Source organism: Alligator mississippiensis, chromosome 3, assembly GCF_030867095.1.
Source record: "Alligator mississippiensis isolate rAllMis1 chromosome 3, rAllMis1, whole genome shotgun sequence".
NCBI classification, from domain to species: Eukaryota; Metazoa; Chordata; order Crocodylia; family Alligatoridae; genus Alligator; species Alligator mississippiensis.
Window position 1 is genome coordinate 101,815,457 of NC_081826.1, and position 72,089 is coordinate 101,887,545.

Below are 72,089 nucleotides of genomic sequence, written 5' to 3' on the forward strand. Positions count from 1 at the left end.
CCAGCCTCCACATCTCATGCAGCAGCATTCCTACATTTCAAAATGGCAATGAGGGCATTTTAACTAAAGCTCATCAAATGACCTTTAGTAAAAGCACCCCCCCCCCCCCCACACCATTTTGAAGCATGGGGATGCTGATACACAAGATGCTGCAGGTGTTTTAAGTAGAGTGGTCCTCAGAGCTATTCTAATTAAAGAGCTCTCCTCCCCCACTCCCAGAGCACATGTACAAATATACAGCACTAGATCACTGCAAAGTGATTCAGAACCCTGTCCATTAAGTTCATCTCCTGCCAGTGAAGCTCTGCTGAGGTAGCCATGTAGCCTCCTAGAAGAACCAGGTACAGGCACCCCCTAGCCTCACAGTCTCTCCACCACACATGCAGTCCTTTTTTATGCTAGTACCAAATCTCACAGCATCAAGAGTCTGTGGTATGTGTGCATTACTCAGAAACAGCTACCAGGTTTTCAATATCTTGCTTCATTGCTGTCTCTCTTGCACATCTCTCATGTGCTCTGCAGCTCCATGCCAGGCTGTTTTTGAGCTGTTGCCACATCTTCTGTGGGTTCTTTTCCTCCATGCAAGTTTTGCTTTTGAGAACAGAGAAGAGACACTGCAGCCTTGTGAAATGATTCAACCATTTCTGTTAATATGGGATATAACTGCTGAAGTTTTGGCCCCTGCCATAACTTGTCTGGATTATCTTGCAGAAACAAGAGCTGGTAATACTCTCATGCCATCCATCTTCTGTGTGTCCTTGCGTTGTGCCATGCTCACCCACCCAGTCCATCTGGGATTGGGTCCCTGCAGGGGACAGAGGGGGGGGGGGGCGGGGGATTGTGCTGTGAGTAGGTGGCATGCCCCACCGCTATGCTGGGAGCAAGTGGGAGACTTCTCAAAATTTCAAGGTACTTACTCCTCTCACTCAGGGACACAGGATTGTGATGGGATTCTAGGTTTCTTGAGAGTGTCCAGGAACTGCTCAATTGTGGGACATGGGAAGAGTTATCAAACCCTCCCTTTTTCATTGCAAGATGTGCTCTTTCTTCCTAACATGTGTACGATGAAGGTCACTTGGTGTCAGAAGCAAGAGATGTATTACTGTGCTGGGGCAGAGGGGGAAGGAACTCCAGCTGTACCTTGCTTTTTCTAAAGGAGATGCCCCCCTTAAGAGGTGTTTGAATTTTGGAAAGGTACTGCATGCTTTGATAGCACGGTCAAAAGACTAGGGATACCACTCATTGTGAGAGTCATGATCAAGTACTATCAGCAATTACAGTAGGATGACCTGACACCCTAAGCCAACAAGTCTATTGTAGTGATTCTTGACATAGCACTTGACTTCCTAAGACCTGGACAAATTAGATTTTTCCCAGTTAGATTTTTCACCTACCACCACCCATGTACTGCCCTGCCACCATCCTTGGTTCCAGATGGGGGAAAAGGAGAAGCTGTCCAGGCCCAGCTCCCACCCTCACCCTGCTCCTGAGCCACCATGTGGTCCTGTGGTCCATTCTACCATGGGTTCACCATGAAGCAGCAGCAGAGGATGCTGGACCATCAGGAGGGGCAGGATGCTATATGTTCTCTGAGGGAATAGAGGGGAAAGACACATATTCCTAGTAGGTACTAAGAGTGCATGGGGTTTTCAATGTTCAGTACAGTGACTGCTTCTGCTGTGAGGCTCTCAGCATTTTCCTACAGCCAGGGGTACAAGTCAGGGCTGGGGAGAAGGGCTGGCCCCAAGACTGTCAGGAGATAGGGTCTACCCCATGTTCAGCTGGAGCAGTGGAGTGAGGTCCAAGTTCCAGAGCATCTCTCTACTGTCATGGTTATCAAGGATGTCAGACTTAGTGGGTGGAACTGGGAGTAAGGATTGGCAGGATTGCAGGGATGAACGATGGGTTGGGAAAAAAATCAAGAGCAACCCAAGACCCAAAGTAATAGGCAAGGATTGAAACCCAGAATCCAAAACCAAACTGGAAGACTCACCAGGGATCCAAGGTCAAGGAGCAAGCAGAGGACAAAACAAAGTCCAAACACTGAATCAGAGGGTTAACCAGGAATCAGGGAGCTAGAAGAATTACCAGGACAGGAGCCACACACGGACTGGAAACCAGTAAGTTGTGCAGCAAGACTCAGGTGCTGGAGGGGTTCCTTAAGAGCAGACCACCCTCCCCCTCCAAAAAAAAATTAAATCAGTCAGAAGGAAATGGCTAGGCTCAGCTGGCACAGGTTAGTTTCTTAGACCTGGTTACTCTGTATCCTGGGAAGAATTCTCACTTAGTCTTGCACCTGCAGGCTGGAGCTCAGCTGGCCTTGGTTAGTTCATTGGGTTGAGTAGATCCAGTTAATCAGGCTGCAGAACAAACTTCACTTAGCCCCTACACCTAGAAGTGAGGAGGGGGAAGGAATAGGCACTAGTCAAACTAGTCTAACCCCTGACCCTGTCAGATAAGGTTTAAGTTTCCATTGTGCAGGTCATTTTTAGACCAAAATAAGAGTTGTGAATGCTTGAATGCCCAGCATTTGTACTGGACAAAAAAAGTCATTCTATAGATACAAATGTAATGCTTGCATACACCCCCAGTGTGTGGATTCAGATTTGCCATTGAGGTACAGTAGCAAATACAGCAGGAATCAGTATGAAGCCCAGAAGGCAGTCTGCTTCAAGTTGGACAAAAATAGTTTGCTCAGAAGTGAATATTTTGTCTAATTCTATTACTGAAATATCTGACCTCTAGGTCAAACCTGCCACAAATGTTTAAAAAGGCACAGACTACCAAGCTATATTTCTGAAAAAAAGATCTGTTTTATTGCTGCCTAATTGACAGGATCTTTATTTTGTTTAAAAGAAACCCTGCATCAAGCAATGAACAATGCTTTGTCCCCTTCAGCTCTAAAGTTGCACAGTTATCAGTGTGCATATCTTTATATATCATTATAGTAACTGGCTGGCAACCACAGGGCAGCCATGACACTCTCTGGTGGCTTGGCAACTTCTGCCCAGCTCTGACTCTAATGTCGATCTCCCTAAATTGCTCACCCATCACACCTTATTCTTTTTATTAAAGGTTGATTAAGGGACTGTCCACAGGCCTTAGAGTGAGCCTTAATCCCAAAATTGCCTTCACTGGGTCTCTCCTGGACCCCACTATTCAGCCCTCAAGCCTGATAAGGCTACAGGTGCCCTACATAGGCATAGGCAGGCCAAGAGGGACCTAAGGGCAAATTGTGTGGCTCTGTTCCCATCCTACACCACACCCCAAGCCTCACAGGTGTTAGCCTAAGGATGTTAGTTCCCTGCTACATATATTTACACTCACACACACCAAGATAAAACATTTTGGACACTGTGCTTTTGCTTTGGTCAGGGGCATATATTGGCTAATTGATTCTATACCACAGAGCAATTGATTTTTGTAGGAGCTATGCATAATCTCTGTAGAATACATGCTGTGTTTTGATAATAATGACCCTAGATTAAGTGCAGAAGGCAGTCCAATACCCAAAAGCATGCAAACACTGTGATGCTTTTATCTCCAGGCAATGTCACATTAGTGGCAATGTGCTCAGCAGGAAGTGAAGGCTCATAGTATGCCTTGCTTATAAATTTTTCGTAGATTAGAGCACACTGAAACATTCATTGGAGGCCCTGCTAGTAAATAACACTGAGACTTTCACAGAATTATAGGAAAGTAAGCATTAAAGCTGGTAACTAATGCAAATTGTTTTTATTAAATACTTCTGACTTCTGCAGTGTTGTGTTTTTTAAAGTCCAATCAAGTACCCATTGGTTTATATAGGAAACTTTGCAGTAAATTGCAACATGCACTGGATCAAGCTAATAGGGAACAGACAGACTTTGTCCTTGTGCCACCATAAACATTTTTATGATGGTATAAGTTGCGAGCAAACAATCCCTGCCCCCTGCCTCATTCCAAAAAGGTTTGTGCAATTAAACCAAGCCACAGTTTGCCATGTCTTAGAGGGGAGGTCATCTGGTTATTGCATGTCCTGAAATTCCCCTATCAGGGATTCTCAGAATGCAGTTTACTGTGCCACACCCTGATCGAGGGTCACATCTGCAGGCAGGGACCCCTCATGATTGTGAAATAAATGGCTCAAACATATAATGGACACAGCTGGTGCATCCAGATGAATGTGCAGGTGCATTTCCCTGGGGGACAAATAGCAGTGGCACATATTGTGCCATTGCTAGTTGTCCCCAGGGAATGCCTCTGCACACATGATCTGGCATGAGGCAAATTATCCCAGGTGGGGTAGGGGAGGCTGGGACCAGCACCTAAGCTGGGCCCAACAGCATTACCTGGGGTCCTGGGGGGCTCCTGGGGCTGTAGTGGTGGTGATCTGGGAACATGGAGCCTAGCTGGAAGCTGAAGTATGGCTCTGGCTGGCCAGGCTCTGGTTTTGAGCAGCTTATATGCTGCTGCCACGTGTGCCACGCTGCTTTTGTTCAGACCACTTTTTTTTTTTTTTTTGACACTGGGATTTCCCAGTATCTAAATTTGGCTCTGCTCTACAAATATGTGGAGAACAAAATCATGTACGCGGGGTGCATTTTGCAGCACCTCAGAAGCCTTTGAGGTCTCACAAAGTGCACCTGCACACTCATGTGGATGCACCCAAAGGGTATAAATAGATGTTATTTTTTTGCACCATTAAGTGTGCCAGGATGCCCCAGCACAGCTGATCCAAATGATCAACAGAAATAGGGCCCCATCAGGGTTCCCTTGTTTGCAGATGTGCACCCTACAGGGAATTTCTGGGCTGCACATTTCACAAATCAGGACACAGTACTGAGGACCATTGTCCCAAGACCACTCAGGTGCCTGTAGAAGTATGGGGATGCCGTTCCAATGTGCTGTAATTACAGCACACTGGAGCAGACTCCAATTAATCGAGTCTGCTGGACCGTGCTAGTTAGTGCTCTCCAGTAGCCTCCCTGTCTCATGTAGCTGCATCCCCATGCTTCAAAATGATGGTGGGGCACTTTAACTAAAACTCATTTGATGACCTTTAGTTAAAGTGTCCCCACCACCATTTTGAAGCACAGAAATGCTGATACATGAGATGCTGAGGGTGCTTTAATTAGAGCAACTCTCAGAGCTGCTCTAATTAACTCCCTCCCTCCCCGCCTCCCACCCCCACTACCACCACCACCACCACACAGCATGTGTAAAGACCCCTTTGGAGTCCTGGGAGTGGCAGAGGCCCAATTTTATGGGGCAGTGGCCCTGGAGAAATCTGCTTCTTTTGATCAATCTGATCAGTTGTACTGGGACACAACCTGGCACAGCTGAAACTGCAACAAAAACAATGCCTGTTTCAAACATCCTGCTGTAAAAAAAAAAAAATGCCAATAAGAAAAGTGGCATGTACTGCCAGAAACTGGAGCCCGGCTGGCCAGAACCACACTCTGGCTGCTAACCAGGCTCCAAGCAGCTGGATTATCACCACTGCTGCCCCAGGAGGCCACTCAGGACCCTAGGTAAGACTTCTGGGCCCTGCCCAGTTGCTGGCCTCTACTTCCCCTACTACACCTGGCACTATTTACCCTGCACTAACCTCATGTACAGGTACATGTGCAGCATCAGAAAGCAGAGGTATAAACTTGTGCTGCTACTAATTTGGCTACAGTAACTGCATGTCCCTGCATGTGGGGGCTTGTTCTCAGTGTCCATTATCCTTTTAAATAATCTGTTTTACAAGCATGGAAAATAAATAATGGTGAAACTCCAAACCAAGTTTAGTGAGTTGTGCACTCATACCAATAGGGCTTAGGAAGAGTTTCATGCAATTTCACACAAAAGTCATAACTAAACAAGATCAGATCAGCTTTAGTTTATCATGACCAATACAGAGAATAAAAATCAAGATTTTCACCAAATAAGCAGATGAATACATATGAGGGAATTGTAATGTTTTATGATCACAAGAAGAAATTATTATTTTTGGATGAACTAGATGCTGCTAATTATTTGCTCTGGTATAGTGATAATGAACCTTTGTAGTTCAGATTAACACAAAGCATATACCATATATTGTATGTTAGCTCAACATCACCTATCTGCCTCAAATTTGATTTACTTTTTTACAAGGTTATTTGGATCTTTGTTCCATGACTCCAAAATAGGGAAGGCATAGTGGAATATGTTTGTTTGTTTGTTTGTTTGTTTTGTTAACAGCAATTTTAATAGACATGAATTTAAAAACCTGAAAAGGTTGAGAACCACTGATTTACATGTTTGTCATGCGGCAGGCTTATTAACTTTCTGGAAGAAAACTCAGAATCTATTCCTCCATTGTAGTCTAATATGCTTCTCTAATTATGCAGAGTCCAATAAGGGCAGAGCTGTGTTGTATTAAATCTTGATACAGGATCTGATCTTAAAACTCTATAGTAAGTTTTACTGTAAGGATAAAGTCATATAAAGGCTTCTCATAATACCATGAAAAGAGGAAGGGAAAAATCATAACACAGTTTACAAATGAACAGTGTAACTGAATAGAGAATACTAACAGAGATAGATATCATGTGTCAGGCACCAGTCTTCCAAAGAAGCATGCCTGTAGCAACCTTCTAGATCAAAGAGACTGGGAGCAGTCTGCAGGCTCACAGGAGCTACAGCCCAGACCCAGGGGTACCTGTAGATGTGCAGGGATACTACTCTGACATATTGTAATTACAGTGCTTCAGAGTGGTCTCAATTAATCGAGTCTGCTGAAGTGTGCTAATTAGTGCACTCCAGCAGCCTCTGCATCTCATATATTCAGAGTCTCCATGCTTCAAAATGGTGGTAGGGGGTGCTTTAATTAAAGCTCATCAAATGAGCTTTAGTTAAGAGCCCCCTGCCACCATTTTGAAATACAGGATGCTGAATACATGAGATGCTGCAGGCACTTTAATGAGAGTAGTTCTCAGAGCCACTTTAATTAAAGTGCTCTCTTTCCCTTCCCCTCTCCCCCCAGCATGTTCACAGACAGTGATTATAGACTGCTTATGAGGATTGGGCCAGCTGAGGGAGATAATTAGCTGGCCACAGGAAGGTAGAGGTTCCCAGGGAAAGAAGCTTGGGCATGGAGAATTAGGATAAGGCTGGAGAGAGAAAGCAGGAAACTTGGAGTTGAGAAATGAAAGCTGAAAGCAAGAGCAGAGAGCTGGCAGATCAGCTCATGGTGGAACCTGAGGATCACAACAGGAGTGCCTCTCTCTCAGAGGACTACATGTGCAGCAGAGAGATTGTGGGTGAGCCCTTCCTGTTGCCAAAGGGACTGGAGGGACAAGAGAGAGAGTGGGTAAACAGCAGCAAAACCATGCCTGAGGACTCTTTTTGGGTCTGGGAGAAGACCTTCATGCTGTTAAAGTCTTTTATTTATGGACTGAATTTGGTTATGGTGACTTGTGCCAGGAAGGAGTTTGCCCTGGAGCAATAAAGACAGTGATAAAAGACTGCTCACTCAAATACTTTTTTGGTGTTTGTTTACAATTCCCCAACCTGCTAAAATGCTCAGTTGTGGTTAATAAGATTTTTGCCATTGATTTCAAAGAACTCCAAGTAATTCTACTAACTAACTGGAACACCTCTTTGTTTATAAAAGTTAAACACATACACAAGTTTTGTGGGTGTAATGGGTTTTACCTCTGTAACCCAGGTGGCAGCCTAATAGTTGCCACCCCTGCCCAATATCAGGCATGGTGTGGTGAGAGTGGGGCAGGGCTTCGGGCTAGTACCAATTTACTTTCCAGCTGGCCCCTGCTCCCCACAGAGCAGCCCGTGGTCCCAAGAAGGTCTAACACTTAACAGATTTAACTATTTACACTTTATTTACAAAACAAGAATAATAGGAAAGGTTATTTACAAGTGAACTTAAATGGCATAACCAGAATTACAAAACAAACCAGAATGTATTAGTCAACCCTTGACTCAAGAACCACAGGTAGGGTAACTGGCAGCTTTCAGCCACAGCCGAGATGCTACCACAAGGAAGCAAGGTGCTCACTCCCAGCAGCTCCCACAGGCTTCCCAATAAGCGACAGACTGCAACAGGTTAAGCTCTTCTGGTCTGTAGCAATCATATTGTATCAAACCCCAACCCCTCAAAGAGGCTGAAGGGCAACCCTCTGTGGCAATCTAAAAGGCAAGCAACAAGCAACAGAGTAGGCTCCTGCAGCAATCAGCATGACCCAAGCACAAAGCTCAGGGACTCCATCTGATGACAATCAGCTGCAAAAAAAAGGGACAGGACTAAGTCTCCTCTGGGGCAGTCAGTGGCAGCGGGTCAGCAGCACAGGCAGCTCCCAGGGGTCATTGCTCTATACCCCTGCTCCAGATGAATGGTCGGGCACCCCTCATGCCTTGCGGCTTGCCAATCCTGCTCCAAGCACCAGCCTACACCCTGAGCTCCTGGGGACCCTTGTCCTGGTGCTCTGCCACTCCTCAGGATCCCAATGCCTTGCCTGCTGCTGTCCCGCTTCCCCAGGGAAGGTGAGGGGTTTCCTCAACTCACCGGCCCAGCTCCCTGCTCCAGATAAGGATGCCGCCTGAACTCCTGGCCGCTGCTTCTTCTCCATGGAGTGGGGGTCCGACTGCCACCTCTAGGCTCTGGGACACCCTGCACGTCCATCACACTGTGATGGGGCCTTGGGGCAAGCCCGGACCACTGCTCCCTCTCTGCTGCAGAGCTGGTGGCATGGTCGACTGCTGCTGCCTTCTTCTCCCAGGGCCTTCGAGGCTCTTCAGAGGGGTCTCTCTGCTCCCTCTGCTGGGTCAGCTCACCCCAGCTCTTCTTAGGCCTCCTGCGTCATTCTCTGGAGTCACTGTCAGCAGCCCCCACGCCAGTTCGGCTGCTGCTTTTATCCCCTCCGGCAGTCCCTCCCTGGCTTGCAAACCGGCCAACCAGGGCTCAGGGTGGTGGGCCCCCCGCCCCAGCCATCCCCCTTCCATGTGAATGAGGGGATTGAAAACCTCTTCTTTCGATTGGCTTCTCCTTTTCCACAGGGCAGGGCTCCCCTGCTCCACCCTTGGGGTCACTCAGAGTTCACCTGCACTGTTTCTAGCCCAGGGTAAGTATCTCAAGCCAGTCTGGTGGCCCCACATTGGCAGTCTGTTACATGTCCAACTACTAACAATAATAAGATTACAGAATGCAGAATAGAGGATTTACAGTAATTTGCCTTTGTATACTTTTTGTGATCTTACAAAATCAAATTGGAGGTTACTGATAAAGATTCAGCAGGAAAATAGCTCTAGAACTTCAGAGACTGACAAGTTCTCTCTGAGGTGGCTTCATTAATAATACTAAGATTGTTTGCTGTCAATGACATTCCAGATTTCTTTACTTGTGCTTCTGTACTTTTGCAACTAGTTTTTGCACGTGAAAGCATATTCAACTTGAGTTTCAAAGTAAAGATGCATGTTGCATCTAAAGTACAATGATTTCTCTCACATTTTTTTCTTACCTGAAATTAACCTTTGATTGACTGCGATAAAACTATGTCTGCATCATGAAATTTCTTGCTTGAATCAGAATCAGAAGATACCAAAGAATTTTCTTCATCTAAATTTAGGATTACAAAATAGTTGAAAATGAATTATTTCAAACCAAAAGATAATAGTATCTTGAACTCCTGAACAAGTTAGGCACTGATTCATATGTATCGCATTAAATGCACTCAGAAAATGACAAATCTCAAATTTTACTATAGGCTGAACACCCTTTGACATTTGTATTTCTTGAAAAGCAAAAAAAAAAAAAAAAAAAGGATAGTTGCAGAAGGCTGTGTCTGCTACAACAGAAGTGGGTGCTCTGATCTATCTCACCAACCTGAGAAATGTCTTTATGCAGTAAGGATGCAGCAGCAGAGAAACAGATTATATCTTTGAAAGAATCACCAAAATATCTTGCCATATTACAATACAATACAAAAGAAAACCCCTACTGATTTCATACCCTTGGTTGTCACCCATCATCCCACATTTGAATCTAGAAGAAGGATCATCAAATAATTATGACTTATATTTGGAAAATATTAGAGAGAAAATTCTCAGCCACCCCAACTCATAGCTTTCAAATAATCCACTAACTTTGCTGAACTCATCAAAAGAAAACTCCTCAATGATCAACAGATATCTAATGTGAGATAACCCTGCCTTAAAAATAAATGCAAAGCCTCTCAATTCATGGCACCAGTCCACCTATGGTTAGTTCTGAAATAGTTAAGGATCTCCTGGACGAGCTGGATGGGTACAAGTCAGCACAACCGGATGACCTCAATCCACGGCTGCTGAAAGAATTGGCCAGTGTCATAGCTGAGCCACTGGCACAGCTGTTTGAGCACTTGTGGTGCTCCGGCCAGGTCTGAGGACTGGAGAAAGGCCAATGTGGTGCCCAATTTCAAGAAAGGGAGAAGGGATGAGCTGGGTAACTTTAGACCAGTCAGTCTTACCTCTATTCCTGGGAAAATGCTAGAGAAAATAATCAAAGAACACATATGTGCAGGTCCAGCAGGGGAAATGATGCTGGGGGGAAACCAGCACGGGTTTGTCACAGGTAGATCCTGCCTAACAAACCTTGAAGCCTTCTGTGACCAGGTCACACACTGTCTGGACATGGGAGCCAAGGCTGATGTCATCTTCCTGGACTTTAGGCAGGCCTTCAACACAGTTTTGCACCCAGCCTCATTGGGAAGTTAGCAGACTGTGGAGTGGATGCCTAGATGGTCAGGTGGGTGGCCAACTGGCTTAGGGACCGCACCCAGAGAGTGGTGGGGGATGGTTCCTTCTTGGCCTGGAGGAAGTGGGCAGTGGGGTCCCGCAGGGTTCGGTCCTCAGACTGATATTATTCAATATCTTCATCAGCGTTTTGGACGAGGGTGTGGAGAGCACCCTCACCAAGTTCGCTGATGATACCAACTTATGGGGCAAAGTTAGTACGCTGGAGAGCAGGGAGCAGATTCAGGCCAACCTGGACAGGTGGATCAGTGGGCGGAGAGAAATAGGGTGCAATTTAATAAAGATAAATGTAAGGTACTCCACCTGGGAAGGAGGAACCCCCAGCAGACCTATAGGTTAGTGAGTGTCCTTCTCAGCAGCTCAGAGGCAGAGAGGGATCTTGGAGTCATTATTGATTCCAAGATGAACATGAGTAGGCAGTGTAATGAGGCCATCAATAAGGACAATCGCACCTTGTTGTGCATTAGCAGGTGCATGACTAATAGATCAAAGGAGGTGATGCTCCCCCTCTATGCAGCACTGGTCAGGCTGCAGTTGGAGTACTGTATCCAGTTTGGGGCACTGCACTTCAAGAGGGACATGGAGAATCTTGAGAGGGTCCAGAGGAGGGCCACTCGCATGATTAGTGGCCTTCGTGATGGACCCTACGGGGGGAGGTTGAGAGAGTTGAATCTCTTCAGCCTTCACAAGAGATGGCTGAGGGGAGATCTTGTGGCCACTTATACATTTATTAGGGGTGGTCAATGGGGAATAGGGGAAGTGCTGTTTACTAAGGCGCCCCAGGGAGTGACTAGGAATAACGGGTGTAAACTATTTGAAAGTGGATTTAGGTTAGATATTAGGAAGAAATTTTTCACAGTAAGGGTGGCCAGGATCTGGAATGGGCTTCCAAGAGAGGTGGTGCTATCACCTAGCTTGGAGCTCTTCAAGAGGAGGCTAGATAGTCACCTGGCTTGGGTCATCTGACCTTGGTCCTCTTTCCTGCCCGGGACAGGGGGTCGGACACGATGATCCATTGTGGTCCCTTCCGACTCTACAATCTATGAATCTATGAATTCTTGCCCACTGAAACTATAATCAACATAGCTCACAATGAAGCCAACAGAATTCATAGGTACTATACATATCTATCCCAGAATGTGATAAATCCCATTCAGAGCACCAAACATACTCATGGAAACTATGGAAGTGAAACTAGACAAGAAGTTTGGCCCCAGAATAAACAAACACAGGAAAAGCATGAAGGACAGAGACATAGAAAGTGGGTAAGAGAACACTTTTCATGGTATAACCACTCAAGGTACATGCAGACATCACATTTAGATCAACCTAACTAGGGTTAGGTTGATCTCAATGCCAATTTGTGCAAATGTGCAGATGTTCAGGAAGGTTAAAGCAGGCTAAAAATGGCTGGCTTGATTTAAATTAAATTCACCTGAGGAAGTGAACTGAGTTGGATTAAGAATGGGTTAGTCTGATCTGAAAATATCTACACACATTTAGAATGCAATCCCAGGGCTGGGAAAGCCCAGCCACCTGCCCCAGGCTGCACTCTTCCTACCCTTATTCCTACCAGGCTGTTTTTAACTTCCTAATCCCCACACTCCAAGATGGACCATTTCCTCCAGAGAGCCCACCAACCTCCCCCCAACCTACAGATGTGCCAGCCACCCCAATCCAACCAACCCCACTCAGACCTGCCAACACTGCCTGCAAACCTGTTAGCCACCCCTCTCATTCTCTTCCCCATCGCAAGCTACATAACTCAGGTTCCTGACACAAAGTTGTGCACAAGCCCTCCTATTCTACTATTTCACATCTTAAAGTAAGCTCCATGATCATAGGTTTGGTGCAGAAAACATCTGCAGGTACCTTTACTCTTTGACTTCACAATCTGCACACCCAAGGAATATTTTCAAAACACATTTTGAAGATGGGCCTAGGACCAAAAATGTGTAAGTTTACTGAACACAAAAAATAGGGGCTAAAAACAGGAATTGACTTTATGGCTTGCTAAACTCTCTGCATTCCCTAAGTGAACATGACCTTCCTTCTTCTTGAATACTCTTGCTAATACAAGGATATAGTTCCTACTGCATTTCTCTTGTCTTCTAGTATATCCTAATAATGTATTTTTGTTCTTTTTACAATCTCACTCAATTCCTTTATGCAGAATGTTTTTATTTACATCTAGAGGCTTGCATAGGTTATAGTTCTAGCTCTTATCAGACTGACCTGTGTCTGCTTCTTTTTCAGACCTTTTGCCTGAAAAATTATAAAAAAATCTTTCCCAACTATGCACTTGTTCCAGTAAGAAATATCTCCCCAAAAATCCTTGCCTCACACATATTCCCTGGACCGCCCCAGCTATAATATAACTTCAATACTAATCCAGCTAGAAAGAGATAAAAGTAGGAAACTGAAAATCACAGAATTATAGTTCAGTCTTTTATCACCATATGAGAAAATTATAGTTACTACTTTCTATATAGTTACAAAGGATACTTCATCATATTAATTAATGTATATAATAAGATGAACAAGAAAATTGTAAGGTCAATTATTTTATTTAAATGAAACTCCACTGTGGAAAGGTAATAATATGTGATGCCACTCAAAAAAATAATTAGAGGATGCATAATGTCAGCAGGTAACTATTCTAATCAAGCTTTCTAATAAAGCCAAGATAGCATTTTAGTGTACTTTATTATAAATGCATTTATTACAATGCCTGCATTAACATAAATGATATAAAGGTCCAGTTGTCCCAAAAAACAAACACACGCACAATACAAAATTATTCTCTACAACCCTCACACAGTTATGTAATTTTTACCTTCATAACTTAGATTCTCCTTTATCAATTAGATCACCATTAATTGTTTTTGCCCATTGGTAGAAAAACAATTACCTTTTGAAAATTCAGCATATTCACTTGAATACCAGATACATCTGGACTTTGATTTCCACAATATACCTATTATGAGAGGTATAAAGAATATTCAACCATAATAATGGGGAAAATGGAAAATGATAGCTGATACTACTTAAGTATGTTATATGTAATAATGTACATCATATAAAGATGTGATAGAAAAAATATTTACCTAGTCATTTTAAGCTAATATTACTGTCATTTTTTAGATCCCTAAAAATCATTATAAATAATCTCTACTCCCTTTTTCAGAATCTTAAACTAAGACAAAGACTAATTTAAATATTTTAGAAAATGTTAAATGAATGATTTATGTGTGGCCTCCTTAGCATATTTAAGGCTGTCAGATGTATCAGGGAAGCCATGTCTTTTAAGTTAGTGGCCTGGTATATTATGTTATATTTGCTTGGAACAGCAAGCTGATTCCAAACGTTTCAGACCAGATGCAATTTAGTATCAGTAAAAGGGTTTGGTTGAGAGGTCAGGCAGCAGTGCCCATGTGTTTTCACTGCTAATCTCTGTGAATTTTAGTGGTATGTTTAATGTCACTACCAAAACACAGTCAAATACTGAGCAACAGGTCTTCCAAGGAGTGGTGATGAACACAATAATCTATACTGGAAGCTGGCAGAGTAAATACAGAAAGACAAAAGCACTTGTGGGCAGCAGAGTGCAGAAGCCGCTAGCTGAGGAAGAGAGGCCAAGTAGGGCAGGCCAAGCACACTAGGGCTTGATGAGTACTATGAATCAACCTTGGAAGAGCCAAGGAATAGCAAATCAGCACCTAAAGGTCTGAAAGTGATGTAGGTTTTAAGCTGGCCTAAAGTATGGGGAGGAAGACAAGATACGATACAAGACAGGTGAGCTAAGGGGGCTGAATATCACAAAATGTCAATATCTGATACTGACACATCAACAGAAGCCACTAATGGAAGAAGTGACCTGAACAGCCTGGAAGGATGCAGGATAGAGAAACAAAGGGAAGCCTCTTGTCCTCTTTCCTGCCTTTCTCACTATTAGTTAGAAATTAGAAAAAATAATGTATTTACTCAAACCAAAGATATTTTTTGCTCCCTCAATGGATGGAAAAACAAGCTTCATCTTGGATTTGAGTACCAGCATTTAGACTTTGCCCCACCAGGGACAAGTAAGAGGGAAAATGGGGGGAAAGGCAGCAGTGCTGCAGGCAGAGGGGCAAGTGTGGGGATTAGGCAGCCTGCCCACCTTGTGATTTGGGACAAACTTAAGTCTGTCCAATAATAGGACCTCTACATAAAAAAAAAATATTTAAAAAAATCTTACCATTCTACCTGACCCTCTGTAGTACACCTGACTTCACCAGAAATTTGACTTCCATTTACATATGAAGAATGAAATACATCATTCCTGTTTCTCCCCAAATCCAGCGAGTCAGGTGGGACAGGCCACTGTTGGATTTCTAAGGAATTTGGTATGGGAATTTCTAGTTGTCTTGGAAAAAAGGAGACAGTTTCTAGAATATTTCATTGACCCTTTTGTGGTTGAAAGACAGCTATTGACTTTCCAATGATCTCTTCTGCCTTCTAAGTGGAAGTTCTTTATATCACTGCTTAACAAAACTGTGATACAGTAGCAGAGCCTTACACTAATAGCCATTAATCCAATAATATTTAATGTCTTGAAAGGATTACAATACATTGGAGGAGCAGAATTAAGAGAGGATTTTCTCACTTAATTATTTTAGAAGGGGAATCTTCCTAATGGCTCTGCCTCGTGTGAATGAGTCATTTAAAATTCAACCAACATCTATCTTTGTCTTATAATTATTTTTCAAAATGCCTTCCTTTGTTCCTGCCTCTGGTCCCTAAATAAAATCTTTTTTTTTTTTTTTTCCTGGCAGATAATATACTTTAAATTAGTGAATTTCTTGGGGATTGAGGGAAAGGGGAGAAGAAGTCCTCACCAGTCTGCTGCACTATAGGAAATAAATTAATATATGTAGGCGGAGGAGGAGGAGGAAGAAGAGAAGGAGGAATGCCTTTTTTTTTGCTGACTGAAGCATATAAAAATAATACACAAGGACAAAATAATGAAGTGGACACTATAACCAATAAGAAAATAAATATACCACACAGAAATATGGATGGAACTCATCTCCTAATATACTTATTTCCACTGAATCTGAGAGAGCCATCTTTTTTTTTTTTTTTTTGCCAGCTGGAACTCTAGAGATTTCATTATCATTTTCTATTTAATGTTTCTGTTGAATTATGTTAACGTGAGTGTATAAGTATATATACATAAAATACATAATGTGCTGAATTTTAATAAACTGGATATAATTGTTCAGTAGCTGACAGTCTTCAAAATAAAAGATGGGAATTCAATTATTATTCATTATTGCTTTATTAAAGATAAGGGCAAGAGCAGACATAACCACAGCAGTGTAATTGATAATTACTTTTAAAAGAATCAGAGGTAAATTGTAACTGGTTTAAATGTTGGGGTTGTTGATTCCCTAGTCATAGAATCATAGAAAATTAGGGTTGGAAGAGACCTCAGGCAGTCATCAACTCCAAACCCCTGCTCAAAGTAGAACCATCCCCAACTATATCATTCATCACAGCCAAGGCTTCGTCTAGCTGGGTCTTAAAAACCTCCAAGGATGGAGATTCAACAACCTCACCATGTAGCCTGTTCCAGTGCTTTACTACCCTCCTAGTGAGAGAGATTTTCCTAATATCTAACCTGAACTTCCCTTGCTGCAATTTAAAACTATTGTTCCTTGTACTGTAAGCTGCCACCACTGACAACAGTCGAGCTCTGTCCTCTCTGGAACCACCCTTCAGGTAGTGGATGGCTGATATTAAATTCCTTCCCAGTCTTCTCTTCTCCAGATTAAATAAACATAGTTCCCTCAGCCTTTCTTCATAAGTCATGTGCCCCAGCCCCCTAACCATTTTTGTTGCCCTCTGCCAGACTGTCTCTCATTTGTCCACATCCTTTCTGTAGTGGGGGGCCCAAACCTGAACGCAGTACTCCAGATGTGGCCTCCAGGGGGGCCCAAACCTGAACACAGTACTCCAGTTGTGGCCTCACTCATGCCAAATAGAGGGGAATAATCACTTCCTTTGATATGCTGGCAACCAGTATGCTATTAACTTTTCTCATATCAAGGGTACACTGTTGGCTTATATTCACTTTATTGTCCACTGTAACCCCCAGGTCCTTTTCTGCTGAACCGTTGCTTAGCCAGTTGGTCCCCAGCCTGTACTGGTGCATAGGATTATTTTGTCCTAAGTGCAGGATTTGCACTTGTCCTCACTGAACTTCATGGGATTTCTTTTGGTTCAATCCTCCAACTTGTCTAGGTCTCTCGGAATCTGAGCCCTACCCTCCAGCATATCTACTACTCCCCCCAGCTTGATGTCATCTCTAACCTTACTGAGGGTGTACTCCATCCCATCCTCAAATTTGTCTAGGTGTCTCTAAATCCTGATGAGGATATTGAACAAAACCAACCCCAGAATCAACCCTGGGGGGGGGGGGGCGGGGCACTCCACTTGATACTGGTTGCCAACTAGACATCAATCCATTGATTACTACTCTTCAAGCTTGACAATCCAGCCAGTTTTCTATCCACCTTAAACAGCCCATTAATTCAACCCACACTTCCTTAGCTCCCTTGCAAGAATATTCATAGATTCATAGATTCTAGGGTCGGAAGGTACATCAGTGGGTCATCTAGCCTGACCCACATCCCTTGCAGGCAAGAAAAGGGTCACCAAACATGGGACCATGCGATCCCAGCCAGGTGCCTGTCCAGTCTCCTCTTGAAGACCCCCAAGGATAGGGTGAGCACCACCTCCCTTGGAAACCCATTCTAGATCCTGGCAACCCTGACTGTGAAGAACTTTTTTTCTAATGTCTAGTCTAAACCTACTCTCCAATAGCTTATGGCCATTGTTCCTTGTTGTTCCAGGAGGGTGCCCTGGTAAACAGATCATTGCCTACTTCATGTTGCTCTCCCCTTATGAATTTGTACGCCGCCACAAGGTCTCCTCTCAGCCTTCTCTTGGAGAGGTTGAAGAGGTTAAGGTCCCTTCGCCTTTTCTCATAGGGCCTTCCCTACAGACATACAATCAGATGAGTGGCTCTTCTTTGGACCCTCTCCAGGTTGTTTGCATCCCGCTTGAACTGAGGCATCCAGAACTGGACACAGTACTCCAGCTGCAGCCTGACCAGGACCACGTAGAGAGAGAATCACCTCCCTGGACCTGTTTGTGAAGCACCTACGGATGCATGACAAGATGAGATTGGCTCTGCTGACTGCTTCATCAACAGTGACTCCAAGATCTCTTTCTGCCTCATTGGTACTGAGAAGGTTGCCCCCAGCCTATAGGTATGATGGCAGTTTTTTCTTCCTAGATGTAGCACCTTGCACTTGTCCTTATTGAATTACATCCTGCTGCTCTCTGCCCACTTCCCCAACCTGTTGAGGTCAGCCTGGATCTGGTTCCTCCTCTCTAGGGTGTTTGTTTCACTCCATATTTTTGTGTCATCCGTGAATTTGGACAGGGTGCTTCCCACCCCCTCGTCCAGATCACTGATGAAGATGTTGAACAGCTCCGGCCCCAGAACTGAGTCCTGAGAGACTCCACTGCACACATCTTTCCAGGTTGACACTGACCCCCCCCACCACCACTCTGAGTGTGACCCCTGAGCCAGTTTGCTACCCGTTCTACTGTAAAATTAGTGGCCTTGTTGTAAAAAGAAACTAGGTTAGTCAGGCAGGACCTGCCTGCTATAAACCCATGTTGGTTACCCCTCTGCATCATATTAGCCAGTGGGCTCCCACAGATGTTTTCCTTGATAATTTTTTCTAGGATTTTTCCTGGCATAGACGTAAGGCTGATCGGTCTGTAGTTCCCTGGATCCTCCTTCCTCCCCTACTTAAAGATTGGGATGACATTGGCCCTCTTCCAATCCTCCTGGACCTGTGGAATATTGTGGGAGACCACATCAAAAGCCTTGCTAAAGTCAAAGTATATCACATCCACTGCTCTCCCCACATCCACAGAACTAGTCATCTCATCGTAGAAGGCAATCAGGTTGTTCAGGCATGACTTGCCTTTGGTGAATCCATGCTGAATGTTCCTAATCTTCTTTTCCTCAAAGTGCTTAGAAGTGCATTACTTGAAGTGGATTGCTTTTCTAAACTGTCCCTAACCTGTTTCTTCAGTATTGTCAGCTGCTCACCATCCCCCCAAACTGTGCTGCCAGGTGCCATGGCCTGGGAGCTGACCTTGCCTGTGAAGACAGAGGTAAAAAAGGCATTGAATACTTCAGCCTTTTCATCAACATCTGTGACTAGGTTACCTTCCCCTTTCAGTAAGGGACCCACACCTTCCCTGATCTTCCACTTGTTGCTGACCTACTTGTAGAAATATTTCTTTTTACCCTTAACATCCTTTGCTAGCTGTAACTTTGAATACACTTTGGGCTTCCTGATTTCATCCTGGCATACCTGAGCAATAGTCTTATACTCCTTCCTAGTCATTTGTCCAAGTTTCCATTTCTTGTAAGCTTTGTTTTTGTGTTTTAGTTCACTGAAGAGTTACCTACTAAACTAAGCTGGTCTTTTGCCATACTTGCTAGTCTTCCTGTACATCAGGATGGTTCATTTATTTAAAATACAGACAGCTCTCCTGGAATCCCTTTCCCATCAAACTGGCTTCCCAGGGAACCTGTCCATCAGTTTCCTGAGTGAATCAAAGTCTGCTTTTCTGAAATCTAGGGCCCTTACTCTGCTCTCCCCTTCCTTCCTTTCCTCAGGATCCTGAATTCAATCATCTTGTGGCAACTGCTGTCCAAGTTACCATCCATTTGTACATTCTCCACCAGTTGTTCTCTGTTTGTGAGTAGTAGGTAAAGAAAAGCATGGCCCCTAATTCACCTCTCCAACACTTGCACCAGAGAGTTGTCTCCAACATTCTGTAAAAACTTTGATCACCTGTGCATTACTGTATCACCCTCCCAGCAGATGTCAGCATGACTAAAGTCCTCCATAAGATCCAGGGCCTATTATGTGGAAACTTCCTTTAGCTGTTTGAAGAAAGTCTTATCTAATTCATCCTTCTCATCTGGTGTTTTACAGCAGACATCCGCTATGACATCACCCTTATTGCTCTACACCTGACCCTAACCAAGAGACTTTCAACAGTCCTATCTCCAGTTTTGTACTGAAGCTCTGAGTAATAGTAGTCTTAGATAACCATTTGCTCAGAGTAAACATGGTATTTAAGGTTTTTCTAAATCCTAGGAAGAAAAGCATCAGTACTCCTGTCTGACTGATCCTACACATCCTGATTCTTATACAGTTTACATTAGTAAGTATAAACTGAGGTGAATTAACACGCAGGTCTGTGGGGCCTGGTCCCAGGGGCCTTTGCCAATAGACTAAGGCAGAGGCAGTGGCAGACAGGCGGGAGGGAGCCACTACCACCACCTCCTTAGGCAGGAGAAGCCCCACTTCTCCATGGGTGGAAGCAGAGGCGGGTGGAGGAGGGTGCCACCATCACCTTAGGCAGGGAGGTGGGGGACTCCCCATTGCTCCATGGGAGGAGGTGGAGGGAGCCACCACTGCCGCCTCAATCACGGAGGTGAGAAGCCCCTCTGCTGTAGGGGAGGAGATGGAGGTGGCCAGGGGGGAGGGAGCCACTGCACCAGAGACTAGAAGAGGAGGTGGCAGCAGTGGGGGGACTGTTTACATGGCCAGTCCCGAAGGACGAGCAGGGGGGGCATGCAAACACTTCCTGAAACACTCCGTCATTCATGACGGGCAATTGGTTAGTTTTCTAAGAAAGAAAACATTTCCTAAGAAGTCCCTAAAATGGGCACTTTTGACAATCTCAGACTCTATGTGAATTTTAATGGATGGTCTTTAGGTCTTTTTTGAGAGTGATCTGAGGGAAGAAAACAATTTCAGGATTCCCTTTAAGAGATTCTATACAACCATTGCATCCAACTTAAATGTTTTTAAATAGCATCCTCTAAACACAGATTAAGATTTTGGGTTTTATGCTCATTTACTAAAATTTCATTACCTTTGCAGAGAGGTATACAGAAATTGTGGCACAAAATATTCTTTTATCACTTTACAGAAGACACCATTAATGTTTAACATATGTGGAATTAACAAGTCTCTGCCTTCTCAAATACCTTGGTTATAACATTATTTGTAAAATCACAGTGCAAGTCTAAGACATCTGAAGTGCCACTGTTACTGACTGATAATATTGGTGTTTCATTTGTGGTCACTATGGGTTTTTTTCCAAGATGGACAGATGGAAGATAAAGTAGTATTTGAGAAGATATTTCCTTATGATCTAATTGAATGAATGCCATACTGGGTTTGAAGCAGACAAGATTCTTTGGGTGAATTTGATTGTTTTCCAACTATTTAAGTTGGTCTAATAAAAGATATCAGATTCACTCAAAGAACCTTGTCTGTCTATGTCCTTAGACTAACACGGCTACAACCTACACCCCTGTATACTGGGTTTTAATACATTTCCAGATTTGCTGCATATATAACGAAATTGGACCTATCTTTGTAAGAGTGAAGAACTTTTAAAGAAATTAACCTAATTTCTAACATGTTATTTTCTTCTATTATTTTTGGTAGTTCCTGAACATACACGGGGGACCTGCATGTCTCAGATACAAACCCATACATTATTTTTTTCATGACAACTGTGTGGCAACTCAAGCTGTATTCTTCTTTTGGAATAGTGTGGAAGATCTCAAGTCCACAATGAAGGAGTCCAAGTGTTTTGGTTATCCTGTCATTGAATGAATAATTTTACCTTGTTTGTCTCCATTCCTTTCAGAACAATGTGTACTATAATATTCCCCAAAGTCTTGGTTTTGCAATGAAAGTATATTTGTATATGGCATAAAACAATAATCTATTAAGGCTTTAGGCAAGTTTAATATTTGAATATGAATATTGTAGTACTGCAATATATCCAGCTTTTCACTGAGTCACTTGTTTTTTATGTGGCTTTAGCTATGGCATCACAATTGGCTGACAAACACATTTAACTCAACAAGAAAATAGATATGTTATATCAAATTGGAATGGACAAGAATTAGGTGGAAGCATCTTTTTTGATCTATTCTCCTTTATAGCTAAAACATGTCAAAGACAACATTAATGCTGCTAGGTTCTAACTCCCACAACATCCTTGGAATTAGTATTCACAACCATCTGTCAAAGAGGATAATATTCTTCATTCACTGAGCAAATCTGATATCCTTTCTAAAACAATTAGCTCATAGAGAGTATGGTAACATTTTTGCAACATTTTACCATAGCTTCCTCTTTCAGTTAAAACACATTCTATAATTAACAAGCATTTTTCAAACAAATCTATATTTTGAATCCCAAATATACTTCCTTCCTTTTCTTCCTTTTCATACGTATTTTTTCTTAGAACTTGGGGTGGAATACATGGAATCATATGTGTTGTGGTGGCCTTTAAATAAAAGGGTGGCCCTTTTATTGCCAAAAGTGTAAGGCAACTTTTATCAGCAAAAATTATGTTCATTTCATTAAAAAGAAAACAGCATGAATACCAAGTACAATATAAAACATTGACAAGGGACTAAGTAGAGGCATTCAAGAAGCCTGAGGCAAAAGTGCTTTAACTTTTGAGCTTTACTCTAAGCACTCAAGTTTAGGTCAGGAGCAAGCACAAAACACATTAGACCATGGTGGGAAGGGGGCATGGCAGGAAGCTTGCAGCCTTCCTACACATCCCAAGTCCAGCAGGTGCAGCGGGGGGGACTCTTGCATACTTTGCAGAGTGCCTGGTGGGCTCCCTGAGCTACCAAAGACCCCCAAATGGAGCCAAATGTCTGAACCACTGTTGATTGGTTGGCAGGGACATCATGACCACTCCCCAGGACCTGATGCAGCAGCTACTCATCATGGCATGCACCCTCATAAGCAAGAGACATCAGCCAGCAGTCCTATGCATTATGCATGCCCACCAACTACTCCCTATGCCCCACCAAGTGTGTGTGTATGTGTCTGTCACAACCTTGGGCTCCGTGTATGTTTGTGTGTATGTGCTCCAGATACCTGAGTTGTGGGGGGGGGGGGGAAGCACCTTGGTTCGGTGTGTGGTGTGGGGGGTGTGCATCTGCCCTGGGTGCCTATATTCCACTCCCCCTCTCCCAACAATGCTGGTGCCACCTCAGCCCTGCACAGCAGCAAGCTGTCTAGACCTGTGAAGCCCTGGCCAAGCAGCAGCTCACATGCATGGACTGGGAGCCCTCCCTGGATGAGTAGGGCCAGAGGGCTTCAAGTGCCCCCTCCCTGGCACCAGGTCATGACCCTCCAGCCCTAGGATCCTGTGGCTCTGTATCACTGGCACTACTGCCCACAACCCAGGCTGCTCAGGCATTGTTCCTCCTTCCCCTCTCCCTCCCCAACCTTCCCTAGGGTCACATATCAGGGCTGCAGAAGAATGCAGCCTGAGGAAGAGACTTGCCTCATTTTAATCAAATGTTGGGCTGGAAGGTGGAGTGCCAGACCCTTGCTCTATTCAGTGCATCCCACACTTTTCTGGGACTGGCTTGGAACCTCTTTGTGGACCTGTTCCTATGCTGGTGAACACCAGTGGCTGGGGATAATGAATTGGCCCTGGAAGGTGGGCTGAGTCAATGCTGGCCCTGGCAGTGGGTCTTGGCAACCTGTCCCCCCTCCCTTCCCCCAATACTGATCCCCAGAGCAGATCCCACCAGATACCTTCCTTAGTCCTTGGACCATGAGTTCTTGGGCCATGGCTTCCACATGCCAGATATCCTGTTCTGCCCCCCCCCCCACCCCAGCATCTCCCAATCAATGCACAGTGTGGAGCATTTTCCCACAACTGCAATCCAGGGCCCCCACAAGTGTGACTCTTGGGCATGTCACTCCAGGGAGGAGTCCCTAGAGTGGGGCTTTTCATACTGGGGGGAGGATGGGTGGCAGCCTGCCCCACCAGTCTTGCCTGGGAGGGCAATGGTGTCCCTGTGGGAGGTGGTGCTGATATCACACAGGGGTGTCATAGTTGGATCCCAAGCATTCTTGGACCCTGTGTAGAAACTCCTTGTCCTGAAGCTGTGACTTTCTCAGCTGCGTAGTTGCATGTGTTTTCTCCCTCAGACAGTGAGTGGCCATCTGTAGACCTTGTTTTTAGACCTTTGTAGCATGCTCCTAGGTGCCTCATTCAAGGCACCTAGGGGCCTAGGTGGCTCGTTCAAGTTCCACAGCAACATTGGTGCAAGTACTCACCAATCTGTCCATTCCAAACCCCCACACTGAAGGTCCCATGTGATCCTCATTTCACCAGCACTGTCTATGCATGTCTCTAGATGAATATCCTGGATCCAGCATCTCAGGATCCATGACCAAGCCTCACATACACAAATGCAGAGTTTGCAGACAAGGAAGACATCAAGGGTCCTATGGTGAGTCTCCTGTCTGGACCCTTTCCCTCACCCAATGCTGGAAGCCACACAGCTGCTCACAACCTGGAACTGAGCATGCAATGAAATGCCTGGATCCCAGATGGGAAAACCCAGATGCTTGGGCTTCACCCCCCTGCTCTGGGAGTTGGGAAGGCTGGGAATTCAAGCATCTGCGCCTGAAGGGATGAGCCTTCTCCGGGATGAGAGGGATGCAGGGAGTGGAGGGTGGGTTTGCTAGGGAGAATTCCTATTTCCCACTGCATCTTACCTGCAACAGTGCTCATAAGTAGGTGCTTTGCTGAACATTTGCTGGAGGCATGCCACTGAAACCCAGAGTTGTGACTCTTGTAATACCTTGGCTGTGGAGAGTGAAAAACACCTTTCAGGGTCTTTCAGGCTGTGTTTGGAAGTGGGTTTGCATTAGGTGCATCCACATAAACATGCTTTTCCTTTAGAAGTTTTATCTATTTCAAATGGATGGACTTCTATTTTCCATGTATACATAAAAGCAAAACATTACAGCTAAAACACAATTTTCCTCTTGACTAAGCAAGCCTAAAGAAAAGAGCTGTTTTATTCTTTTGATCCAAACAACAATTTATTTTCAATTAACACAACAAAGAATTTGGAAGACCTTATACCATATACTTTAAGAATGGTTTAACATCACTTCCATATGCACCTGTCCAGGTAAACACTTGCAGAAGGCTCTTCCTGAACATCGTTCTTTTCATGTTTAGAGTCCTTCTTGCATTTTAAACCAAATTTGTTCAAAGCCAGTTTATATCCAGTTGTTCTTGTATCACTGATACTATCTTAGAAACAGCCAAATACATAAACTGACATCACCTTACCCACCCCAAAGATACACACTGGAGTAACAAACAATGAGCAAAATCTCTTGGATGTTTCCTCAATTTAGCTTGAACATTAAGACGCCTAATTCACATCTGAGCTCGGCTAAATGCTGAGGAGGATGCTCCAGTATCTCTTGGAAGATACACAGACCGTTCATGAGCCCCTGTTTCCAACCATTCCTCACTCTCCCAACCCTTATTCCCTCCAACCAGCTATGAGCCACTATATGGTATTAACACTCAGGGTGCAGATTCCACCTACCTCATCTGGGCATTTGTAAAGTAGATTTGGGTATCATCTGCATGCTAAATGTACACTTATACTGCAGTTAGTGTGCTCCAATGCCTCTTTTCTTTTCTACTTTATCTAAAAAAGAGAGATGGGATTAAATTTCATTGATAGCTGGTTGACATCTTGGTATTAATTTGTAGCTGATATTTTAGAGGCAGAGAACCAGTAAATTGGAAGTTATGGTTCCCAGAGCAGCCACTACTTAGCCACATTGCTAACATACAAAACAGCCTGATCCTGAAATCATCCTCTAGGGATAATGCAGTGACTACAATAAAGGTTTTGAACACAAAGGGTTTGGTACTGTGGCTACAGAGGCATTTCAGCTAACACCATTTGACAAATGCCACATGTAGAGCAGATTTATGGTTGTTGTTAAAATTGGAAGTGTGAAAGTCTGAGGGGTTTTGTCTGTGGTAAATATCAATCAAAGCATTACCTTAATGGCAGATTTTAGCTTGTTAAAATAGCGATGAGCCTAGCAGCAAGGAAACTGAGAATTATCAAAACATTTGTCCATTCCTGAAGCCACAAATGTATTACCAATCTATTTCTAATATATAAAAATAAACTGATTTAAAATTAAACTGGGGCAGAGGCATAGAGTATTACTTACTCCACATCTGAGCCCTTAAAAATTACTATAATCGGTATTTTTCCCCAAAAGGTTAAAAGCTCATGCATTTTAAATACGGATATATTATCTAGTGAGCTAAAGCCAAGAGAAAAAGAAAATATGACCTCTGTAATAAGATGAACTACTTACAGGAAGATTCTTTTTCTATGAAGTCATAAAAGATGATGTTTTATCATTGTTCATCAAAATTCAATACTCAGAAATTGTGACTGAAGTGGAATTGAGATATAAATTCAAAAAGTATATTGCATGATATTTAATGAAAACTGTAGGTGCTTATGAAACCTGCCCATGCAAACAATTACTAAAATATGTCAGAAAAAAAATGATTTATCATAGCATATGAGATTAGACATCACTGGTTACATTACATCAACCAGAAAATTTTCATCACACAGATTTAAAGTACTTTAGAAAGATCAGATTAATTTAAATTACTAAATCATATTATTAAAGGTGTATATTTGTATATACATATGCACACACATACATACACACATGCTGTCCTTAGGCTTAAGAAGATTACATCTCATATATAATTCATACAAATCAAGTGTAATAATATCGGTGACATATTGGAGCATTATAGTTTTTTTGTTGTTGAATTTCTGCATCGGTTACAATGTGGGGTTCTCTCCAAAACAACAAACTGATAACTTAGTACAGCTCTGTGTTCTTTCTAGAAACACTTGCTGGGATAGAAATCACTGATTCAAAAATCCGGACAACTGGAAAACTTCCTGTTTCACACTTAGGTACCCTTCGCCTAGGCATCCAAAACTTCTACTGGGAATTAGGTACCAAAATCTGCAGATGGGAATTTAGTGGGATTATCAAGAATTTTTAATACTTATCTTGCTAGGAGGTAGATACCTAGATATTTACAAAAATCATGTCTTAATATACCATGAAATAAATATTAGGCCTGTGTGAATAGGGCACTATTTGATTCAGATTTGGATTCAGCCAATTCAGATGCCAGAGATTTGATTTGGAGATCTGAATCATTTTTCCAGTTCGATTTGGCCGAATCACTTTGGAAGATTCAGAGCCAATTCGGAGATTCAGCCATAGAGTATAATGGAGAATCAATGAAATATCTATAATTTTGTTGTCTTTTGGCTGATTCAGATTAAACTTACAGGGTGGTAGAATCAGCTGAGAGCCTGACAAATGCCAAATTTCAAGGTGATAGGTCTAGGGGTTTCTGGGAAATTGCACCTCACATTCCTAAAAGCAAAACTCATGCCATGTGTATGTATTAAGCCACAGTGGGGTGAAAACTGCAGGGGTGGTAGCTCTTGCTGAGGCCATAAAGCTGCACAGGGTTCAAGGATATAGGTGCAGGGGTTTGGAGAAAACTTTACCTTAAGCTGTGGACAAGCCAAACTCATGACATGGGTGACAGTGTGTGTGTTAAGGGTGAAGGCTTCAAACCTGCTAGCACCTACTGAGGCCACGAAGTCTGCCAGCTGTCAAGGAGATAGGTGCAGGAGCTTCTGGGTTCTGGGGCCGTGTATCTCTAGCTGCTGACAGGCAAAACTTGTGTCATGGGTGCTTGTGCAACTGACTGTCTCTGTCTTCTAGCAGAAGCAGTTCCCATCTCTGTATCAATTCTTTCCTCTCCTTAGTCTGTGGTTTTGTAGGCATTAATCCTTGCTCATTAACTCATTATCTAGTAGCTAGCTATTGTGTATTGAGCTGGTCCCTGAGTAAATCGTGACTGATTGGTAATACAGTAGCTTAGCAGCCAGGCCTGCAGTAGTTGCCCCCCTGCCCCCTGTGCCCCAAGAGAGAGACAGTTGCACAAGCACACATCATGAGTTTTTCCTGTCAGCAGCTAGGGGTGCAGGGCCCCAGAACCCCACTGCACCTATCTCCTTGACAGCTGGCAGGCTTTGTGGCCTCACCAGGGGCTACCATTCCCCCCCCCCTCCTCCAATCTCCCTTACCCCTGCTTACCGGCACAGAGTCCAGGTCCAGCTCCCTGCAGCTGGCATGCTGCCTGCCCCACACTGCCAGGCCCCATGCTTCAACACAGGGGCAAGGGCCAGCCATTGAGATGCTCTGCCTGGCTACCAGGGTATCTCTGTGAAGGACCAAGCCTCTGGTTGCCTCAGGGCATGGCCCAGGACTGTGCCCTACCCTGCTTTTTTCCCCATGGTTTGTTTTGACCTCTGGATATGGGTTCTAATTTTGCCCCCACGCTGCAAATTTGCAGCATGGGGAACGTTTTTTCATTCCTGCACATGCCTCTTGCAGTGTCTCAAAGGGCTTTGAGATGCTTCAAGATGGACCTGCATGCTCATGTGGACACGCCCCTAAGATGCCTTCCAAACCTAATTTTCTATGATTCTATATTGAGGGGTTTTTTTTCTCTCCTCCTTTCTATTTTTGTTGTTTACATAGTGCTCTGGCTCTGAAACTAACAGACAATGATAAGAGGGCACATTAATGACCATAAACACCAATTTTCATCCACTGCAGTGCCCCTTAAAAGAATTTTCTTTGATATTGTAAAGAAGCTTTCATGTAAACAATGGACGCAGAGGTCAAGATCTCTGTGATGCCCTTTACTCTGACTGAAGTACAAAAGTCTTTAAAGAAAATCTATCCTGTCCTCAGTGATCCAGTTTAAAATAAATCTGAGAATACAACCATTTTCAAACAGGTAAACAAACCCAGGATATTCATAAATGCCAATATTTATAGAAGAGACCTAACAAAGAATTTTGTGCATCAAGAACTTGTGTAGCATTATGCCAGCTACACAGTTGATCCAATAAAGATATGACCCTGAGAAATCTTGCCTCTTGCAATATTAATGGACTCAGAGGTTGACCATTTATTGCACATTCCAACAAGTTTCTTTGAATTATCTATTGAATTATCTATTGAAGATGTAATCTGCCCCTGAAAGTACTATCCAAAGTATTAGTATTCAAGGAGTGATTTGTTAGCTGAACCTTATGGTAAGTCCCCAGAAATTTATGTCAGCAAAGACAATTGGAGGTTCTTAAATAAACTGAAGCCTCTGGAATGGCCTTTTGAATGTTGTAGAAACAGGAGTCCAGTGCTCACTACAGTACATAAATCATGAAGATCAGCAGCTTGTCAACAGGCATGTGTACAGTTTGACCAGAAAGTGGTAAACCAATCCATAATCTTCTAAATGGTACAGTAAAAGCTCTGTTATCTGGCATCCTCCAGGAATGGGGGATGCCAGATAACAAAATATGCCGGTTAATTGAGCGGCCCCGGCTGCCACTTCTCCCACCACCTCTGGGGCATCCCTCTGCCCCTCCCATGGCATCGCCGCCCTTCTCACAGGCCCTGCAGGACAGGGAGGTAGGCCCCACACAGCCCTGCACAGCCTGTTATGCCCCCGGGCCATGGGGGCTTGGCAGCACAGGTGGCTTTGCCCCAGGCTGTGTGGGCTCGGAGAAATGGGAAGTGCCACAGCGGGCACTTCCAGTTTCACTTTACCTTATAAGCTGGCATGCCAGTTAACAGAGCATGCCGGCTTGTAAGGTGCTGGTTATCAAAGAGTTTACTGTACTTCATATCCATAGCCTGGTCAAAACATGGTTTTGGTACTGATATAACTATATTGATTAGGAGTGCATATAACCAAAATAATTCTAATGGTATAAGCTTCAGCATACATGAAAAGATGACATATTCACGTAGCACATTTTTCTTTCTGAACTACAACAACAATACAGGCATTAGAAATAGCAGTGGTATGAACTTTTCTAATAGAACTCACTTATATTAGAAAACATTCATTTACTAAAGAAAAAACATTGTGTGTGATGAGATGAAAACTTTTGTTTTGATGTTTCCATTTCCATTTTGAAATTGCCTCTAATTTAACTTTTAAAATATAAAGTAATATAAAATGAAAACATTGAAATAAAAGGCTTTGCTTTTGTCAGAGCAAACCATTTTGATTGGCCCTAAGAATTTTGGTTCAAAATGAATCTCCAAACTCTTAATTTTATTCCATTCTATAACAGAAGAAATTTTGAAATTGTGAAACTCTGAGTTTCTGTATAGCTCTAACACTTTCACACTTATATAACTGCCTGATGGCTACAAGGGTTATAATCAGGAATCCTGGTTTTCTCCATTTAAAAATCCCAAATTCTTTGATTAAACCCACCCCCCACCCCATATATATACACACACATACACATACACACACCTACCTATACATATACCTATACAATAAAACATTGTGTTCAACTGATAGATAGATAGATAGATAGATAGATAGATAGATAGATAGATAGATAGATAGATAGATAGATGTGTGTGTGTGTGTGTGTACAAACACACACATAACATTAGGATTATATATCAGTTGAACACAATGTTTTATTGATAGATTTACAATTTTAAAGCAATTTAGAAGTCTACCTGTCCCTCAATCATTATAATAAAATACATTCTAAATACCTACATATATTGGAATTTTGATTTTTCTGCCATCAGAGGGGGTTTCCTGTCCCTATTTCAGTTAATGTTTTTGAAAATGGTGAGGAATATTAAAGAAACAATGGCACCCTGCTTCCAGATCTATAAATCTATATTTTATAGATTATTGGTCAGGATGTTTTTCATAAGAGACATGGATGAAATCACCTCAGGGAAAAAGGTCTCTCACATCCTCAGTAAGTACTATAGGCTTCAATTCTTGGTTGAAAAAAGGGATAACTTTGTTTGTTTTGTGAAAATGTATACTTTAATTTTCTTACAAGTGAGCAGCACAAAACATTTTTATGTCAAATAGAAGAATTTATACCGAAATTAATCTTTCTTTTGCAGTTTTTCATTTTTTCTAGGAAAAAAAACCTGGAAAATAGTCCATTGCCAACTGAATTATTTTTCAGTTCAGACACTGCCTAGAAAACAAAATAATTTATACAGCTCTAACCTAAGGCTGGAGAGCCAAACTTGCAATTTTGGGAGGTGAGCTCCAATGATTTAGGGGGAAAAGATGTTAAAACATAAAGTGTCGATTCAAATCATTCTGACATCTGTATTTATATAGCTAAATAAAAGAATGGTATCAGTGTATTGTCACTTGCTCATAATTTGTTCCACAGAAAACCGACAAATAAAAGTGCCTCTACTGTTAGAAATTGATTTAATAATTATCAGGGATTTGCTCAAATATCAAGAGACGGCTAAGGGAAAACAAACAAAAAAATCATAATTACCAGAGATTTGCTGAAATATCAAGAGATAGATAAGGGAAAACAGACCAAAAAATCAATATGACTTAGGATCCAGGGCACTAGCAATTCTTCAGGAAAACAATGCTGTGCAACAAGGGTAAAAAATGGTCACAACAGTCGCAATGTTATATGAAATTGTCACTGTAGACAGATATATGCTACAGAGAAATAGGTGGTACTGTAAAATCCCAGAAGGAAGAGATCTAAGGGGCACTGAGAAGTATGGCAGTTTGTTCTAAAAGGTGTCAGACAGATGATACTAGCAACAGGCTGAGAAAATGGAGCAACCTGAAAAAGTGGGATTGTCCCACCTAATATCTAATACCAGTATTCTAGGACAGGGCTGCTAAACCCCAAGTCTGTGGACCACATCTGGCCCTTGGCACAATATCATCCAACCTGCCGGGATGCCAACAGGTCTGGAAATTTGGCAGCAGAGGAATGGTATCACCACTCCCCTGCTGCCAAATTTCCAGACTGGTGGGGAGCCCTGGGCCCTTCAGGCTGGATTGGATATCCAATCCCAGTGTGCAGCACCAAGGTGGAGTGGAGATGTTACCAGATTTGCCCATTACTTTGGGGTGTTTATTAGGGATATGTTTCTAGGGTCTTGGTAATTCTGTCAATGTGCTGCTTGTGTTACTATACAGAGCTGCATCTCTCCCTTCTGCAAGCCCTCACCCCCAATGGAGCTATCTTGCAGGACTCAGTTTCAATGGGACTGGGTCCTCCAGTCACCAAATCAGTCATACACACAAACACACACAAATTAACGTGACACACCTGACCTGGCCGGGTTGATCATCATGGACAGGCTGACACCCTTATATGCCAAGAATCAGTTCATCAGAGCAACAATACACTGCAGTCAGACACAAGCACACAGGTGAACAAAATCCCTCTGAATCCGGCTGGGTATCCAGCTGACACCCTCATGGGCCAGCATTCAGTTCATAAGGGCACGTCTGAGTCAAACTGGGTCAATCAGCCTGTACAAGCTGATCCCCTTATGTGTTTCAAACTCAGCACATCCCAATCTTTGGCCTCTGGATGAGCAGACCCCACAGTATTTTGGGGGTTCACAGGGATCTTTAGCTTAGGTAAAAGAAGTGTTGCTGCAGAGCAAGGGAGGAAAGAGAAGCAAAGAAGGAAAAATATACCCAATTACTACCAGTTTGACTATAAAAGTTATTTATTGCTAAGCATATGAAATATATAATGGTACTAGTAGTAATAGACATGCAAAATGCAAAAGAAAAACAAACAAACATTTACAGTACTACCCTGGTTTCACTAAGTATTTGGGGAAACTTAGCTCAAGCTTAGCTAATACAGTTCAGGTTCAGAAATTGATGCCTAGAGAGAAAAGAGAGAGAGAGAGCACTGGGATCTCACCAGTCCAAGGTACTTGGGCTGCAAAACTGACAGGCACAATCCTTGAAGGGAGATGATCTGCTCTTCCAGCGTCCCAAGAACAACAGGGGATGGTGTCAGCACAAGAGTTTTCTTGTTTTTGAAACACCCATGCTGCTTTTTACAGATTTTTATACCCTCAGTTCAGCTGTTTTGAAGCATTCTCAATAGTGTAAATCAATGTCTTTTCTCTTGACAAGGGGTTATCTGGTTTGGAACATCTCAAGAAACTGATTGATAATCAGGAAACACATAAGATTAGGGAGTAACCAAATACTTGGGAGCCAGCTTGAAATTCCTATGGATAGCAGATATACTGATGGGATAGCTCATGGTTTCTTCAGAAAATGCTGAGCTTGCAGCATCAGGATTTTGGATTTTCACTTGTTGTGCACAAGCCTCAGCTTAGCATGACTTTTCCAGATCTTACCATAGTTTTTTAACAGACTTAAGATAATTATTGGGGTGCTCATAACCTTTTGTGGAGAGGACTCCCACCAATCATCTCAGGAAAAGTATGACAACACCTGTGATTAGGGCTCCAACGGGCTGGACGCTGTGATAAACCCTTAACCATTGTTCAAATGTTGCCCATACCCACTCTGACTCGGTCTGTTGCCTCAGCATTCCCTAACCCGGCAACCGAGTTTTAGTCAATCAAGTTTAAATAGGCCTCCCATAGTGGGACCAGGGAATGTACGGCCCGAGATGCCTATTAAACTTAGGGGAGGGGGGGGGGAAGTCCTTTGTAAATCCAGATTAGAACTGGTCTGATAAATACTGAGCTGTGTGTGTGTGAACATGGGTTGATTAGCATTTGGAGCACAGATTCCCCATCATGCAGTGCTCCCCTGCTTCTCTGGTCCCAGAATTCACTGCAGTCTCTGCTTCAGGCTTTCTGTTCTCCATCTCTCATGTAAATGAATGGTCATTTGGTTCCATCTCAGATGCAAATGAGACCTAGGGCAGTTGTTTTACTCTTGTCACCCTTATCTGGAGGGTCTTAGGTGTGTCTCTCACTGCATCTTAATCAGTTTTATTTATGTAAAGAAGGGGAGGGAAGGGGTGAGTCCTTTGTGAGTCAGACAGGCTGTGTCCTGTGCCAGGGTTGCCCAAGAACACAGAGCTGAGATGTAACAGAGAGGGGGCAGTGATGCTGGGCCCCAAGTTTCAATCTCAGGATGTGAAGGCAGGAGGGGGTGGTGCCCATCCCCTGAGGCTCAATCCTGCTGCATGGGGGTGAAAAGGGGTAGTGCTAGGCTTCTTGGGCCCAGTCCTGGCATACAGGGCGGGAAGGGGGCAGTGTTGGGTTCCAGGGCCTGGTCCTGCTGTGCAGGCCTTGATCCAGCCCATGGACCAGCCCTGCACCACTTCTCTGGGCCATGGGGCCAAAAGATTCAGAACTACTGTTGAGAACACAAAAAAGGAGGATAAGATGGTGGGAAAATAGGAAGACACAAAAGGAGATAATATATTTTCTGGACCACTGAAATGCTAGAACCTGATGAAAATGGTTATGGTGGGGATTAAATATTAATTTTATTTTAGCTTGGAGGGAAAATATATTAATGAAGACCTATGTCTTCTTTAGCGTCTGAGCTTTCAAACATTCCTAGAGTGGGCTTCATGGTACTGGTTGCTCTGTATGCCGTGCCAGTTGAGTTTCTGGAAGCAATTTCAGCATCAAGTTGTTTACTGAACAACAAATGTCTTAAATGCCAATGACAAAGAGTTTTAAAAGTTCCTAGTGATTTGTGATACACCCCAGGTTTTGAATGTCCAAACTGTTTACTTTTAAGGAGTTGATATTCAGAGGGTGTCTCTCCGTGGGAGAGGCCTGGAGAAATTATAGTAATATTAGCCCAGGTAGATGGTCATGCTAATTTATATTATTCCCAGTAGCTAAACTAACATTCTGCTGTTTAGACAAGTACAATCTCAGATTAAATAGAGGCACCCTGTACCACTAATAACATTCTAAAAATCTTATTCATTGCTTCTTCTAAAATGATCTGGTTAGCATTGTGGACTTGTTGGCATATAGCATGGAAGGGAATCGACAATCATTGTTCAGCACTAGGTGGTGTGGAAGAGCTAGTAAGTGAGAAAGTATAATATCTGTAAAGTTCTGCAATTACATTAATCTATCTATCTACACATACACACACATGCATCATTTTGCTGTGACTGCTACTGTAAAGATTCCTGCTTTTCATAATAATGAATTTAACGCTCTATATTTTACTGAACCAATTTGACATAGTTTTGATATATTTAAAAATGAATGGATGGGCTGTTCTAAGTTTAAATTCCTTCTGAAGTTCCCTCTCTCTTCCCTGTGATGGTCAATTTATTTCCATAATGCAAAATGAGAATTTTCAGATATTCTTCTTAGAGCAGTGCTTCTGCAGTATGACCTTGTAATATCTTATATATTTGGGTCCCTCTCCAAGTGAATGTGCCAAATGCTCTTAAATGTTGATTTGCTTTTGAAAATCATGAAGGTTAAAAAAAAATTGAAAAACATGTATTATTATTATTATTATTATTTTATCATGATGACAGTACTTCCAAGCCTTGGCATACATACCAACCATTTCCATCCTAAGTACAATGTGAAAAAAAATGCATATCAAATCTTCTACTAAATATAAGATGTAAAATTTGTTTTTCAGTAGCCTGTAAATCTTATATTTGTAAATTCATTCTCTGACATCAAAAGTTAATCATATATGTTGTGGAGAGAAAGTGCTCTCACTAAATCAAAAGCAATAGGCTGCTTTTGATTTATAAATCTAGCTTATTTATCATCCTTATTTTCAACAGAATTACTCCGTAAATATATAAATCACCACCATTAAAGTTAGTGTACATCATACAACATTTCCATGAAGTTGACTTTTTGGCTTGATTTTATGACCTAATATTACTTCTGAGAGCACTTAAATTAATGAGGGTTTTTGGTTGTAGCCATGTTGATCCAGGGACATAGGCAGGCACAGTTCTTTGAGTAGATGTGATATCTTTAAAAGATTTTTTTAAAGATATCAGATCTACCCAAAGAACCTTTCCTGCATAAATTAATCAGAGTGACTTTCAAAAGGTCCGCAAGTGGATGATTGTTTATAAGTTCAGGATCTTTAATAAATCTGTCTTTTCCTGTTATCTTGAAATTATTGACAGACTTGTAAGATTGTCATAACTACTACTTCTAAGATGTTTTTGTTTTCTTCCCCAGCAATACATTCAATGAAAAACTACCAGAGAATAAAAACTGGTCATTTGTATTCAGGTTACTTAACATGGAAGCAGATTCCCACCTGATGTTGCCCTATTGATTTCAGGAACAACTGAAGCTGTACCAAGTTATGAGAATCTTGCCTCAGAGATCCAAAGCACATGGAAATCAGATAGGAATTAGGAAAAAAAAAAAAGAAGAAAGAAATTAAAGAGTGATTTTAAATTCATGTGAAAGTTCAGGAAGACTCAAAACGTTTTAGTTCAAGGATCAAACTTTGACTATATCTATTCATCTGTCTGTCTGTCAGTTGATGGATCAATATATATATAGGTATATACACATATACACACATACAGTTTATATACGTACACATATACACACACATTTTATGAAAGCTGGTCACCTATATTTAATTATTGTTTCATAATAACGATAATATTATAATAATCAGACATATGAGACATAATAATGTTTCTCTCTCTTCTAACTCAATCCTTAACCAGTCCTTGGTGCAGTTGAGGACTGGATGATGTGACAGACTATGACAGACAATGAATGTCTGTTACATTTTTTATTTAAATGAGCTCATTTTATTATACTTACAAGGCCTCAAGTTTCCCTGACTAACTTGTACAATGGGGAAAGGAGGAGTTAAAAGAGACTTAGGGTCAAAGCTGCCTTGCCAACATACGTATGTACACTTGCAACAACAAAGAATTGAATAGTTGGACTTTGTAAACATTTTTGAAGGTAAAGTCCAGGAAGCATCAAAGGAAGTAGGGAAATAAACTTCAAACTAGTTTATGCAGCAGATTTAAAATTTGGGAGCCCCTGAGAGAATGGAGAGAGAACCACTGAGCTAGCTTTCTGGTGCTCTGAGGATTTGAGAACTAGACTGGGGACAATTGCTTGAGTCTTTGGAGGGGTAAGGACTTGACCTGCTGTACTGCAGTTGCCCAGTAAATGGTTTTATTAAAGAGGAGCTGTCTGATTTGCTGTATGTGAAATCTCTCTCTCAGGAACTGTGGTAGGGCCACAGTTAAATAAGGAGGATCAGGGTCCAAAAGGCAGGGTCAAGTTGCTATGATGGCTAAAAGTCCCTTTTACCACCTCCACTTGGAAGGAAGGCTTTATTTCAGATTCAGGTCTGGCCATTGCTATCCCATCCATGCTCTTGTAACATTGACACATCTTTTAGAATGGCCTATATGTGGGACTACCATTGAATACCTTTGGAAGCTGCAGCTGGGGCAGAATGCAGCATCCTGGCTTCTGATGGGTACGGATTGCTAGGAGCACATGGCTACCTTGCTCCAGAGTCTGCACTAGCTTCTAATAATCTGCCAGGTGCAATTCCAGGTGCTTATCCTGACCTATAAAACCCTAAAAAGCCTGGATCTTACATATCTAAAGAACAACATTCTCCCATATGTTTAATTGCTATCTCTAAGTTCAGCTGAGGGCAACCTCATGCAAGTACCATCTATGTGACAACTCTATTTGCAAAAACACATTGGATGCCATTGTTAGTAGTTATGTGTGTCAGCTCAGGAACTCCTTTCTCCTTGTAGCCCATCAGACCCTAGGCTCAGGCATGGTCAGGAAATGATGGAAGACCTTTTTATTTGAGCAGGCTTTTAGCAGGAAGGGCTAAATGTTTGGTGCATGATTTGGGGACTTAGAAAACTATGTTACAAATAACTGTTTTAATATTGACTCTGCTTCTCTGTATATATATTTAGTAAGAAGCCTTAGCCATTTGTGGAGAAAATGGCATATCACTCAAATAAATAATAACAATATCACAGATGTCAACTTCTGCTGCACTTGTATAGGTTGATGTGTTACAGGTACTACTATTGAAAAAGTTGCTTCTTTTGACATTAGAGTTGGTATATTGATAAAAGAGATGGTTGACAAAAAATCAACTTGTATAGGGGAGGATATTGAATCTTCAACTGGTATGGTTACACAACTATTAATATCTTATTTTAAAAAAAATCTTGTGCTGGTATTATCATCATCAGGATCATTCTGGGAACCCTGAGCATGTCCACACACACACCAGACTATGCCGTAACCACCATTACTGTGCAGTCCCAGAGGTGCATGGGTCATTGCTACTGAGCAGTAGCATTGGCATCAGGGTTCGTGCCACCAATGCTACATGACCATAGATAATGAGCTACAGTACCATAGCATCTCATGTAGACACATCCCCTCGTACAGAGATTCAAAATTAGTAGAACAAGTCAATGGGATTAAATAAAATTGACAGGTAGCAAACAAAAGAGATAGGAATAAACACAAAACATACTAAAGCTGAAAAAAGTGTGCCAAACCAAAAGAAAATGAGTTTCTAAAACAATTTTATTTAACTATGCATGCTTAGCTCATTTGATTTATTTATAGCTCCTTAATTCTTTCCATCTCCTAATAAAACACTTGTTAATATTCAGGTGTATAACCTACACTTTTTGTGGTAATTGGCTAATCAATCAAAGAATTCTCATTTATTCCACACACAGAAGTGATATATGGAGGTCATTTTAATGTTCTGCAAATACATTTAAGCAAACCCAAGAGGGAAGTTAAGTAAAAAATGATACAAACATTTAGTTTCTATGGCCACATATAGTTTTTATATTTTGTCATTAAATACTGCATGTTGATTTTGTTGAGCCTTATTATTATGCAATAGATAACTGTTACATATACTGGCATGTGGTTTCTACATATGGAAAGGCTGAAATTAATGTCTGAAACCCTAATTTGCCTCTTAGTTACAACTACTTAACTGTGCTTTTTAAGTTAACTCATTTGTACTGAGAAGCTGTAAAACAGTTTCTGTACTTAAATATTGGTCATGCATACTGATGCTTACCCATAATTAATGGTTAGTATTAGAATGAATAAGCAAAACTTAGTATTAAGAATATCTTTGGAAAGCAATTTTTCTCCAGAGTTATTAATTATTTACTTGTTTTTATAGTGCATAATTGTCAGCAATTGCAACATTCAAATTAAGCTGCTGGGTGCATCTATACATGCACTTTATTGTGGAGTAGACTAATTAGCTCCACTGCAAAGTGGCACCATCTACATGTGCATTGGAATCAGGGCACAGTAGATTAATTCACTGTATTGCAGGATAGTGCTGTCAAGAACAGTACTATTTTATGGCAGAGTATTTTTCTATGTCAAAATGGATGTGTAGATGGTGACTGGAGGCATACATTGGACCTGCTCTGCTTCTGCTCAAATTGTTGCCGTCTGAAGTTCATGTGTAGATGCTACACCTGGGAGCAGTTGATTCTAGCTTGAACTCCTCTAGACTTTATTGTGTTGCATTAATTGCATGTGTAGCTGTACCCCCCCCCCCATTTAATTTTTGTCCCTCTACTGTAAAGATATACAGGTAAGCTTAGCCTAGGATATATTTATTCAGTAAAAGCCTAATATTATATATCAGTTTTTATTCATTGCTTAATTTGAAAACCTTTTCCAGAACCCAGTGGAAATCTGATTAAAAACTAGAACTGGGCAAATAGTGCAGGGGGAGGGTGGGGGGGAGAGTATTACTACTTGTCACTAGACTCCCTGAGCCAGAGATTTTGGAAGAAGATATAACAAGACAGAGGTGGATTTTAGTGATAATTATATCACATCCTCCCTAAAAAGAAGCTTAGGGCATTTTGCAATAAATATCAGATAAGTTATAAAAACAGATAAAAGTATGCAAATAGGAGGAAAAAAACCCCTCACAAATAATGACACCCAATTTTACCTAACCTGCTGAAGGCCTCCCCAGAAAAATAATGTCTTGCAGCACTTTTAGAAGCTGATCAAGTTTGGGCTTGTAACAGGGAGACTAATGCTTCCTTTATTTTCAAGGAAAAATTGCAGCAGATAAGAGTTCAACCAGCTGAATAGAAGGTAGCTGTACAAGAGTAGATGCCAGGGAAGCCCTGTTATCTGGGCAGAGGACTGGTCATTAAGAAAAAGGAGAACAGGCAAGGGAACATTGTACAGTGACCCAGATGCAGAGAGGCAGGTAATAATTGGATGCCATAGGCTAGTAGTGCCTAATGCAGGTGAGCCTCTGCTACAGTAAAGCAGTAGAGTATAGCCTAGCTAGGCAACAAGGAAGCAGCTACAACTGTACTTCTCAGCTTCCATGGCAACTAGCTGGCAGGTCCTGATGAAATCAGCCCTGCAGGCAGTGGGGAGACGCACCTGACCTGCAGGGGTAGGACTTAGGAGGTATAAAAAAGCCCAAGGCTTGAAATCAGAAGACAGTCTGTCACTGCAGTCTTCTAGAGAAGTTCTCTCCTGAAGAAGATGGTTAGAGAAACTGGCTTGGAGTTGCTTGCCCAGAAGACTACAAGTTACCAGGAATGGAGCCCAGTATTTAAAAGACCAGAGCCAAGAGGCCTACCAAGGACTGCTGCTACGAAGGCTACAAGTAAGAGGTTAAAGGATTAGAGAGGAAGGTTAGATATACAACCAGAAGAAGTAGGACTTATGGTGTGACCAGTGTGCTTATGTTTGTATTGGAGTTGTTATTGGTGAGCATAGTCCAGGATGGGTGAGAAACAGGGTCTGGGACACAGCCCCAAGTATAGCAAAGTTTAATAAAGCCAGGAAGCCCATAGCCCAGAAGGGGTAGAGACCAATTAGAAACATAGGAACCTGAGCTCCAGGAGGAGCATAAAGGGACAAAAGCATAGAGGACTGAGCCCCAAGAAGGGCAGAAAAAATACAGTCCCAGGTTGACTCAGTAGAAATTGGGCTGAGCACTCACTGAGACGTGACTGGTAACACCTGTGCGGCATAGGTGTGGCTCACGGATGCCACACAATAAGCCCTTAAGGTAATTTATTATGCCGGAGCAGAGATGGGCCAGGAGGGCCCACCTAGCACCTATGGGTAAGCTTGAGACATGGAACCCAGGAGGGACTCACTGGGTATGAGCATGGATGAGGACTTACTCCAGGATTTTAGGGCAGCCTCCCTTTCCATCAATTTAGCTAATTACAACAAGGCATGGCAGGTAAGAGGGAATGAAGGAGACCCAGAGAGGTGGAGGTGGTACAGAAGCTGCATGGCCACTCCTGGCACCCGGTCCTGCTAGAGGACCATGAGGGGGAGTTCCAGAGTGACTACCATGGCTACCAAAAATTACCTTCCGACTGTTGCATGTCTCTTTGGCACCCCAGGGACTTCCTGATTTTCCTCCCCCCCCCCCCCCCGTCCCAATCCCAAACCCACTGGTAGCAACTCCAACACAAATGTAAGCACATTGGCTATAAGTCCTACCCCACCTGATTGCATATCTAACCTTCCCTTGTAATCCTGTAACCTTTTACTTGTAGCCTTAACTGCAGGCAGTCCCCAATGGGTCTCTTGGCTCTGGTCTTTTAAGTACTGGGATCCATCCCTGGGAGCTTGGCATAAAGGTGGTATTTTCAGGATGTTGCTCTTTGCTGGCTTTGGGGATCATGATGGAACATTAAGACTCCTCTTTCCTCCTTTGGCATGTAAGGTTAAGAGCATTTACAGCCTTACAGGTCAACATCAACACCTTGAATTGTAATTGTAAAGTGTGAACACTGAAGCAATGGAGTAATGTGTTCCTAGTGACCCACTTTCCTCAGAAGAATGGGCTGATGCTAAGCAGAAAGAAGCATAACACCCCCCCCCCCACACACACACACACACAATGGTAGTCCCACATAGACTACAACTGAACACCTTTGGAAGCTGCAGCTGGGGCAGAATGCAGCATCTTGCCTTCTGATGGGTCTGTACCCATTGCCAGGAGCACATTACTACCATGCTCCAGAGTTTGCACTAGCTTCAAATAACCTTCCAGGTGCTTATCCTGACCTATAAAACTCTAAAAAGCCTGGATCCTACATATCTAAAGAACAACGTTCTCCCACATGTTTCACTGCTATCCCTAAGTTTATGGTAGAAGGAAAGAAGTTTTGATGGTTAGTTTGAGAGGCAGTCAAAGATATAGGAATGATTTTGGAAATATCACCAGTCCTAGACATAAAAGGAAAATAGAGTCAACAGGAAAAATGGCATATGAAAAACTAGTAGGACACCCAAGAAAGAGCTCTGGAGGACCAAATTAACTATATAGAAGCTGTGGCTTATGAAATTTTAACACTAATGCAGTGATTAGTGACATAGTAATGTTAAGTAACAATAATAATAACAAATATCATTTCACTAAATGAATTAGGGGTGTCACCTTGTGTCCTTGGCTGGATCTAGACTGTGGGACATTTTGCTGGCTGAGTCAAGCCTGGGTCACCCAGCAGCAGCAGCTACAATCTGGGGCACAATGGTGGTAGCTTCAGCCTAGAACATTCAGGGACACAGAGCATAGGGCAGTGACAACTCTGGCATAAGGCAATAGCAGGGCTAGTAGCTAAGGAGGCAGGGCAAGCATGTGGATCAAGTACAGTGGTGGTGTTCATGGGCCAAAGGCTGCAGGGCAACCGTGGCTGTATCAGCCCTGGGTCACCCTCCTGATGTTAATCACCATATCTACTGGGGCCCAAGAGCCCTGGATTCTACAGCAGACCACCTGCCCCCTGACTGTCAGTTGCCTAATTAATTTCCTAGTAAACCAGATAAAGCAGATCCACAGGCTGTATGTTGGTCACCTCTGACTTAACCAAAACATCCTCCATCTTAGAATAACATTATTTTATCTTAACTCCTAAAAATAACCACTTACATGGAGATTGGAAGTTCACATGATTTGTTCAGCATTTAGATTGGCAGATTTTAGCACACAATATTGAAAAAGTCCTATTTCCAATTTTGCATCAATTCAAGTACTTCTTATATGACCCACTCTGAAAGCTCATTATTTTCCCCCATTAGAAACTGTACAGGCAGTCCTCAGATTTATGACACAATTGGTTCCTGAAAACCATGTGTTAAGTAAAAACTTCATAACTTGGAACCAATTTTCCCATAGGAACAAGGTTATAAATGTGTGATTGGTTCCTTTACAACACTTGATACAACTGTATCCAGATGGCAAGTCTCTTGTGGTAGGAGGGGAGGGGGGTGGGAAGGGGCATGGTGGGGCAGATCAATGGCCCTGCAGTGAAGGAGGGATTGGGGCTGGGACTGAGACACAGGTTGGGACAACCACTGTCCAGCTGGGGTGAGGGGCATGGGACGAAGGCAGTTGTGTGCCTCTCGTCGGGAGTCACTCATCTGGTGGCTCCTAGCGCTGCTCCTGCCACTTGTCCAGGAGGGCATGGGAGCATGAGGGAGGGCATGTGCCCCCAGATCTGCATGGTGTGGGTGAGCTTGGGGTTACACCGTGCTGCACTCCAGGTGGGTGGCTGGGGCTATGGGGGCACTATGGCAAATTTTTGGGTGCCCCCATAGCCCCCGCTCCATCTCCCACCCTACCCTGATTTGGGGGCACACATTCCCCACCCCCATGCCTTTCCCCACTCGCCCAGTCAGGGCTGGGCAGCGGCGTATGAGACAAAGGGTGCAGCTTGTCTGGAGGGTGCGGGGAAGGGAGAGCAGCTCCAGCTGCTGCATGACACTTGTCCAGAGGCAGCACAATGGCTCTGTCCCATGCCCACCCTGCCCTGGCTGGACGAGTGCTGGCAGGACATAGCCCCTGCTCCCAGCATCACTGCCCCTACCTGAAGTGCAGAACGGTGAAGCCCTGGCTCTGCCTGCCCCATGCAGATCCGGAGGCACATGCCTCACTGTGCCCTCCCAGATGAACATCAGGAACAGCAGTGGGAGCTGCCAGACGAGCAGCTCCTGGACCATTAAGAGCACTTGCCCCAGCTCCTGTCCCTGCCCCAGCCTCAATCCCCACTTCATTGCAGAGGCCTTGATCTACCCCCTCCCCCTCATACCCCTTCCCTTCCAGACTTACCAGCTGAATGCAGCTGTATCAAGTGTCATAAGCTGAAACCTGCGTCGGAACCATGAAACATGGTGTCAATTTATAAAGGATGTAAATGCTGTTCATCATAAATCGAAATGCTGTAAGTCAAGGACTGCCTGTACAAGGGCATTCAGCAATTAAAATAGATGAACCAGTACTGCAGAATATTCCAATATATAAATCTGACTTCTTATCTCTTATTGCAATATCATTAAAAACAACCCCGCACTAAACTAAGGAGATCAAACAGAAATATAAAATACTGACCTGAAAATGTCTCAATCCCCTTTTGTTCTACCCAGAAAGAAGAACATTTAATTAAATCCATAAAATGGTTCAGGTTAACAGAGAAAAAAATTAACCAAAGCTTCTAGTAGATTAGATTACACAAATATGCAGCGATCAACTCTGGTTAATAGTAATTGTATAATTATTATAACTAATAATTTAGAAATCACATGAATGCACACTTATACACAGGCAGCTATTTTACTGTATAATTACTTAAATAAGTATGGATCGATTTAGATTGATAGTATTTCTATAAAATGCAATTATAATTAATAATATAGTAACAGCCTGCATGTATGTTACTAAATAATTACTATAGATTATAATTCATATACTAATATATAAATTATATAGAATATAATTGTATATAGGGTATATCATTATATAGTTATATGAAATATGTAAAGTATGTAATATATTTCATTATAATAATATTGTAACATATGTATGATAGAGTAGAAGTATATACCTATAACTAGATAGTCAGGGGTCAACTTTGATATGAGTCTTCATAATACAAATAAAGAAGCTGTAGACTTAAAGACTATTATAAATAAAACAGTTATTTTGGAACACTCATGGCAAATATCATCAAGGAGTCTTGTCAAGAAATCTTTTTTCTACTGATAAGAAGTCTGTAGAACTTTCCAATTCTAAAAGTGAAGATGCGAATGTAGAAGCTGACTTTTAAAGTTTCACATCTGCTTGGATCATAATAACTAATCTATGTCAAAGGATAAAAGTTTGGGGCCAAATTTATCTTTGTCTAACTCCACTGGTGGCAATGAAAGCTGATGTCAGGAATACAGTTTCCTTTTATAAGTCCTTTAAAATAAGACCCATAGAATGAAGTGCTTGATATTGTCTGTCTCAGTGACAAGTGGAACAAGACTGAAGTTTTCTTCCTTTTTTTTGTTTTTGTTTTTATTTTTTACGAAAGCACTCAATCTTGTCAGTACAAAGAGAGAGACTCATTCTTTCAGACAGTCATGATGGATATTGTCTCTTCTGTTTAGGGTCCTTGTTCTGCAAAGACTTACAGATATTTAACTTTAACTTTATGCCCAAGTACTTGGCTATTCCTTACCTCATGCTTAAAGTGAAACATACATAAGTCTGAGACTTAATTGCCCATAAAATACACCACTGCTCAAGTTTCTATTTGAAGAATAGTTTGAGGACTAATTCAGTAATTTACATATACATATTTGTGGATTCTTTTTAGGTCTCTTACTTCAATAATCGTTTATTCATATGAATTAAGGAAGGCCATTGCATCATTACAGATACATTACAAACATAGATAAAACAATTTTAATATAGTAATAAAATGAAGTGTTCAAGTCCACAGTTTGTGTAACCAAAGATTTCTTGCAATTTATTCACCACAAAGATAAATGTGTGTGTAATTCAAGTGATGGTAGTGTGGCTGATGCGTATTTTGCCTAACAAGTAAATGAACTGTCTCAACAATAAAAGTAAATTCCAAAGCTAGTGGACTGTCTTGATTCATGGCACAGCGGTTTACTAGGGAACTAAATGCACGTGTTTCTTTTGATAATTTTAAATGATGTGTTCTTTTATAAGAACTAGAATCTCCAAAAACACTATCAGAAACATTGCATTATGTTATCCCTTACTAAGCTTTACAAGACGTAGAATATACAAGACTTATGTCTGGGCCCACTGCTCCTCAAGTCATGAAGCTATGTCCCAATCTGAACTCTTTCTTTTGTGCACTCACTCTCTCTCAAGTCTCTATGGTTGGGAAGAAAATTTTGGAAACGTGATTCAAATGGGATGGATGCAGCATGAAAAAGTAGCTTAAAAGGTAACCACTTCAGTTATTTCAGAGGAATGTTAACAAGGAGACCCTACTGCTCCGGGGACTCAATTAATACCACCATAAAAGATGACTCTTTGTATCTGTGGCAAGAGAGAACAACAAAAGTTAACCCCTCTCTGCTTGATTAAGGAAAAAGGGCCACCTGCTGCCATCTCTGCCTCCCCAAAGAGAACAAAGAGTCCCAACTGTCATAACCACTGCAAATGGACCATTTTATTGTGATACACTCGGAGCCCTGAATTACCTTAAATATGCCATTAACCCTTGTCTTTAATGTGTAGCCCTGTGTCCTACAATTCAAAAGATTTAGTGGACTCAGTAGACTAGACTGTAGCACAGTGCAACTTGAAATAAAGCAATGTTAAAATAGGTTATTCTGCCCATTATATGAAACAAAGCACACAATATCTTTGTGACATGCAGAAATGATGCCATTTAACAGTTCAAATGCATTCCATGTAGAGGTCTTGACTGAAGCAAGTTTGAATGACATTTTCCCGTCCTTGCTGTATGAACAATTGTGTGTGTGTTTATGTACTATATATAGATAAATGTGCCTGTGAGTACACACATATATATATATATGGATATACGTGCACAGCTGTCCCTATACAGCTATGACCAAATGCTGAGCTACATATTAGGCCTCCTGTACTGCTTTCAGTTTCAATTTTGATTTATTGCTATGCACAAATGCACATATTTGCATAGAGTTTTGTATTTATAGAAGAGAACCACCCAAGAAAGAGAACACTCATTTGATAAGGTAAATCAAAGTAAATCAAATAAATGAGTTCCTGTCAATTTTGTTTTCTGGATTGGGGGGTGGGGAACTTTTGAAGTGGGGGAGGGAGCTTGTTTGGTTATTTGTTGATAAGACTGGTATAACGTTATGATACAGATTTGCATGCTACTCAACAGTTAATGTAATTAAGTATAGCAAAATATTGCAGATCCAATTCATGGAGAAAATAGTAGCCCAACTACTTGCATAACCAAGTACTAAATGACTGAACAATAACCAGCATTATTGCTCAGTAACATCCTGGCATGGTTGCCTACTGACACTTACTGTGGTTTGTGCCCAGTGACGCTACTGTGCAGTAGTAATGAGTTACTGCGCAGTAAGCATCTTGTGTAGATGTGGGCAGTAATTCAAAACTTGCCAAATACACTACCATGCAGGGGTCATGCTCAGGTGGGATGGGCTTCATCTCTCCCCTAAAGGCAAGTGTGTCTTCTCTTCCAGGTTGGCTGATCTCATACAGCATGCTTTAAACTAGCTTCACTGGGGGATGGGACGACAGGGGGACAGGAGGACACTTCCCAGCCAAGACAGGTGACAAGCACAAGAAGTACCCAGGTAAGTGACAGGGGTCTGGATAGTCCTGGGATCAGGGGGGAGGTGCATGCACCCATAGGAGGCCTTAAATGCCTCTACACTAATGATTGTAGCATGGGGAACAAGCAGATGGAACTTGCCTTTCTGCTAGCTAACACAAACCTGGACATAGTGGGGCTCACTGAAACGTGGTGGGATTCAACCCATGATTGGGCGGTAAGCATCAAGGGCTACAGACTGTTCAGGCGGGATAGAATGGGGAGGAAAGAAGGGGGTTTGGCGCTCTATGTCAAACAGCAATACACGTCCTCAACAAACAGCACAGGGTTAGAGGAGGGGCATACTGAAGTGCTCTGGGTTAGAATACAAAGGCGTTGGGAAGAAAGGGACTTAATGGTGGATGTCTACTATTGACCACCCAACCAGGGAAAAGAGCTGGACCGGGAATTCTCAAGTCAGCTTGCGGAGGCAGTTAGGTCAAGGGACATGGTCATCATGGGTGACCTAAACTACCCAAACATCTGCTGGGAGGAGCAGTCAGCCAGGTCTGACCGCTCATGTAGGTTCCTAGCCAAGATACAGGACCTTCATCTAACCCAGGAGGTGCACAGTCCCACCAGGGGAAATGCCTTGCTGGACATGGTCCTGGCCACAGGTGATGACCTGGTGAGGGGACTGTGGGTTCTCAACCACCTGAGCAATAGTGATCATCACCTATTGGAATTCACCATCCGGTTCAGGGTGTCAAAGGCCTGCAGCAAGGCAGCAGCCCTTGACTTCAGGAGGGCTGATTTCAATGAGTTAAGGAGATTAGTCGGGGAGGTACTGAGGTGCCAGAGGGGAAAGAAGTTGGAAGTCCAAGACAAGTGGTTGTTCCTTAAGGAGACAATCCTCCGAGCCCAAAGGATGACAGTCACAATGTGAGTCAAAGGGGGCAAGAGTGCTCAAAAGTCCCCATAGCTCACCAAAGGCATTCAGGTATTCTGAAAGCTAAAAAGGAGGCATACACCCAATGGAAGGGAGGGGCCATCACCAAGGAGGATTATACCTCCATTGCTCGAGACTGTAGGGGGGCTGTTAGGAAGGCTGAGGCAAAGACAGAACTAGGACTAGTGACCAGGATCAAACAAGATAACAAGAAGTCCTTTTTTAAATACACAAGGAGTAAAAAGAAAGCACCAGGTAACATGAGGCCCCTGCAGGATATGCTTGGCAATCTGGTGGTTGCACCAGATGGTAAAGCTGACCTCCTTAACAAATTCTTTGCCTCCATTTTTCTGAGCAGGGACTGGGACATCCCCCCACTGGGATTCCGGATGAACTCAGGAGAGGCACAGCCAGGGCTAGGGTCAGTGAGGACCTACTTAGGGAACTTCTGGTGGGGCTAGACGTGATCAAGTCAGCAGGTCCAGATGATCTCCACCCCAGGGTGCTGAGGGAATTGGCAGAGGTCATTGTGAGACCCCTGGCATGGCTTTATGAGCACTCATAGTGCTCTGGCCAGGTGCCAGAGGACTGGAAAGGGGCTAATGTGGTCCCCATTTTCAAAAAGGGGAGGAAGGAGGATTCAGGTAACTAAAGGTCCATTAATTTTACCTTTGTCTTGGGGAAGCAATTTGAGAAAATTATCCAGGAGCACCTTTGTGAGGGACCAGCAGGAGAGATTATGCTTAGGGGCAACCAACATGGGTTCATTAGGGGCAGATCCTGTTAGACCAACCTCGTTGCCTTCTGCGACCAGGTCACAAAATCCTTAGATGCAGGTGTTACAGTAAACATAGTCTTTCTGGACTTTAGGAAGGCCTTCAACACAATCTCTCACTCCATTCTCATTAAAAAATTAGGTGACTGTGGCATTAAGGCCTATACAGTCAGATGGATCACAAATTGGCTGGAGGGCCGCACCCAGAGAGTGGTGGTAGATGGGTCTTTTTTGACCTGGAGAGACATGAGCAGTGAGGTCCCCCGGGGCTTGGTCCTCAGGCCTGCACTGTTTAATACCTTCATCAGCGACTTGGATGGGGGCATGAAAAGCACCTTGTTCAAATTCATGGATGACACTAAGAAGTGGGGAGAGGTGGGCATGCTAGAAAGGAGGGACAGGCTACAACTAGATCTGGATAGGTTACAGGGGTGGGCGGATGAGAATAGAATGGGATTCAATACTGACAAGTGCAAGGTACTGTACCTAGGGAGAAAGAACCAGCAGCATACCTATAGGCTGGGGAACTCCCTTCTCATCAGCACACAGGCAGAAAAGGATCTTGGGGTCATTATTGATTCCAAGATGAACATGGGCCACCAATGTGAGGACGCAGTCAGTAAGGCTAACCGCACCTTGTCATGCATCCAGATGCATCACGAGCAAGTCCAAGGAGGCGATCCTCCCCTTCTATGTGACATTGGTCAGGCCGCAATTGGAGCACTACATCCAGTTCTGGGTGCTGCACTTCAGGAGGGATGCAGCCAGCACAGAGAGGGTCCAGAGGAGGACCACACGCGTGGTCAGGGGGCAATAGGGCAGGCCCTATGAGGAGAGGCTGTGGGACCTGAACCTGTTCAGCCTCCACAAGAGAAGGCTGAGACGGGACCTGGTGGCCATCTATAAACTTACCAGGGGACCAGCAGGGAATGGGAGAGTCCCTGTTCCCCTGAGCACTACCAGGAGTAACTAGGAATAATGGCCACAAGTTGACTGAAAGCAGGTTCAGGCTAGACCTCAGGAGGCACTACTTCACAGTCAGGGTGGCTAGGATCTGGAACCAACTTCCAAGGGAAGTGGTGATGGCTCCTACCCTGGGGGTCTTCAAAAGGAGGGTGAATAATCACGTAGCTGGGGTCATTTGAGCCCAGCATTCTTCCCTGCCCATGGCAGGGGGTCAGATTTGATGGTCTGCTCAGGTTCTTTCTGACCCTACCAACTATGAAACTGCTTCATCTGCTATTGGCATGGGGTTAATTAAGCCTCTATGGGCAAGACTTTGGGTATCCATGTTTGGACTAAGTGGGAAACAATTTTATTTTGCAACTTCTTTTCAGCCCAAAGTAGATAAAAGGAGAGAGAAAGAGAGAGAGAGAGATAGAGAGAGAGAGAATGTGAAAAAGAGTACAAGTGCCATTTCAGAATGACCCACAGTTCATTTTCTCTGAATCAGCTGGAAAACAGCCCTTACCGCAAACCATTGCGTGTTTGCTTCATGCAGAACTGAATCTGAGAAAGCCTAGAGTCTCCAATTTTAGCCATTTCACATAATGGGGATGCCCTAGATATTCCAAATCCTGGAATTCCATTCCCAAGCTTCCGACTGTGGAATTAAAAGCTGACTCCAGGTTACAGGCAAAACCTGGAGTATTTTGTCAGAAAAGTTCTGATGAGTTCTGCAAGTGGGTTAACAAATTCTAAATTCTGTACTACTATGGTTCCCTCTATTGAGGAATAATTCACCACCTTAATGAACATATTTCAGCTAAGGACTTCTTTCTTGGAGCCTAGCTTCTTTTATCATCCTCACTGGCATCTTTTCATAGACCAAACTCAGTCCTTTCCCAATGATTTTAGTGAGTACTACATGCATATTGGATAACAGCATTTTTTTGTCACACTTAGTGACAAGGGGTCCTACATAATGAATGTTTTAGCAAGGTGTTCCAATTATGTAATTATGTCAACAACCCTCATTTCAGACTGATATTTTCTCCAAGGTGGGGATCTGTTTATAATAATTTACTACTATTTCATGGTTTCAATTTGGATGAGTATGTCAACGCCATGTACTCCAGCGAGATGTGCCCAACACTGATGCTACCTTTGTATTATATAAATTCATCTAATCCAGTTTCAGGTATTCTTATGTTCCTATTGCTGTATGTGACAGTGGTATGACTTTTTACTCTGAAGCCAATTAATCTGCCTCTTCTTTGCTGTCTGGCCTTTTGGTTTCCTTTGAACATACATTATTTATCTTTGTCACACTGTTAGAGTTGTTTACAGATTACTAGTGATTACCCACGGAAACTCAGTCTCTGCTCTGTTTTCATATTTCTCTCATTTCTAACCTGTTCTTTATTTGTCTGATAATCATCACACTGCTGCATGTATCTTGATGTTTTTATTTGGCTTCTAGTTCCCTAACACATGCTATTTCCATACCTCACAAGTCTCTTTAGATCTCAGTAAATTCCTTTAAACAATAGAAGAATAATCTAAAACAGAGTCAATGCATTGATTTTGAAATTATTTCCCTACTCTCAAAGCAAATATTTTGCAGTCTGCAAACCAAAGCATGGGTTATTTCAGCTGGTCTTCTACAGAAAACAAACAAACAAACAAACAAACAAACCAAACACAATATCACAAAAAGATAACACAGTATACCTGTATTAAAGAGGATTGATATTCTTATGCATGGATCACAGATTACCTTCATTTTGCAGGGAAAAGAAACAATGGCAGCTCCTGGCTGGGCTAGGTCAGGGATGGAGGGACCACAGCTGGGGCAGAAGGTAAGTGGAAAGGGTAAGTGGAGGGAGCAGGTAGGAGGGAAACAGACTGCGCACAGGAATGGGAGGGCAAGGCTACATGCTCACCCTCCTCATCCCACTGTCTCTTTTGTGCACCTCCTGGATTTGTGGCCCCCTCCCCCACAAAATGAGCCATTCCAGCCCAGTGCAGACAGCATGCCCATGTAGACATCTGACAGTAATTTTGGTTACTGCACAGTAAATGCACACTTGTAGATGCACCCACAGAAACTCTTTGAGGGCTATAGATCTTCATATGGGCAGCCCTATGACCTATGAGTATAACAAATTCATGAAAATTTTGGTCTAGCTTGTATTTTAGAGAGATGAATCCCTCTCAATAGTACTATTCTATAAGATTCATTGGACAGATAATGTAACTCCTAAATAGAGTTGAGAAAAATCTCAGGAAGTAGAAATAATAACATGTCTAAGAAAAGGTCTGCATAAATATAAGGTTTGGCTTCAAATGTCCAGTCTTAATGAGAAAAGAAAAAACAAAAATGCAACATCCTGGAAAGTACACCTGTGACTTATCTGGATGGTGTAACCCAATAAGGCCTTGGGCATCTCAAATATACATTTATTTTAGCTAATGAACCAGTCACTTTAACCATCTTTACATTCATTTTGTGCATTCCATTTGATAAACTGGGTTGTAATTGAATGTCACCAATAAAATGTAGACCTTAGACCAACCTTTTTGTAAGTGGTTAGGATTCAGTCATAGGTCTCCAATATCCAATTGTGTCTTGTGATCATATACTAAGCTTCAAAAACCTACAGGAAAGTAACATACAGAGTTTTTCTGATGACTCAACCTGGCAGCTCCAGCAGGTGTGACTCTTTATCTCCAACTAACAGATATAGAAAGGTGTACAGTAATATCAATCCTGTTTTCACTTAATTAGAGGCAAATTCCAGGAAAGGGGTAGATGTTTGGAAACTGCTTATGTGTGGTAGGCTTGGGGCATATGTGAATCTAGGATTGTAACAAGGGGAGTGTGGGAGCAGTGACCAATGCTATAAGGGTAGTCACACCATCCACTCCCAGCTCCTCTCTCCCTACTGGGTGAGCAGCCCGTGTCATGTGAGTAGCAAACAGGCATTTTAATTCCCCAAGTCTTATAAGAATTTTACCCCACTATTGGCACTTGCTCCCTTCTCCTCCCCTCCCTCCTTTACCTTCCCTTGGTTCTCAGACACCCTTTCCCTTGCCCTTTCTTCTTACACCTCTGGGCACAGAAAGGGGTTGTGAATGTCTGCCACTGCCACAGTCCTGGTTTCACTTTTCCTGATCCAGCTAGGGTTGCAGGGCTGAGGGGACCTGGGCTTAGTAAGGGAAAGTGGTAGAGGTGGGTGAGTTCCGCATTTCAGCGTCTAGTCTTGTGCTGGTGGGAAACACCAGGGGGGGTGGGGGGGTATTACACAGAGAGGAAGAACCCAGCACTGTTACCACTGCTGCTGTCCCCAGCTGAGCTTGGCTCATGGAGCAGCCCTGCTGGAGTGGGGTAGGAACAGCTCTGGAGCTGCATCCATGCCCAGGTTAGCCAGGGACACTGGCTGCAGTGGGCAGAGAAGGAGGGGATTGTGGGACAGGGGGTGTGTCACTGAGCATGGAGAGGAAGGGAGGGGGTGCAGAGAACAGGGTGAGGATCTTGACCTTCTCTGGGGACTTAAAGACCCTGGCTGCTGCTGCTGCAGCAGCGAGGCCTGAAAGTGGGGAAGCACCCTGCCACTGCACTCCCTTTGGAGTTTGTCATCATTCCTCCAACAAATATATTGAGTGTATGTAAGAACTGATACCAAGTAGTGGTTTAACTATGAAGCACCCCAATAACTCACCACTAGAAATGTACTTTCTACGCTAAATGGCTTAGAATTTGCTGCGTGCACATACTTGATCTTACAGAAGCTGATAAAATAAGGCAAGTTAGTAAGGATTCTAACTGGCAAATAATTGGGTGAAAAAGAAAAAAGAGGCAATACTTAGCTGTAATATGTCAGGAATTCACAGAATCAAGATGAAAAAAAGTTAGATTTCCAAAAACACAGTAATCACAGTCTAAGGCAGACCATCCATACAGGAGACACGTTATTTAGAAAAGAAAATCATTTGAAAAAAGGAAAAGGAGAAGATATCACATTCTGCAACTTCAAATAAGTGGCTTCATGTTCATTTTAAAAAATGCCTTAAGAAAATATGATTTTGGAAGAAGGAAAGTTAAATCATACTTTTGATGTGCATTTTTATATAACCAATATCCAGAAGAAAAAAAAGTATCCTAAACTACTGTATGCTGAATGAAATTTAGCACATAATGAGCATGTCTACATGTGAAATTAATGTGCCCGAATGAACTCCAACATAGTTCATGCTGTGGTTTATTGCTCCTGGGCACAGCATTTACATGTACATCTGGAACCACAGCACATTGTGCCTTGGTGGCACAGCCCTTGCTGGCAGGAGGTCCAGGGGGGGAAGGGGGAGGGGTCAGCCTGGAGCTCCCCCAACCCAGTTCAATGCACTGTGGAGGTGCTGGCTGGGGCACAAGGATGGTACAGGGCAGGGCTAGCCAGCAGACAGCCCCCACCCTGTAGTGCCCTCATACCCCAGCCAGCCCTGGTCACTGTCTACACAAGTGTTGTGGCTCACTAAACTTTGCCATAGAATAGTACTCTTGCCTGGCAGTATTGTCCTATGGCAGAGTTAATTAATTTACACTGGCCTAGTAGGGGTGCACATGTAGATGGTGATTCTTTACTGTGGAGCTGATTAGTCAACTCAGCAGTAAACCACATGTGTAAATGCCCTCACTATGTGGAAAAAAACATTTTTCAATCAGATGTAATCAGCAGTGTTTAAAGAGCAAACTTTTCATAGAGGAAGAAGGTGCATTGTGTATCATGCATCTAGTTGTTAAATGTAAAGCTATCAAAGTGAAGGGGGGAAGAAAAAACAAAAACAAAAACAAACAAACAAACATCAACCCTTCTCCAAAGGGCACATATGGCTTTTCTGAGTAGTTAACAGCTGTGAAAAATAAAATAAATAGACATGTAAGAAGTGACATTATTCCATTTCTTAACTATAATTTCATGTCCATTAACATATCTCCAACTAGTAAATCATATCACTTTATATACTGATAACTATGCCATGTGCCAGGTATTGCATGTCCACTAGCTTATTGATTTCCTAACCAACATTTTCAGGCTCATTCTTGTTGGCTCTGGTTTTAGGACCTAGAGGCTTTGTTCCAGGGGAAGGGGCCCACCCTCACACTAACCACGACCTTTCCATTAGATAATAGGCAAATTTATTGATACACGGTGACAACAGAAAAAAAGCAATACAAACAGTCAAACAATTTTATTTATCTACCAAATCCTAGGACTGTTATGAGACTCAAAGTATATCTGGCCAGGACACAGGCTTCACTCTGAGGCTCCCTCTCTTAGGTGTCAGCATGTCAGCAGCCTGGAAGTGGGATGCCACTTCCAGTGGGGTTGATAAGATGGGCTGGTTGTATGCCCTCTGTCTATGGCCTCAGGGACACTTCGTGGGAACAAGGACCCCTCTCGGAGGAGGAACCCTTTGTTACTCTCAAGTCTCTGCTTTTGTATTTTCCATCCTTCCTCTGTGTGGCCATAGCTTTACATAGCTTTCTGGGTCTTCTAATTTGGTTTGTTCCCCCAAAACTGGGACTCAGGCCCTCTGCTCTGGGGCCTTGTTAGGTGGTGTTACTTTATCTCATGTTATGGGCAGCATGGTACATACTCCCTTAGTCTTCCAGACCATATTTGTATCCTGTGGCCTTGCTGTGTAAAACAGCCTGTTTGCTTTCAGGGCTGTGAGAAACTGTGTGTGAGACACCCCGGCTTCTTACAAAATCAGTGAACCCCTGCTGCCCATCTTGAACCCTTTCTAATACCTGCCTACCTACAAGTCAGTTCCCAAAAAACAAACCTTTAAATACCACTTTCTAAGCCAACGATCCTGACCATCCTCTGGTACTATTTTAATATAATTTTAAACTGCTGAATTTCAGATTAAAAACAGTTTAATACACAGTCCTTTGTCTCAGTAATGCTTGTATTTAGATTTATTCTTACATAGATACCTCATGTACCTTTCTTCATGATAAGAGGCTACTTCTTCCCTCTAATATTATATTTGTGATTTGCCTTTTCAATCATATATACAGAAAGAAAAGTGTTTCTTTGTTTGTGTTTGATAATTTTCTAAACATTTGTTCAAAAGCTTTTCCAATAGGAAAACAAGATATAAAATACTTGGGTGGGATCCCATTTCTCCTTGTCAAATACTTCCTTCCGTCACCTGGAGGAGCATATATGAACTTCCTGACTAACAAAAGTCACAGGTACTGTATTTTAGAAGAATGCATTTCTAGCTTTGATGACACAGAAATACACTCCTTTTGTCTCTTTTCTAAGATACCACAATGTGGATTCAGTCTTTTTTTTTTGAACTATTGGTGATTTATTTAGCATCAAGACCACTGTTTCGAGAACATGGATAGGTTTTCCTCAGCTTTAGCTTTTTTTAATCTATTTTTATTCCTGTGAAATATAAATAGTAAGGAAAAAACTTTATAAATGCAAGAGTTCTCTTAATTGCATTACTATATATCACAGACACACTGACACTGAATCAGACACACACACTGCATACCAAATTTTCAAATCCCTTTCCTAAGTGCTGCCTGGAGCAATTGTTACTATTATATGATGATGAAACTTTCTGGCTGCAGAAACACAGATTAACTTCTGTTTCCAAAAGGTGAGACTCTGGACTGCAGGGAACAGCAACTCCAGGCTGTTGTTTTAGAATATGAACATTTAAAATTGAAACGACAGAGGTATAATAAGCATTTTTTCCACCCTAGGTAGTGGCAGTAGCTGGGATAGCAGCAGCAGACAACCTTATCCCTTATCTAGGTTGGTGCCTGGGGCTAGTGCCCAACTCACTCACCTTCTATCATGTCACTCTAAAATCACTGGAGCATCACACTTGCCTTTAGATAATCTGTTTCTTTAGCCTGCAAACTGTCTCATTTGTAAACTTTGCTGGTTAAGGTGGGTCTTTCATTTTAACCTGTTGCTGTATAAAAATGAAGAGGGCCAGATAATCTGGGTGGCCTGGGTCTTCCCAACCGCCATTGCAGAATATGGGTAAAATTACACTGGTTTCAGTGGAAATAACACAAATATAATAATAATAATATTCAGCTGGAAAATTAAATAGTCATTCCATTCTGACATTTTAAAATTTCTTTTCATTCTAAATCCAAACAAAAAAAGGCAAAATTAAACATATCCTGTGAAATGAAAATAATAAAATATTTTTTTTTAAATCACAAGGCTATCTAAATATTTATTGACAACAGAAAAAATTATGATATTAAAGCATAATATAAAGATAGAAAAACTGAATTAAGTCTATTACAGTTAATGTGTCACTATAAACATTTAAATGAGACCTTTAAACATTACTGAAATATATTCCAGCATTACAGAATAAAATGGAAAAGACAAAATCAGCACAGAACAGTTTAAACTGTCCTGTATTGAAATTGTTACTGAAAGCTAAATGTCCCTCCAAAATATTTTGATTTCAGTGAAAATTCATTTTACAACATGAAACTGTTATAACAACAACAAAGGTCAACCAGCTGCAGTAACCAGACTCTTCTTTAAAGTGAGAGAATTTAAAATATTTTAGCTTGTAGCACAAATTGCCCCACAAAATGTATCATCACTCTCTTGGGTGCAATAGAGCATAACCGTTTAAGTGGCATAACGGTTCTTTGACAGAAATCCAATAATTATAATAATCCCAAACTATATTATGCTGTCCTGAGAGCTGTCTGCCTAGAGGCATGCTATTAAATAGTATTTATACTTTCTCTTTATACAGATAACATTTTTAATTATGGTTCTGCAGTTGTGCCTTGCTCTTCCTAGATATTTCTCAAATATAGCTGCTATACCAGGACATACAAATTGCCAAATCACCACATAACTTCAGTGGTTCTCTCTCCTTTTTAAAAAAAAGGAAGAGTAAATAATGCCAGAACTCCTCTTGCCCAAATCTTCTCTCTCTTTTAAAGTACCATGCTCAAAGCAGGACCACCCCCAACTATATCATCCCACCCAAGACTGTGTCTACCAAGATCTTAAAAAGCCCCTAACGATGGAGATTCCACAACCTCTCCAAGCATGTAGCATGCTCCAAGGCTTTCTAAGTTATATGCCCCAGGCACCTTATCATTTTTGTTGACTTCTGGTGAACTCTTTCCAATATATCTGCATCTGTTCTGTAGTGGTGGGGCTCAAAACTGAACACAGTACTCCAGATATTGCCTCACCAGTGCTGAATAGCGGGGAAGAATCACTTCCCTTGATCTTCTGGCAACGCTTCCACTAATGCAGCCCAGTATCCTGTTAGCCTTCCTTACATCAAGGGCACACTGTTGGCTTATATTCAGATTATTGTCCATTGTAAATCCCAGGACCTTTTCTGCAGAGCTGCTGTTTATCCAATCAGTCCACCAGCGCATGGTGTTCTTCTGATCTAAGTGCAGGACTTTCCAATCTCCTTATTGAACTATGAGAGATTTCTTCTGGTCCAATCTTCCAATTTGCCTAGGTCTCTCTGAATCCTAGACCTACCCTCCAGTATATCTACCCCTCCCCATGGCTTGGTGTCATCTGCAAACTTGCTGAGGGTGCACTCCATCCCATGTTCCAAGTCATTGATGAAAATATTGAACAAAAAACCAGCCCCAGGACCAACCCCTGGGGCAGTCCACTTGATACCAGCTGCCAACTAGACATCAAACCATTGATTACTACCCTTGGTGTCCATTGAACCACCCATCTATCTTGAAGTCCAAAGCATAATTACTTAACTGGCTTGCAAGAACGTTGTGGGAGACCATATCAAAAGCCTTGCTAAAGTCAAGGTACATCACATTCACTGCTCTTCCCACATCCACAGAGCCAGTCATCTCATCATAGGAGGCAATCAGGCATGACTCAACCTCAGTGAATCCATGCTGATTGCTCCTAATCACCTTCTCTTTCACCTTAGAAATGGATTCCTTGAGGAACTGCTCCATGATTTTTTCAGTGACTGAGGTGAGGCTGACCAGTCTGTAATTCCCCAGATCTTTCTTCTTCCTTTTCTTAAAGATGGGTGCTAGATTTGTCCTTCTCCAATTATCTGGAACCTCTCCCAATCACCACAAGGTTTCAAAGATAATGGCCAAAAGCACTGCAATCCCATTGGCCAACAACCTCAACACCCTCAGGTTCATTGCATCCAGCCCAATGGGCTTATACATAACCCACTTCTTAAAATAGCTCCTACCCTTTTCTTTTGCAAACTGTTAGCTGCTTACCTTCTCCCCAAAGTGTGCTGCCAGGTGCAGTAGTCTGGTAGCTGACCTTGCCTGTGCAGACAGGTAAAAAGCATCGAGTACTTCAGCCTTTTCAGTGTTATATGTCACTATCTTGCCTCCCCCATTTAGTAAGGGACCCACACTTTCCCTGATCTTCCTCTTGCTGCAGTTTGATTTGTAGAAACCCTTCATGTCCCTTGCCAGCTGCAACTCCAGTTGTGATTTTGTCCTCCTGAGTTCATCCCCGCATGCCTGAGCAATATTCTTATGCTCCTTCCTTGTTGTGTGTCAAAGTCTCCACTTCTTGTAAGCTTCATTTCTGTGTTTTAGCTCACTGAAGTATTCCCTGCTAAGCTGGTCTTCTGCCATATGTGTTTGTCTTCGTGCATACTGGGCCCCCAGTAAGGTTTCTTTAAAATACAACCAGCTCTCCTGGCTTCCGAGTGGTCCTGCTTGTCGGTTCCCAGAGCAAGTCAAAGTCTGCTTTTCTGAAGTCCAGGATCCTTACTACACTGCTCTCCTCCTTTCTGTTTCTCAGGATCCTGAACTCCATCATCTTGTGGATGATTAGTACTGTGTGATGTCCAAGTTGCCATTCACTATTACATTTCGCACCATTTCTTCCCCATTTGTGAGCATCAGATCAAGAAGACAGTGGCCCCTAATTTGCCTCTCTAACACTTGCACCTGGGTGTTGTCCCCAACACTCTCCAAAAATGTGCCTGTGCATTGCTGTATTGAGCCCCCCAGAAGATGTCAGGGTGATTGAAGTCATCCCTGAGACCAGCGCCTATGATTAGGAAACTTCTGATAGCTGTTTGTAGAAACCTCATCCACCAGATTCTCCTGCTCTGGATGTCTGTAGAAGACACCCACCATAATATAACATTTGTCACCTTCCCCTCTGACACTAATCCAGAGACGTTCAACAGGCCTATCTCCAATTTCATACTGGAGCTCTGAACAATCACACAGCTCTTTTAGGTAAAGCACAACTTTGCCTCCTCTTCTCCCATGCCTGTCCTTCCTGAACAGTTTATACCCATTCATGACAGTGCTCCAGTCATGCGAGCTATCCCATCAAGTCTCTCTTATTCCAATCAAATCATAGTTCTCTGACTGTGCAAGGACTCCCAAATCTCCCTTCTTGTGTGCCCAGGGTCTGTATATTTGTGAAGACACTTGGGGCAACTAGCCAATTGCCCTACTTTCTGAGGAAGAATCAGACCGTTTCCCCTCTTGCCCTCTCCTGCTTGTGCTTCCAGGTCACCTGGTTTCCCATTTACCTCAGGGCTTTGGTCTCTGTCCCCTAGTGATCTTATTTTAAAGCCCTCCTCACTAGGTTAGCAAGCCTGTCTGCAAAGATGCTCTTCCCTCTCCATCACATGGATCCCATGTCTTCCTAGCAATCCTTTTTCTTTCAATAATGTTGTGTGTTTGAAGAATCCAAAGCCCTGCTACCAAAGCTATCCGTGCAGTCGGGAATTGATCTTCAGGCTGCATCTGCTCCTGACTGGGCCTTTACCCTTGACTGGAAGGATTGAGAAGACCACCACCTGCGCCCTGCCCCTTCACTCTGGCACCGAGAGCCCTGTAGTCACTTTTGCTCTGCTCAGGGTCTCCCCTGGCAATACCATTGGTTACCACGAGGATTAGTAGCATGTGGTAGTAGTCAGACGGCTGGTTGAATCTTATTAATCCTTCTGTGACATCTTGGATCTATGCTCTGGGCAAGCAGCAGACTTCCTGAGACAACAGGTCAGGCCAGAAGATGGATACCTCTGTCCCCCACAGAAGGGAGTTCCCAACAACCATCACCTGTCACTTTTTCTTGGTGCCAGTAGTCTCAATCTTCTCAGCCTTGCAGAGGCCTGGCTTGGCCTTTCCCAACAATGGAACATACTCCTCTCCCCCTGCTCCTAGGGATTCATATCTGTTCTTCAGAAAAACTACTGCAGATAGAGATGAAGACTTCTGCTTCCTGCCAGAGGTCACAAGCTTCCAGCTTCCTGGGAGTCCACCTCCTCTTCCTTCCTTATTAGCACGGCCTCTGGCAGTCCATCCTTCACAGATCTTGAGGTATGCTCTGTGGCAGGCCAGTAGGAGACACTCCTGCATTGAGCCACCCACTCCACTGTGCCCGACCACCTTCCAGGCTCTGAGTGCCTCCCTGGGGGCACCTTACATCTGACTGATCCCCTTCCTGAAGCACACCCACTAGCCTGGGGGTTCCACTGCCACCACCCAGGGCTGGGCTTGATTCTGGCTCTGTACACTCTGGGAAACACAGGCCTAGTAGCCCTCAAGGGTACTTGATTCACTTCAGGAACTCGGGGTGCTTCTCTCGGTCAGAAGCACAAGTAGTGGTCTCCCTTGGTCAGCTGAACCAAGGGGACCCCAAAGCATAATCTAGATCCACGCCCAATAAGTCTCCCACACTAGGTACAAAGGAGAACTTTATTGGTTACAGAAGGTAGAGTTAGAATAGGGTACAGGGTAGAGCAGTATCAGAGAAATCCCATAGAGCAAACTCCCCTGGCTGGGTAGCCTTTTGATCATGCATCTGAGTTACTGAAAGCTATATATCTAGTTAGATCTCAGGTAGCTTACTCACAGGTATCATCCAGAGGCAAGTGGAGATTCCCTCTGGAGGCAGGCAGTTCCTTGATCATGAGTTTTGAGAGAGAGAGAAAGTTTCAGATAGTACAGCTCCTCTCTGTCTCCAGCTCTCCCTCATGGTTGCTGCTCTCCCCTCCCCCCTGGGCACTCCTTAACTTATATAGCCCTTGTGACTGCATTTACCTGGACCAATGGAGGCCAGCACCTGTTGGCTGTGAGCCAACGAATTTCAAATACATCACTAGTTGCTAGGCAGACTCTAGCCCACCAGGAAGGAAGCCCCTCGCTCAGGTATGTGATACTAGTCATGTAGGCAGAGAGAGCAGGTTTCCCCCCTCCCTCAGGAATGTATCCAGCTCAGGTTACCTAATGAGATAGGGTAAGGATGTGTCTCTCTGCTGGGCCCATTCTTATCAAATTGTCACAGAGCAGAGACTTTGGGGAGAGACAAAGGTGGCTTCCTGCCACATCCTCTAGCATCAAATTGATGAAGTACCCATGGCAGAGTATGCTTTGGAGCTTTTCTACCTTATCCTATAGCTCTTTTGCCTGCTTCCTGAGGGACACCATCAGGAGGTACCACGCACATCACAGGCACTCTCCCAACTGTCTGTCACTGGAAGGAACCTGTAAACCGCAGTCTCCACAGTGCCAGACCAGGACCTTCATGGTGAGTAGCCTTGCCTAGACAGACACTTCACAGCTGCAAGCAGAGGAAGAGCTGGCAGTGGAAATGGTTCTGGCATTGCAGTGTTCTCCAGCCATTTCTCCAAGTCTCTTAATGCACCGCCTCTCTATTCCTGTCCCTTTTCCCATATAGACCTTCCCTAGCAAACTTCCCTCTAAGCTGGCCTGTTTGATGCTCCTTGGTCCTGAAAGGTTCCCTTTTCCCTGCTTCTTCCCACCAAGTTTACAGTGAAGAAAGGTAAAAGTGTCTCCAGGCAAAACTCTCTAGAAAAATTCCCCTTGCTTAGGACTGGTTAAGCAAGGGGTAAGTATAGGTCTAAGTACTGAGGCCTAGCTACTTATACTACATATATGTAGGTTAGCTATTCTTAATTAAAGAAAGAGTTTACCTTATAGGATCCCCTTCAAAGAGGGGGGGAAGCAAACTGAACTGCAAATTGCTTTCAAACTTTTCCATTTGCTATTCCTGTTCACTCACTCCCTTGGGGAGTCTCCTTTTATACCTAGCTGGGCCTGGCTCCACTTCCTTGATAAGGCTTTTCTCAGACACAGGCAGCAATCACCTGGCAGTCACTCAGCTAGTAGCACTCCCAGCTGCTCACAGCACATGCCCAAAACACACATAGCCCACCAAACACTCGGCAACTCAAACAGACAGACAGCTGAGTCTCATTTCCCTTCCCAGAGCACGATTATATACCTGGTGTGCAGCTCCTCTTCTTTTTCTCCTCTAACACAGAAATATGTTTATGCCAATGATGCCACTTTGAGGTAGTGAGATACATTTTTTTTTTAAGATTGAGATTCAGGATCAAAGACAGAGTGAGATACACAAGGCCTGCAACAGATCAAGAAAATGGTACCAGTTTCCTAAACCTAGGCCAGCACCTGCCCATTCATTCTCTGTTTCATTCTGCCCATTCTTACATGATCACAAATTCTATGGAATTGGGGGTTGAAAGCTTTTAGGTAAACCACTTATCATAGCTTCATTTTCTTTTGTGCAATACAAGGCTCCAGGAACTCTTGATATAATCAAATCAAATATATATATATAAGAATAAATCCTAGCACCCCTCAATTTTCACATTTGAAAATAATAAACAACTAGTTAGTAATTAATTTAAGCCACACCCTCATTATGTACCAACCCTCATTATATACCAACCCTCATTATGTACCTTGAGGTTTTAAATTACTGTATGAAATTTAGATTTCTGTGTATACACAAAAATTTAAAGTTAACCATTCCCTTTGACAGCAAACTGGTTATGCAAGGTTTAGTGCCTCTAAGAAAAAAAATTCTGCCGGCACTAGAAATAAATATAAAAAATATATCTTGTACTGCCAATTTCACTGCTGCTCACTATTGAATCTGGAGAAGCAAAACTGATCAGTGATGTCATCAGGGTTGCCACCTGTCCATAAATTTACAGACAGACTATAAAAAAAAAAAAGACTAAACACGTCTGTCCATAAAGTCCGTAAGACTATGCCAGAATCTCCAGAATCCTCAGCCAGCCGTCTCCTTGACTAGCTCATTAACATGCTCATTATTTCCTTACCTCTACTTTCTCTATTCAATATGTGTACCTTCCTTTATGATTACCTATATACAGGAGAATGGGCATGTCTACACATGCTATTAAGGCAAAGCAATAAACTCCAACGCTTATCACGCTGGAGTTTATTGTGCCCACATGACACATTTATTTACATGTGTGCCAGGGACCAGAGCACATTGAATCAGGTTGGAGCAACCCTGGCTGGCAGAGGGCTTGCGGGGCCAGCCTGCCACCTGGGGCTGCTGTGATCTGGCTTAATGTGTTTGAGAGGGGCTGGCTGGAGCATGGGAGTTCACCAGTGTGGAGCTAACTAGCAGACAGCCCCCACGCTGAAGCATCCTCATGTCCCAGGCCAACCACAGGAGATGTTTACTGCAGGGTTCATTTGTCTACACCACAGAAAATGTCTCATGTAGACACACCCAGTGAAAAGGAAAGATATTATATACCCCATGTAGAGTACTATCTCTGAATTCCCAGTAAAAGTTCTTTAGTTTCACATTTGGTAACAGTTTTACTGCAAGTCAGGGAAAACATTTTGATCAAATTATATGGTATGCAGATAAATCATGTAAAAGGCACAAAGAACAGAGAAAACAGGTGGCAGTCGTAATTTTAAAAGACTTCTAGCACATCTAACACTTCTAACGTCATATCCTGGCTACAAACAGCTAGCCTGTGGCAGTTCATTTGAAGAAAAAAAAATGAGATGCAACACTTGTAATCTAATGTATTAAAAATATGTTACAAATGCTAAACAGATCTGAATCTTGCAAGCTGCCTGAGACTTATCCTTAGGAAACTCACCACATTACTGGATTTTATTCTGTTTATAACAAATTTTAAAATACCTTCTTCCAACTGTAAGATTCTCTGACAAAAACCAAAAATACTGTTGTAATATATTAATGATAGGTAGCCTAGGAAGAAAGATTGGTCTTTCCACATACTTCAAAGATTTTGACCTTTGGACTATTTTGGAATAAAATGAGCAGTCCCATATAGACAACATATGGATTATTGTTTATACTGATTGGCTCTGGATCCAGTGTAAGGTATTTAACAAACAGTGTTTAAAATACATCTTTTTCTTGAGATATTCTTGGCCACACAGGAGGCTCAAATCAGGGTATGAGCTGGATGATTTAAACAAATTAACCATAAAGAAAATAGTAACACCTTTAAGATAACACATACATAAGTTTGTTTAGGGCTTTTTGTTTTCATGGGCATTTTTAAAGGATTTATTCCAGGGTAGCACTACATTGAAAAAAAAATATAGGGGTGCTTGGATAGAAAATTATAAACTCCAAACTTTCCTTTTTTATACTTAATATTTATCTGAATTTCTAGCTGTTTTAAAACTCTTTTATATATGTTTTAATGCATGTATATAGATGAGTACCTAGTATGTGTTCTGAATTTTCACTTTAAACTAAAAAAAAGCCATGCCCCCGCAAAGACTTTTAATTATATCTTAGTTCATGCTATGTGACACTCTAACATTATTTTGACCCAGTTGAGAGCATGACAGTAGGTGATATTTATCTACCATATTCAGAAATAAGCAGCAGAATGGGAAGTAGCTTGATACAGAAACAACATTAATTGTATATAGGCCAGAATTGTGAAGATCTACATTTTTCAGTAGAAAACAAATCTCTGAGCAGGTAGCATGGACATCATGACCACCTTTGTGAGTCTTGTCTTGTTCAAAGAGAAACAGTTTTAAATTTTCCAGAAGTAAGCATGCTAGTTTGATTCATGGTCTGAACTATAAACAGAAGTTTGATGGAACAGACAGTGGGACTTCTTTCACTAATAAATTTATATACCCAAGGTAGCATTTAAGGTAGCGTTCCATTTCCATTCATTATAAAAGCAAAAACAAATCCATACAGCGCTACCTTTAAACAATGCAGTTTTTACCATTCACTACTCATGTTAAAATAATGTATTAAGTAAAACTGAGAAAAAAAAAAGTGTAGTCTTGATGTGGCAGGGCACTGTGTGTGCCTGCCACTTTGAGGGCCTGGTGCTGGCAGCCATCAGGTGCCTGATGAGGCCAGCCATTTTGAGTCAGGGGCTGTCTATATAAACAGGACAGTTCAGCTGCTGGGGGCAGGCAACAACATCGCCTGGCCGGAGGGCTACAGATCTGCATCTGGAGGCAAGGGAGGAGCTGTAGGGGATGGTCAGGAGGCTTCTGGTCCTGGGCATGATCTAAAACTGCACCCTGCTGGGAGTGGGTGGCTTGGTGGGGCTCTCAGTGGCGCAGGAGCCCCCAGGAAATGCCAGGCCAGTTACCACCCCAGTGAAAGGCAGGTTGGGGCGCCTTAAACCCTAGCCGCCACCACCAGGTGGGTAACCCCTGTGTTTGTGTGAAGGGCCCAGAGGGCAGACCCCTGGAGAGACTGAGGGGCTAGAGACCCAACCTGAACAAGAAAGTACCCTTGACTGGCCCATGCTGGGGCGAGGACCAGGATGGTCAGAAGGGCCAGGGGCCCACCGTGAGGGACGCCCAAGAGCCAGGGGCCTGGGGTCCCAACTGGCCTGGAGGTGGGCCAGGGCTGGTAGCCAGAGGTCCCGGGGTGGATCACACCCAAGAGGGGAAAATAGTTTTGGGGGGCTAGGTAGCTTGAATGAAGGTGGAGAGGCCACCTGAGTGGAGGGATCATGGAGGGGTCCTGTTAGGAGGATTCTGGGGCCCAGTGTGGGGGCCGGTGATTATGTGAACATCAAGATGCCATCTCTGAGGCTTGGGCTGCAGTATAGGAGAGGAAAGGAGCTGCAGAGATTGCCCCCTGGCATTGGGGCACCAAAATGGGTAGCCTCCCACTCAATTGACATCAATTAATTAATCAATTAACATCAAGGCGTGATGGGTGAGAAGGCGGGTGGTTGGCCCAAGAACAGATGGGCGGGCCATGGAGATCGGCCCAAGTAGGCCCCCTGTAACTCTTGACATTAAGAGAGATACATACATTTATGATAAATAAAGGTGCTATATTGGCTAAATGGTATGGAACATATATTCCTCAAAGTCCAAATCCTAGCCTAATATGCTCACAAGTTTTGATAATCTACTTTTATCTTCATGGCAAAGAGCTTTCCTATACCACAAGATAGAAATATAGTGTCTCCTTAAGAAAGGAAAAAGTATATATCAAGGGCTAGATTGATTAAGGGATCAACTGTGAAGCATAGATTCTTACCTCTTGTTCACTTACCCAATTCATTTCAGGTCAGCCATAATAAAATATTATAATTTCATGGCTGTTGATTTGCCTGGCATGAGTAAATCTCAGCCCATTAAAGTTTATTATATTATAATAGCTCTGCAGGTCATTACAGTCAGTAAAGTTGGTGGAAACTCTGCCATCTGACAATCTTACATATTAAAAAAACCCCCAAATTTTGATATTATTTTTATGATTTTTCTTCTTCCCCTCCTCCCCAAGTATAGTCGTGGTTCTCACCAGAAATACATGGATAATCATGAAGACTGTTCTAGCACCTAGAGATGCCTGTCATGTCAAGATTTGCGGCGCATGAAAGGGAACCATTGTGTCCCTCCTTGTGTTCTATGGCAAGCATCTTTCATGAACAATACAATGTCTTTTTCCTCCCTGCTAGCTTGATATTTTCCTATGATCAACAAAATAAAGCTCTTAGTCTGATCCAATCGTTCCACAACCCACTACCAGTTCCCACAAATCCCATTTGTCTACAGATAATTGAAATTACAACTATGGTCTTACTAGAGTTTCCTCAGCATGTTCCTGGAATGTATTTTGTCTGACCCAGCACAATATTGCTTTTGGTATTAGGAAACTGTTTGTAATTTTGAAATAGATTTTTAAAAAATGCCTTGCATAAATTGGGCAGCATACAAAATAATTCTAGGCTAACTATAATCTTAGGTCCACCATAAGAAAAACCTGCTTCTGTTCCATGTCATCGTGGTTGTAATCCTTAGCTATTCTCCAAGGGTAACTTAGTATTTTATTTTTGTCCATTCTTTCAATAATATTTCTAAGTTTTTATTGTGTTCATGCCTCCTGGCAAACTAGAATTCAATTTCTTACCTGTTTTTTATTCATATCTGTGACACTTTAATTACTACTTATTTTTCCTAGTTCAGTCTTAAGTTTTTAAACCCCAGTATTGATTTTTAAATGAATTCTGCTATATAATACACATTCTTACACCTGTCTTCAGCTTTCCACCTTTCTCATGGCATCCTGTGCATTTTTTTTTCTCAATTATTTTATTGATTTCTCTCTTTTTCTGGAATTATATGTAGCTGTGCTTGTGGGTCTGTTTGAACTTCTGTATATTCTGGTAAGTCAGAAATACAAATATAGTACTAAGAATCAGTTGAATCAATCTGCCGCCTCAATCCTATCACTAAATTTTTTATGGTCAATGCTATATAAGCTACATGAAATGTATCTGCCTGTCCTTTGAAGGAAGTTGGTGACAAAATAAAAACTGTCCTCTAAGGCCAGGTACAAACATTATACTTTTACTGGTCTAAGTGGTCAAAAACTAATCTATACCCATAACAGAATAGAAGTTTGGTGCACAAAGACTGGTTTAAAATACCAGATGGTCTAAGTTAGAACTGGATCAAACTCAAACTTGATCAATTTAGGTTAGACCACTGCATAAACTTTTGTACCAGATTCCTCTTTCGATTCATGTTAGGTCACTATCTTCTGGCATTTCAGAATCTTTTGTGACCTCCTGCTAGTCCCACCTGGCAGTGAGGCACATTAATATGCACTCTCTGCTTGACTGCTTTTGCTCAGCACCCAGCAGGCCCTGCCCTCAAGCTCTCACAAGGCCGAGTAAGCACAGACCCTTTCCAGCGCATACCCTATCCACAGCCCCAGCTCCAGCAGTTGCCCAGTTATCAGGAATAGGCAGGCAACACAGGGGGAAAAGGGAGGCATCTTTTTCCCTGCATTAACCACTCCCCCCCCATGATGTACACACAGACATAATGATGAGACCTCTGCAAATGATCACAGCACCATGGAGGCATAGGCAGAGGGAGAACACAATTTTGTGGGGGGCTGAACATATATCTGCATATGCACATGTGCCCCCAGTGGGAAAGTCTGCAGAGGAATGGGCGGGGGAGGGAGGAGAGGGAGAGGGAATGGGGCTGGGACCAGGACCGCAACTGGGCAACGATCAGGAGGAAATGGAGCTGAGCTGGGCCTGGGATTGGGGTTGGGGCCCACTGCGCCTGTGCGGCCACCCTTTCCCCATTCCTGAGGTCATTGCCTGGCACCAGTGTCAATGAACTCACCACCCCTGAGACCGTCAGTGGCCCTGGCTGCCTCCCCACGTCAGCCCTAGTCCCGGCCCTGCACTGACTGGACAGGGCCTGGAGCGGGGGCCAGAGCACAGCCAGCCTCAGCTGTGCCTCTGGGTTGAAGGGAATGGAGCACCCAGAAGACCCACGCACATCCAACCAGGCCCTGCACAGCCAGGGCTGGGTGGGGTGGGGCGGGGCTGGGTGGGGTGGGGCATGGGATGGAGCCACAGCTCATCTGGGGGGCATGGGGAGGGGGTGGAAACTCCCACTACTGCATCCATCATGGGAGGCTTGGTGGAGCACATGTCCCTGATCTGCGCACGGCAGGATGGGCAGCTGCTATGGCCTGGGGCTGGAGTGGTGCTGGGCTGTTCCCAGTGAAGGAGCCATGGTATGCTGGGGATGGGCGGCAGTGGTGCTGGGCGGGTGTCAGGTGGGCTATGGTGAATCTTGAGGTGGATGCAGCAGCCCAGCCCACCTGCAGCCTTCCTTCCAGTGCTGCTGCTGCTCACCCCCAGCATAGCATAGCCCGCCCCCACCAGGAAGAGCCTGGTGCAGCCCTGGCCCTAGCCCATAGTGGCATCCTGCCTTGACCTGTGCAAACTGGGGGCATGACCCTGACATGCCCCCCAGGGAACAGGTAGCAGCAGGAGCCATGTCCCCTGGATAAACCACTCATAGCTCAGTCCTGCATCACCCCTCCCCCTACCCCACCTCTGCTGCATCTATGGCCAGGCTTCCTTATGGCCCTACCACTGTCCCACATTTGGTGGGGTAAGCCTCGTTACCACCCCCCCCCCCACTTCTGCCGCTTATGCATGGAGCCCAATCGGGCTACCAGGCACAGACAAGCATCGTCTGTCAGCCACAGGCATCTGTCAGCTGCAGGCAGGCAGCATGGGGTCAGGAATATGTGCCCATGCCTGGCAGCCCAGTTGATGCTGTGCTTGCTCATGGAGGTTCTCCTAGTCTCAGCATCAGGTCTGTGTATACACCATTGGGTGCTTTGTGACGGGGCTCATACAGGGACAGAGATGCCTACCTTCCCCTCCTACCCCTGCATTTCCTGTCTGCAGCTGACAGATGACTCTGGCTGACATGACATGGCAGGGGAAAAGGGGTGAGCTCACCCATGACTAGAAGCCAGTCAGGGGTGGCTTGGGTGTTCAGTTGGTTTGCAGGAGTGCCTCCAACCTGCTGGCCTCAGCCAGTGCAGGCAGGATGCACGTCTACCCCCCCACCAAGAGATGAAGATTTCTACTGACACTCCAAAATGATCAATTATTCAAGCAACATTGTTCATTCATATGTTTGTGGAATGTGACTTCAATCCTAACAAAAGAAATCTATTACAAATTATAATCTACTCAGGTAATAGTGTGAAAATGCTCCAGAGCAACACTGCACATACAAATACATCAATTATTTTGTAAAGTACAAACAGGGCATATTTTATGGATTTAGAGACTTGTGATTCAGAAATTAGGAGTGAATCTGAAAAAGATGATCACTCATCAGATTTTGGGACAGTTTAGATCCAGATCTGACTTCCATGGCTGAAAATCTTTTTTCTTACCATGTTTTTCATATTGAACAGGTTCTATACCATTTTTCTAACATAAAGCCACCATATTTCATTCAGTCTTATTTTTTTATTAAAAAAGATTATTTCTGTGTCAAAATGAAGGCTGTAGGTATACTGCATCTCTATTATTATCTTTCTCACTGTGCTTTTAGTCCAGCCTTCTTTCTCCCTCATATATTGTTTCTTCTAGGCAAAATAGAACTTAATGTCAGTTCATACTTTCACACTGATGGTGTTGTTATATGTTTCCTTTAGGTTATACTAAAAATCCTAATATGGGAGTGTTCACATATTAAAGCATGAAAACTAGTGAATTAGGCTTAATGCATGACTACTCAAAGCTCATTTTAATGGCTGTGCACACATAGTCAAATAATCTGGGATAATTCTTCCAGGTTTGTTATCCTAATAGCTAAATTTACCCATATCTACATATATAGCCATTCAAATGTTGAGGCCCTGAAGAGTGGAGAGCTTGCAGTGCTGACACTGTGTAGCCAGGAGGAAGAGCTCTGTGAACACACCTCAGTGTACTCCGTAGGTTCCCATAGACTTCCTGGTAACATATGGTAACAGTGCATACAGCAGCCCTGATTGGCTGACCCAGATTGACCATGGTCAGCTTGTGTTTCTTGGCAGTACAATGTGGGGATTGTGAAGGGGGCATGTTCTACTCCATGCTGGAGTCCAGTGAGTGACATACTGTCCAGTGAGTGACATACTGTCTGGTGTGGAAGAGGGGAGATGCTAGAGAATTTTCTTTTCTTCTTAGAAGTCTTATATACACAGACCTTCACTGTCCCAGGAGAAACTCTTTGGGAAGTGATTTAACCCTGGTTATTCCAAAGTTATTTTTCTCCTCAAGTGCCTATTTTTATTTTAAGATAAAAAGCCTGAACATCTGTACACTCATGATTTCTCTTGGAAGAACAGTAACTCCCAGGAGAAACTGAATGTCTATTCAAGGCTATTAACACCACTTAGCATTCCATGACACTTAGTGTAACCTAAGGATAATGTGTCTGCAAAGGCTTATGGGGAAGAAAGAGTGTTTAG